The following is a 71,939-nucleotide window of genomic DNA, read 5'->3' as shown; positions in this document are numbered from 1 at the left end:
TTCCGAAAATAAATTAGGAAGTTTTAATTGTTGATTGAAACTTGTCCAATTTGTTCTCCAATGATGTGGCCGGCCAATGTAGGTTTATTTGGGAAATTTTATTTTATTTTTCTCAATTAAATCATGTCAAGGAAATTGAGGAAATTTTATTGTAATTAAATTTCCTAATTTGCCTAGGCCAAGGAATATAAAAGAAGGGGTGATGGTGCCTTCATGAGATACAACCTCTATTATTTTCTCTCCCTCTTTTCCTTGGTGTTGTGGCCGGCCATCATCTCTTCTCTTCTTCCTCTTTGTGGTGGCCGAAACTTTCTATTGCTTGGAGCTCTTGTGGAGGCCGGATACTACTTGGAGAAGAAGAAGAAGAAGGAGAGGAAGCTTGCATCTCTTAGAGCTTGGTTGGTGTTTTTCTTCTTCCTTGGTGAAGCTTTCTTGTTTTGGCCGAACCATGCTAGGAGGAGAAGAAGGTGCTTGGTGGTTTCTCATCTCGGAAGATCGTTGCCCACACAACGTCCGAGGTTAGAAGAGGAATACGGTAGAAGATCAAGAGGTTTTTCTACAAGGTATAACTAGTAATTTTTCTTTCCGCATCATGCTAGTTATTTATGGAAATAATACCAAATACAAGAGGCTTACGTTCTAGAATTTCGAATATGTTTTTCGATATTGTGTTCTTTTGTTTTTTCTTTTCCTTGTGATTTGATTGTTCTCTTTGGTTAGCCTAAAGTTATTTTAGGAAATTAAATATTAGATTTCTATAAAAGGTTTTGTCTAGTCGGTGGTGGTTGCTCCCATATCCAAGAAGGCCATGTGCCTCGCCACGTCAGTACTGGGAACCAATTATGGAAATTAATATTTAATGGAATTAATAACTTAAGGAGACTTGGGTCGAACGTGTTAAGTTCCGCAGGAGATCCAAGTCAAAACCTAAAAGAACAAATAGATTAAGTTTTGGATCAAACGTGTTAAGTTCCGCAGGCGATCCAAAATTTAATTTAAAAGAACACATGATAGCTAGGAAAAGGTTCAGACCTTTGTACAAAATTTTTGTACAGTGGAACCTATAGGTTTTCCGAGTAGCAACCAACACTTCTAAGTCGGCGACCTCGTCTGGAAGAAAGTGAAGCCGGTCGGTAACGTCCCAAGCTCGAGGCACCATGGGCGGGACTGTTCAAGGTCGTGCGTAAGCTCCGTTCGGGCGCCTACTATTTGGAGGACGAAGAAGGGAGGCAGCTTGAGAGACCCTGGAGCGCGAATCATCTTCAACCCTACAGGGTTGGATGAGATGTGCACAAGTGAATCATGTATTTCGTAGCTGTTGTATGTTTGCCGAATGTAGGGTAAAGTTTGAATGAAAAATCAAAGGCCTCTTTTAAGTGCATCTCTCTCAACGGTTGAGCGGCGACCTTAAACCCGGGTGCGAGTGCATGTCAACCGTCAAGCGACAACGTTAAACGCGTGTCTCCGCCAACCGTCGAGCGACGACATTAAACACGTGTCTCCAACAACCGTCGAGCGGCGACGTTAATCCTGTGGCTTTGCCAACCGTCGAGCGGCGACGTTAAACGCGTGTCTCCACCAACCGTCGAGCGGCGACGTTAAATGCGTGTCTCTGCCAACCGTCGAGCGGCGACGTTAAACGCGTGTCTCCACCAACCGTCGAGCGGCGATGTTAAACGCGTGTCTCTGCCAACTATCGAGCGGCGATGTTAAACGCGTGTCTCTACCAACCGTCGAGCGATAACGTTTAACGCGTGTCTCCAACAACGGTCGAGCTGCGACCTTAAACCCTCGTCTCCATCAACGGTCGAGCGGCGACCTTAAACCCTCGTCTCCATCAATTGTCGAGCGGCGATCTTAAACACGGGTCTGCTTCGAATTGTCAAGTGGCGACGTTAAACCCGGGGCTTCATCAAATAACCAAGCGGCAACGATAAGACTGGAATCTACGCGGGCTGTCTAACGGCTGACTACGAGTAAGGGTTGCCCAAGTCCCCAAATTCGTAGATGAACGACCCATTTGGGAGAATGTACCAAAATACTTCAAGCTCCATGACTTGAAAAGAAAGGCGAATCGAGCAGACGCGCATACAAGCCACGACTGAGAGGAGGAGTTATGGGGCTACAATACAACCAAAGGAAGATCAAAAAGCAAACACAATAAAGAAAAAGTTCCGCCAAACGACCAAGGATGCATTAATACTTCAAAATTTACAAAGGGGAGATTACAAAGATAGAGCCATTAGTCTCACTCTAGGTAATCTAGTACGTCGTCAGGTAGGGCGACTGTCAGCTTATCCCGGCTTATGACCTTACTGGTCACAGCAGCCGGCAGGTGGCCCCCCTCGCGAAGCTGACCGATCGTCCCTTCGATCGCCAAGTCGAATAGTCGAAGAGCCCAATCAGTGAATCTGTCGTAGAATGTGTCCGAATGGAGGTAGGCTTGCTTTATGGTTTCAAACCTACTCCCTTCGGCATCCTGGTAAACCGCAGCGCCGCGCGGGATCCCTCCAGCTCATCCTTGACGGCGGCTAGCACGGCATCCTTAGAGGCCATTAGATCATGGAGGGACTTTTCTTCGGTCGAGTGACTGTTCCGCTCGACTACCAAAAAATCTTCGGCCTCCTTGAGCTTCTGGGCCAGGCTCCGGGCCTCCTTGTTCTTTAGTTCAAGGTCATCGATGGTCTGTTGCTTCCTATCAATGGCCGACTCTATCTTCTTGTCGAAGGTGGTGACCTGTTTGTTGCCCTCATCAAACCTAGACTCCATGGTAGTGTACCAGAGCCCGGGGATGGAGGCTGACGACTGTGAGGAGCTAGCCATTATGAAAACAGACGAAAAAAGGGGCTGGAAGGAAGAAAGGCGGATTGAGCAAGGAAAGGTGGCCACTAGAAGATCACCGGAACGGCGGAAAGTAGAATGCTCGAAAGAAAAGGTGACGGGGAAGATAACTTATTGAGAAAAAGAGGGGCCGCCGGAAAAGGGGAACGGAGGATCGCCAGAGAACAAAGTGCGCAGAAGCACGGAAGTCATAAACACAACAACGAAAGCGTGGAAAAGGCGGTGACGCAGCGGGCTCATATACCCCGAGCTCGGTCCATCAGAGTCATCCAATCTAGGTCGCGGAAACCTAGGATAGGATCTCGCCGTTGAATTCAAACCGCTAAGCGTCGCAATCAATGCATGTCACGTCAAGCGTGCAGCGGCAGTGGACATGACACGTGGCATGCTACTCCGGGTTAACAGTTAATGCAGCCATGGGAACTTGTTCTGCCTTAATGAGAGGGGATTTGTATGATTCCCAAGAAATCGGGGTGAGGTCAGCATAGCCCGCGCTCGCCTGAGACAGCTCGAGGAAAAAGTTCTACAAGTGCAAACCTTTGTCTGTCCAATCGGATCGAGGGAGCGTGCTTGTGACCAAGAGACAAGCTTCAAAAGGGCGATCGACGAGGATCAGACCTATCCTGATCGGAGTCCATGCAGTGACGAAGGTCGCTTGGGAGGGAATCTGCTCATATAATGGTCCAGTCAATCGAACTACAACCTCCTTCGACTAGACTTGAAGGGGAGGCTTGTGATGCGGTGATGATGAGGGGCCCCACCCTGCTGTCACGGTGGAGGTCAATGGAGGTCAAAGTCAAGACGGTCAACAGATAGATGGCCTTAGCTGGTCGGATGGACGGTCTTGGTCGATCGGGCGAGGCATATTCCGACCGTGGGTTAAGCACTGACCTATCGTCTCTGACACGGAGTAATCAAACTGACGCTCAAGGGACGTGCAGAAGCCGAGCCGAGCGGCTCCTCCACTCGGCCTAGCAGCAGACTCGACATTAGCTGAGCACGCGGACAGTGAACTGCCCGCTAAGCAGCTATCCCGCTCGGCCAAGTAATAGAGCATGTGGACAGTGGGCTTCTGGTCGAGCGGTCATCCCGCTCGATCCAATAATGGACAACATTTGGACAAGGGACTTTCAGCCGAGCGGTTATCCCATTCGGTGTGGCAGCAGATACAAGGATATCAGAATCCTAGCCGAGCGACCATTTCGCTCAGCCGAGCAACTGACACAGCGGGATATCCTTCAACATCCTTTTGGGAGCTAGTGTCGTTGACAGGCGGCATGATCAGACAGAGGATCGTACGACGGAAGCTTTCACTGTCACTTCAGAGATATGCTCGACCCATTAAGGTACTGTGTCAGGGACACTTTACTCGCATGTCTCTTCAGGGAAAGCTTGGGATAACGTGCACACTTTAAGAAGCGTGCACACACGCTACAGGAGCCCCATATAAAGGGGGGTCCAGGCATTGGCGGAGGTATGCTTTTCTCGTGATTTCTACTATTGCACTATAGTTTTCTTTGCTTCTTCTTGCTCCGCTAGAGACTAACTTGAGCGTCAGAGGGTCATCGTCGGGGACTCCTTCCCTGGCTCGACACTGGCGCTGCTTGTGTTTCAGGTGGGAGCGAAGTCCACCCGAGGTCAGCAAGAGTGTGACGTCCCCAGCATCCATCTCCCCAACTTTCGAACAGGATCAGAACTGATAGTGGATTGCCCAATGTAAGCGATCGACAATCGCGAGCCTTGGAGTAGGAGTTGCCACATACTCTGAACCAAGTAAAATCAATGTGTGTCATTTCTTTAATTGTTCTTATTCCGTTGTAATTTACTCTATTCTTTTAAAATGAACGAATTATCCACGAGCGTTATTCACCCTCCTCCTCTAACGCTTTTCGATCCTACAACAATCACATCGAATCCTAATAGTTGCTTGTCACATCGAACATTTGGCGGCACGAGAGTGTGATACATGGTGATCAACCATAGGATGCATTTATGATGAAGGGAAGTAATCGGCAGACCCATGATGAAAAAGCATGCTCGACGCACTTTGTATTAATGAAAGGGGATTTGATCGATTTCTAAGAAATTATAATGACGTCAGCAGTGAGCCCAGGGCACTGTGGAGAACTAAGGTTTGCTCGGAAAAAGGGAGAGGCAGAAGCTAACAAACAACCAAGTGTTGTTGATAGGCAAGCCAAGCGCCACCCCACGAGGCCTCCGGTTGGGGAGTAAAGAGTTTACAGAGTAACTATGGATAAAGGCAGCGTTTGTTCAAGCCAAGCGGTAGCCAAGAAAGTGTAGCGCTCGGCCGGAAAGGAGGAGTATAAATAATACTAAGGGTCAAATCAGTCGGACTCACAGCCTCTTTGACTATATTTGGAGGAGAGGCTTGTAATATGATGATAAAGGTGGACCCCCAAAAGCTGATCAAAATGAGGAAGACCGACCAAGGTAGCGGTCAAAGTCAAGAATAGGTCAAAGTCACCAAGGCACCAACAATAATAAGAGTGTGTCCAAATTAGCCACATGACCGGTCGGACGTGGGTGTCCGACCGAGTGTCCTGCTCGATTAGACTTCGTGTCACAACTCGGGATAGGTAGACCATCCTTATTTGTTAAGCATTGAGTAACCTGACAAACGTCCTCAGTCGATCGACGATGTGGGTTGATCGGACAAGTTTTTCCTTTACAGCCAAGGAATATACCAAGTGAAGATCGGGTCGACCCATAAGGCCAAGTTGACGGTCCTCTTGAACGATGACCGGTAAGCCAAAGGTGGGCCCCATGTACTTACCTTGTCGTACTCACTTGGAAGTTTATATTATAAAGGACAGAGAATATCTTACAGGCAAATCGTGCTTTAGAAGCTTTCAGCCTATCAAATCACAGAGATTTATGCGCTCGTTTAAGGAAAAGTGTCAGAAGCACTTTATAACCTGTCTTTTCTTAGAAATGCTTTGGGAAGCGCGTAAATACTTTGAGATGTGTGTATAGACACAATAGTGTCATTATAAAAAGGGATCTCCATCTATAGGTGGAGGTATACGATACTTTATATTTTCACATGCTCATTGCTACAGTTTCTTCTACTATTTTCCTCACCACTCGATTATTGACTTGAGTATTGGAAGGTCAATTTCGATGAACCACCCCTTCCTTGGTCCGACACTAATGCTCCTTGTATTATGCAGGATCACGCGAATTCTTCATTTGGTCAACAGTAGAGTCACGTTCCTAGCTCACCACTTCACTACTTTTAGACAGGATCAAGTAACATTTAGAGCGTTATTTTTAAGTCCATATGTTGAATTTCAAATTTTAACCATAGTAGTTTTAGGCTAGTAAACGAGTTAAGTTAAAGTTAAATTTTATGTTATTTAAGTTTATTTCATAAGATAATTGAACTAAATTGATATCGAGCATATAATAAATCAAGTTAGTGAAATGATTTTTAATTTTGACTCGAACTTAGTTCATTTAGATGTTATCGAGCTTTTAATTTTTTTTTTATTATTTATTTTTTAAAAATTTATTTAATTAGTTAGTAAGTTTAATAATATAAATTTATTTATTTATTTTAAAATTTTATTTATTTATTTAATTAAGAGTTGTATTGATCAACTTCATCTATTCATTTACGCCAATAAATTATTTAAATTTATTTATTTAATTGATGGTATAAATTAAAAAAATATAAATAAATTCTTTTTTATTCGTGAATATTTACGCCCTAGTTTTACCTATCCACTATCTCATCGGACGGTCAGTATTTATTGCTGTGTGATTTTGCTTCCCGGGTGATTGACGTTGGGTTGACTTGTGGAAAGCCACCACGCACGCTGTCCGTTGGATGAACCAGAGCAGGTTGGCGTCCATCTCAAAGCTCGAAGTTGGGCTCGCCAAGAGCGCGTGGCAACCAGTGATTGGTTGACCAGACGGAATGCCAGATATCCAGCCTCGGTCCAGGTGTTCCTCAAAGGGCAGGGTCTATCCCATTGGCTAATAGAGTTCGTGGACCACATGTCGACCAATAAGAGTGCAAGCTTGGAAGTTTGAGGGCGGGTCGGCGACACCGAACAACATCAGTCGATGGCACTTTTAGGAACCTTTTCACGAAGACGCGGTAAGCTATCCACGACTCAACGTACCCGCGGGGATATCTACCTTGCCACTGGATTGCGATGCAAGGGACCCGTTTCAGGCTGTTCGGTTTTGGAAGTGAGTCGAGTGTAGGCGGATAATAAAAAGCGTTTTAGGCCACGGGAGACCGTGGAGAGTGGGCCCCGCGTTGCCTCATCTCATCCTCTTTTGCTTCATCTTTGTTTTTGGTCCCTTCGATTCGCTATTGCGGTTTGCGCTCCCCTCTCCTCGCTTCTTTCCTATTGCTCTGTCTGAATTTCTTCTCGTGGGCGGATTTCGATATCGCATCCTTCTTTTTGGGCTAGGGTTTTCATCTTGTCACTGATTCTCGTCCATGCCATGGAAGAGGTAAAAAAAAAAAAAAAGATATTTTCCCCTTATGAGATCCCGCATAAGTTGTAGCTGCCTTTTATTCTTTTTATGATTTTGTCGCGCTGAGTTGGAATCTGTAGCTGGCTTTGTGCAAGCTTTAATTTATTTTTTTTATCAATTCGATGAGTTGAAGATCATGATTACACTTCACGAGCTGCGTGTTTCTTTATTTATGTTTTTTTGGTTATCTCAATTAACGTAAATAACGGAATTGTGATGCGAGACCAACGAATGGATAGTAACAAATCCATCTTGGAGCATTTTTTTAGTTTGCTTAATCTCTGAATTACTTTTGTATATTTGTTTGGATTGGTTTTTTTTTCCACGGATTAGTTTGATTAAAGTACTATCTATTCAGATTCTTCAGCTTCCCAAAATAGCTGGATTCCACAAAGTGGACTATTTTAAACGTGCTTGCTGTTGAACTGATTTATGGCTGTGTCCAGATTTTGCCCTTTTGCCTTTTGTTTTATTCGAGTGTCTTGCAAGATCAGATAGTACTATTTATAGATGCCACTGTATGTAAGTCAACTGGAGCTCCTAATGAACCTTAAGGCGTTATGAGTGGTATAATCTTTGGGAATTTATTTGTTGGATAAAATTTTACTAAGATATAAATATTGATGGCGTTACATATTTTAGCAATTTTTGGAGCTTGGCTTTGATCTTGCCTCGTTTTTTTAATCATGAACTCTGATTAATAAATGTACAACTTAAGTATACTCCAACCTTAGTTAAAAAGTTGGCACATTCTCCAACTATCACTGCTAAACTTGTGTTTCTCAGCAAATTTGAGGTAGATTCAATTTTAGCTTATCGTACCTAACGCATCCAATTTTAATTTTCAAGTGTTTTTGGTTTTTTTGGCTTGGGAGAATGAATGCACCAGCTAAAACTCAGGAGCATCGTCAGTATGGACATGATGAAACTTTTTCTTAAAGAAGAACGGTGTTGTTAGAATTACCAAGAACTATAACACATCTCATTTGGTTGCTTTTTTAGCTGAGACTGTGGAAGCATGAATCATTTTTGTGATTATTGTGGGGAGCAAAGATCCATAGTCTATTGTAGGTCTGATGCTGCTTCTTTGTGTTTGTTCTGTGACCGGAATGTCCATTCTGCAAATGCACTTTCTCGGCGCCACTCTCGCACACTTGTGTGTGGGAGATGCAATGCACAACCTGCTGTTATCAGATGTATCGAGGAAAGTGTTTCTCTTTGCCAAAATTGTGATTGGAATGGACATGGCGGGTCAGCAATGGTTTCAGGGCATAAAAGACAGACAATAAACTGTTACTCAGGCTGCCCTTCTGCTGCAGAACTTTCAAGAATGTGGCCATTTTTACGGAATTTATCCTCTGGGGTTGAGTCTGATTGCGAACAGGGACTAGGCTTGATGACTATCGATGAGAACAGTGTTAGTAATTGTTGGGAACCTTCAGGAGGCAACATTAACAGAGATACTTCATTTCCACAGAAAGTTAAAGACCTAGAGATCATTGATAAGCAAGATCCATGGATTGGATCATCCTCAGGGTCTGCATTATGTCCATTGCCATCTACTGCTGATCTGGCTGGTTCATCACATTCAGTAATTGAAAAGGTACTCTCAGATCATTTCAGTTGCCAAGGCTGTTGCTAACTTACTAACTAACTAACTATACATTCACTTTCGAAGTTGATACTAGCAGTTGACTGTTTCATTGCGGCAGCATATATTGCTTCCTACTAAAATGTGTATCCTTGCTTCCACAGAGGGCTAATTTTTGAAACTAATGGACAAAAACAAAAAAAATATTCAACCTATCATAATCCTTGTCATTTTCATCTTTTTGATGTTTGAGCTGCAATTAGAACTTGTCCTAGTTAGATGATTTTCTCCAATTCAGTGAAGAAATTAGGAGCCTCTTTCAAGTTTGATTTCATACTGTATGCTTTGTAAACTAAACAATCAGCCTCTTGACTTAAAACCTTTACAACTCCTTTGAAATTAATTTATAGTTCAAAAAATCATGCACTTCTACTAATGCAGAACAGGTCACATTGTCACTTGTAAACTTAAGTGTTTAGCTTCCATTTTTGATGGCAAGTGCTAATTTTTCTTTGATTCATTTGCAGCTAGGTTGTCCAGGGATTAAAGAGATTGAATTCAACAAAGGTGATTTCTATGCAGATTTCAATGTGGATGATGTTGGCTTGACATTTGAAAACTATGAAGAACTTTTTAGTGCATCTCATAGCCAAGCAAGTCATCTTTTTGATGATGATGGTGGAATAGATAGCTTTTTTGATATTAGGGAGGCTTCTGCTGCAAACTCTGACTGCCAGGATCTGGTTGGACAAGCTCATCTGGTTAGCTTTCATTATGCCATTTGGGATTCAATTATTATGCCAGCTTCTATGCATCATGTTCTGTTCTATTATATAATGAAACATGATCAGCTATTCCTTCCTCTAGGTCTTTCCGTTGGGGCACACTCAATATACACACGCTTAGTCTCTGTTGATCTTTGATTTTATACCATGCATTGGCTTCTTCCTACAACTTATACTCCATCATTAATGTTTATCAGTAGGGAAGAATAGATGACTTCATAGAATAGAAAAGGAGTATTCCTTTTGTTCTATAGTTATTTCGCTCCTTTAGGATACAAGTAGTGGTGGAGCTAGATAATTGTTTAATGTGCACAATAACTTTGCCAAGTTAATTTAAAAATAAATTATATTGGTGTCCATTGATCCCATTTAATTTTATTTTTAAAAAATATTTTCTGTTTTTTCCACACATTACATTTAAAAAACAATTATGAGGCCGATTGACCTCATAAGTCCAGTGCGGCTCACTTCTAGATGCAAGATGCCTTTGACTTCTTTTTGAATTTTAGATTTGTCAGAATCATAAACTAGTAAACTACTAATTGCCTAGTAGTGGCAAGAAAAATCAGACTGTTGAAGGACCAGCAAAAAATTGCTTTTGTATTTGTTTTTTGACCATACTCCTGAAGTGCACAGATGACCAGAATCATGAATAAAATAAATGAAAAATACTGATGAATCATAATCGTGTTAAAGCAGATATGGAATGTGCATCCTTTTTAGATAGAATTTATTCAATTATAGGCAACCTTATATGTTACATTGTTTTACAAAAAAAAAGAATAAAAATACCATCATCATGGATTTTATCAGCAATTGTTCATACATGTGTTATGTGATTCCTCACGTCATCACATCAATTACCAAGACAAACTTCTTCGGCATTCAAGACTTTTAATACATCTACTTTGCTTGCTTCAGGCCCTGTATTTTTTTTTAAGTTTTTGCAACTGCAGCGTTCATCGTTACCTTGTCAATATGTGAGAACATAATTTACAAATTCTTTATCTTCTTGTGTTAACTTGCTTGAGTTTGGTGCTACCTTGACATGCTGTTGATTTGTTGATGCTGTAAAAACACAAAACCTTTTCTTTTACTTTCTTTCAAAAATAAAATGATCCATTTGGATAAATAGATACATGGTATCATGCCTTGCACAAGCTAGTCCCATTGTGAAGCAAGCTTTACTTGTCACATGTGAATTGTAATAATGACATAGCAAAATACACACAAGAGCTAACTACATTAGATGAATAGATCTGAAAAAAAAAACTCCACTAGTACCATGAGAAACAACATGGAGCCTAAAACCTCCAGAATGTAAGCATAAAGTGCATGATATGATATATCCCGTTAAAGAATCCAAATAGTGACAATATTCAAAGTTGTCATTGCTACCACCTTTTGACAATTTGAAACTCTTTAAGCTCTTCTCATAATTGACTTTTTAATTACTCTCAAGTGATTTTATCATTTCCTCATATTTTCTCTTTTAAACTGTAAAAGTTTTCCCACCTTAATGTATCTAGAAATCAATGTCTATTAAATATATGCACACATGAGGGAATTAGTGAAAAAGAATTTTATTCAACAATCACAATGTATTGTACCCAATAAGAATGCATTTTATATATGGGGTAAAAAAGGGCAGCTAGTGCATGAAGCATTCGCCAATGCGGCATCCCGGGAATGGTCTATTGTATGCAGCCTTACCTGCTTTATATGTTTTTGATACTCGAATCCCTGACCTTTAGGTCATTGCGCCAAGACTCCCCCTGCCCTATTTTATATACGGGGTAAACTACTAATAATTCATCCAATATAAAATGTATTATATAAATATATATAGAGGGTGAACAACGTATAATTCATCTAATAAAAAAAATGCACCTTATGAAAGGACGAACAATTTGCATTCCACCTAGTCTGGAATACATCTTATATAAAATGGCTAAAACTTATATAATGTGTGAAAGGACCCAAGGTCTATTGGGGCGTAGAGTAAAAGTTTTATAGTATAAGTTATTTATCCATTATATTATTAGTGTTGTATAAATAGTTATACATTTTTGTCTGTCTCTTGTTAATAATGTCAAGAAAACAACAAAACTAGATAAACAACTAACTAGATTAAATAAGAACAAGCAACATAAAAGCTTCAAGTAATCAAGAGTAGAGACAATTTTGAAAACGATCCCCTTTTTTTTTAAAAAAAAACAACAAATAATTAATCTTATATCATTTATTTATTTATTTTTGATAATCTAGGTGTCCGGGCTTCGCTCGATTAACCTTGGAGGCAAACGGTTCACCTACTTGGTAAATATGGAGTAAAGCTTATGCACACTCAGAGGTCGACCTCTAGAATATTCGTCACAATTGAGATTCAAATCATGGTCCTCTTATTTATTCCCCTGAATGCTTTATCACTGCACAATGTAAGTTAATGGGAACAAGAAGGAACACCCACCTCGAAGAACAAATCCTCTTCATCATAGCTACCTTGAGACACTTTATCCTATACTATTAATTATATATGCATAGATGTGAAAAAAAACTAACTCTCAACTACAAATTTAATTGTCAAGATAAAATCATGAAAAAAAAACTTACCTCGGACACAAATACACAAGGTAGGATACTAGGATCAAGCTCCCATAATCATGGGGCAAGATGAATGGTTAAGCATTGAACTAGAACTCCAGCTCAAGAACTAAACCTCAACTTAATTAAAGACACTTACCTGAGGATTAAGGATCGACTTCCTAGAACCCATAGAGCATTGTTAATGACCCTAAAATTGCTGCCCCCACTGAAAACTGTAAGAGAACTCAATAAAAAAACTGAATATAAGCAACTAAACTAAACTCTTACCTCAAAAATCACGGCTAGGATCTAAACTTGGCAAAACAACACCCCACAGTCAAATCACAAGCTTAGGGAAGGAAACATCATTAACGATTGCACCTCGAGTGGAATCAACCTAGCATCAAGTTGAAATAACTACCTTAGCACCACCACTTCCACTTTGAGCCGAATTCAGCATCTTCCATTTGTCTTGATACTCAAATAATATTTTCTCTCAAACTTGCAAAAATGCCAATTGATGCATGTAACTTGTGAGACTGCTAGCTGAGGAACATCTATTTAACCTTACATTATCAGGTTTCATGAGATGACTGGTTGAGGCGCACAATCCCTTCTCTTTCTACATTAAGTGGTATCAAAGCCAACCCTTAGATGTGCCTTGTGTCCCTAGTTGCCGTCTTCCTCTACCATAGTATAATTCTCTTTATGGTATGATGTCTCCACTCCCTTGTTATTTCTTATCAATTTCCCACTCATTGCCCCAGATGGAAATTCAGCAGTAACCTAGCTGCACCTTTTTTTTCAGCCCAGGACATGTGCTCAAATCTCTCCTCTGTCCTGCTCTTTTTCTTCCGATGCAGCAGGGATCAAGTCTCCTCCCCCTTGGGTTCATCAGGACAGTCATGCCTCCACCAACCCACCTATTCATCCACCCTAATGAGTTCCTGGACCTCGCCAGGAACTCGCCCATTACATCCTGATCACTGCAATTTTTCATTGTTTATCCCTAGGAGCCCATTGCAATCCTGCAGTTCTGATCATGTTTCTCAACATCACCAACCTATTGATCTGTCTTCATGCTCAACTTCTTTCCATCAAATTGAGAGTGCTATTGAACATATTTAAGAGATTCACATTGAGGTTAAGAGAAAATTTGAATTGAGTATACAAAATACATGTCAGGAACTAAAGAGTACAACATACTTTGTTATGTCCTTGTACTTCTCAACATTCTGATGTTTATTTCCTTCTGAATTAAACATTAATATGATTTTAACATAAAAAAATTTGCTATCTTACCTCTGAATATTTGAGTCTGTATTCATTTGTTGATTTTTTTCTCAAATTATTCTCTAATTCTGGTGCCTGTACTCTCCTCTACAGCATAATTAACATCTCAAATTGAAGATGTATTTGACACACACACAGTGCGAGCTCTGGGAACTCACATAGATATTTAATCTTTTGGAAAAGACTCCCTACTATAAATGACATTTTTTCATGAAAAATGAGATTTGCCAAACAGCATCAGAGAGGTTCTTTGAAGTTTAATAACAAATGTTAGAATCATCTTTCCTAAGGATTTCCTTGATCAACTACTTCACACTTACACTTATTGTCTGAAGACTTGATATGTTTTTATTCTTCTCACTAGATAGGCTCAAATAATAATGCAATACAAAATAAAGTTAAAACCTTATTTTCTTAAGATAAATGGCGAATAAATTGGTACATGGTTTAAATTTTGCGACTTATATAATTATCTTGTTTTGAGTTTAGTGTTTCTAGTAAACCTACTTTATTGTAACTAAGTCTTAGGTGAAGGTAAAAGAGGCCTCCACCTCTTTACTTCATTTATCCGATCATTGATCAAGTTTTCTATTGGAGTTTCTCTCTTCTTTCCTGCAAGATCACCAAGGGGCACACCATCCTTGAGATCATTGGCTGAGGTGCATAGATCTATCCTCAAATTGTGTCAACTCTAGTGAGTGCGCCAATTGTGGCATTTGTGTTCTGTGACATCAAACAGTGGCCAATTGTTTTTACTGGTTAAAAGCCTTTCAGGTTGCTAACTGCTTAGAGAGCCATTTTAAATGGTAGTTTTTAACCGTCTTCTTCTTACTAGATTGTTTAAGCAGTTTTTCCAATTTATGCCAACTTATGGAATGACATAAGTAATGCTCAAATTTATAAGAATTACATTGCATTGATTGTTGACAAACTACAATCCACTAGTCCTTGCAAAAGTCTTCAAGCCAAAAGGCTTGATACTTAATCAAGAAATTTTATTTTGTCAAACTCAGTCAGCTTGCTGACTAACATTTCTAATCTCATGCTGTCGCTATTAAGGTCTTTTTTTTTCTAGACATTTATTGTTATTGCCATCTTTTTCAGATATCTCCTGGAGAGGAAAAGATTACACAGGCAACGTGTCATGCAGTATCTACTGATGCTTTGATGTCAAATCCAGGAAAAAAAGCTGATTTGAGCCTGTCTTTTCCTCCACGCAAAGCTCACTCCAACATATCCCTTTCCTTTTCTAGCTTGACTGGTGATAGCAACGGTGGGGATTATCAAGATTGTGTTGTATCATCAATGCTTCTTATGGGCGAACCTCAATGTTTTGTGGCTGGTCTTGAAAGTTCTTCACTGCCTATAGTTACCAGGGATAGTGCTGTCATGCGTTACAAGGAAAAAAAGAAAGCACGCAAGTAAGTCTAGCCTGTGGTAACTTCATAATCAAAATTGTACTTATACTCAATTTCTCTAAAATCTGTGGAATGTAGGACCCTTTAAATTTTTAGTTGAGGTTAGATTTGTTGGTTAAGCCAGAAAAAAGTTATGATGGTTTATTTAATTTGTACATATTTGATATTTCTATAGTCTAACTATGTTTTATGGTAACAGAAAAATGTTCTAGATCATTTGCTTTTATATACCCACTTGCTTAGCTCATGGATTGGCCAGCCTCTTTAACTGAACATGGCTTATCTCTTTTGAACTTTCATGGTTATTATTCTAAATTACTATATATATATATATATATATATATACGGTAAAGTGGTTGCTTTGTGACCAAATAGTCACGGGTTCGAATCCTGAAAACACAGCCTCTTACAAAAAAAAAAACAGGGTAAAGTTATGTACAATGGATCCTTCCCCAGGACCTGTCAACACAGTTTATCTTTTATTCAGTTTATTGTTTGTTTCAACCACTGCTAATTATTTAAAGGCCAATAATATATAGATGAGCATTTTTTGTGCACTTGAGGATAAGAATATGATTATGATTTTGCACACTAATTATTTACAATGCCCTTTTTACTTGTCAAATCCTTTGGCCACTTGCTTAAGTTTTATAGGGTGGCAACTCTGCAGTTACTAGAGAGGATGCTTTTGGAATTAAAGATGAAAAAAATTATCTAGTGGTCTTCTAGGTTATATGTAACACAGAAAAACCAGGAATTCAAACAACACATTCATTAGGTATGAACTAACACAAAGAAGTTCCTTGGGTCAAAGGTGATCCCTCTGAATGAACAAAGAAAATGATGAAGTAACCTGAAATCACCATGCAATTGGCCTAACATGGTTTTTTGTGGTTGATGAAGTAACATGAAATGTGATTATATTTATTGCATCCTCTGAAAGCATAAAAAGACTATTTTACTTGGAGTTCTGTTGATCTGCATTGCAGGTATCTCAACTATAAACTCATCACTCTGTGAAAAGAAATTAGCAGCAACCTTGTACTATTACATAATGAAGAATACAATAATCAATAGTAATGGAATGCAAAAATATGTTTTGATCTTTTTAGATTTGTGATAGATCAATTGTAACAAAGGGTAGCCACTGAGGTTCTGTTTCCTCAGCGAGAAGGGAAGGGAAAGGGAAAGGAGAGGAAGGGAGAGGAGAAAAAATGAGAAGGAAATCAAGAAGTTATTTACTTGGTGATGGGAAGGGGAAGAAGGAAAAGAGGTGGGAAAATGATCATATTATCTCCATTTTCTCCATTTCCTGAGACTTCCTCCCTTTGATTCCTTGACGACCTCCTCCATCTCCCATGACCTTGGCAGCTAGTTGCTGACATTGAACATCCTTCTGTTTGCTGAACACAAGCTCATGTTGTTCCCCCATCATCTGCCACAACCTCTACACAGTCATTCGCTGATGCCACTAATGGAGATGGGTGCCATGGATGAGAGGAAATGAAGATGAGAATGGGAAAGATTGATCTTCATCCCCACTTGTGTTAAATTAACCAAAACCCAAGGGATTCGAATCAGCACACACTCAATATCCACCCATGTTTGTCCAATTTTGTGTGGATGCCAAACTGGTGCAAACGTCAGTAGAAAGGGCCCAATCACCCTCTCTCTTTCAAAGTGAACCAGGGAATGGGTCTAAAAATTAGTCCCTTACCTCTCTTTCCATTCAAATAAACACACCCTAAGAATAGATTAGATTATTATGAATTCAATGGATCAGATACCATAATGCTAGATCCATCTAGCATCTTTTGAATGGCCCTAAAATTTTATAACATTGTAGGTACAACACATTGGAACATTTTTCTCCTTGTGTATTGGAGACTTAGTTTATGTTTATTTGTAGTCAGGTTGGGCGTTAGTAGAGAAAAGTTCATTTCTGAAGGTTGAACGTTAGAAAAGATTGGCAAGGAATAGAATGATACCATTGGGAAGTTGTTGAATTAGTTGGATCATTGTGAAACTGAAAACTATGAGAATAACAAAATGGATAGACCTGTGTGTGTGTGTATATAACTTATAAGAGTATTATGCACTACTTTCTAATTTTATTCGTAAATATATTCCTTAGAGCATTTCAATTGAATTATTTGGCTGTCTTCCTGGTATTTGTACAGGTTCGATAAAAAGATCAGGTATGCGTCTCGAAAGGCTATGGCAGAGGTGAGAAGGCGTGTAAAAGGGCGATTTGTCAAGGCTGGTGAAGCTTATGACTATGATCCACTTGCACAGACAAGAAGCTGTTGAGTGCACAGCCTATCTCATTTCAAGTAACATCAGTTGGTAGATATTTGTGTGAAGTGGAGACAGAAACAGGTTAGACATACCATGCAATCAGAATATTTATTTGATCAAAGATGAAGAAACAATGAGAAAGAAGACGGCATTTGACTGGCAGCAAAGGTTCCAAATATTAATTCAATCTTATACTGTCTAGTCTGGAAATATCAAATATGAGTTCTCCAACTCCAATGGCACAACCTTCTGATCTTGATATGTTGGTCTTAGTATTTGATTTGTTAGCAGATTGAATGAATATGTCCTAAATTCTCAAATTGCCAATGTACATGGTTTACTATGTTACTAATGATCCAATAACAAGTCCTTGAACCTCAATCATATAAATCTTCCTCTTCAGCTCCCTCATGCATTTCTTTGTGGTACATAGTTTCTTGACTCCTTGAGGATGATTCAACATGCCATGCACCCAGGGTTAAATTCTGATAGATTATACTCTATTGTATCCAAGAGTATCTCCCTGTATCAATTCACATGTAAAGGTAAGAAATACTTGGAAAATCAAGAACTCGATTTCCATGCCATCTGCTGTACAAATATAATATAACTAGCGCTTTATCTATATGTTTATTTGTTGGTGGATTTCTAAGCAAAGGCAACACTTGTTTGTTTTGCTCATCCATATTTCTTTCTTTATGTTTTTTTAATCCTTGTACAGTCATTCAACCCATTTATGCAATACTTACCAATGATAAAATGCCCTTTTAGACCTGCACAACCCCATTCCTAAATGAGCAAATGACACACTGTATGATCACTACTGATCTGCTCTGTTTAGCTGGGCAATGTTGGGCTAAAAGTTAGAACTGTGTCCTTTTTTCCAGGAATTGTTAAGGAGACGTCTCTTTTTTGTTGTTGTTATTTTATCATTAAAAGTCATGCTATGCTTATTGCAAATTTACCCATCTTGCACCTTCATCTATCTACTCAACCTGGACTACGGTGCAATAGTTAGACTCATTAATCAGATATTTAAAGTTTGAATCCTGCTACAATGTATTGTAAAGATTTCTTTTTTCAGTAAGACGATAAATCTAAAAAAGTTAGTCACTTGGATATATAGGTTTTCGTGAGCATTTCTAGATTTCTCTTAGTAGTCAGCAAAAATTTTTTATGGGATTAGACCGGTCATTTTTAGGATTAATCAACTTGAAAAGTTGGATTAAAAAAAAACAATTTTGATTTTTAAAAGAAATATTTAAAAAATAAAAAATATGTATAAATTAACAAAAATATTAGAAAATACAATTTATTAATTTTTTTTTTTAAAAAAATCATCTTTTAGTCATATAATAGTTTCGACGCACCCTATTTTTTTTAAAAAATAATTCAATAATTTAGACCAGTTTAAAATTATATAGTAATTTTTAACAAAACTCATGACTTGTTTAGATCATCTGGATTCAATATATGCCTCATTTTTCATTTTGAACTAGTTTAGATCATGAACTTAAATTGTATTAAATTTAGAAATAAATACTGCAATGCGTATCTTGGGTCATTTAGAATCGATATATGACTTCATTTTTTAAATTTAGACTGATTTAAGGTTACTATATGATCTAAACTTCTCTAAATTGAGAAACAAACTATTATATGATTCTAAAATAGTCTAAATTTAAAATTAAATACTTTTTAAAAATCCTATATAGTCAACATTTACTTATGTTAAGATTTTTTTTTAAAAAAAGATTTATAGTGTAAAAAAGTTTTCATGAACTAACAATGTCTTAAAAAAATTAAAAAGTCCTAAGAAGAATGACAATTTAGATTAGAAAACAAATGTTCAATGATATGGGTTGGATTAATATTATAATATCCTGAACTTGGAGGAAGACTATTATTTTTTGATATTTGATAAACTTAATTAGTCTCACTGACTAATTTGGACGATCAGTTTAGCTTCACATAATTTTTCTATTAATCATCAGAATAAATCGATAAACACATGCTTATGACGGGAGTTGCGCTCTCCATTTGAAAAAAAAATCCTATAAATATGCGTTAGCTGGAGATCGAATCGTAAATATTGGATGACAATCTAAATATCGTGTCGTTGCATATAGCCCCGGGGCAATTATTTTTTGTTATTGAGCATTAGGGCATCCATATTAGTGAGTGTTATAACACCCACCATCTCATAAAAAGTGTGGACCCACATACTGTATACATATTATATTAACTACGCTTCATTCTTTTCTATTCGTTTTAACATTAACCTTCATTATTTGTGGGGTCCGCTGTCAATTCTGTTAGGACCAAAAGTAGCTAGAGGGGGGGGTGAATAGCTCGTCGCTCGCTCGTTCCTCGACGTTGCTTGGCGTTGATTGTTTCTTCAAGAATATGCAGCGGAAAATACACAAACAAAACACTCAACGCTAACACTAGGATTTTACTTGGTATCCACCTCCAAAGGAGGTGACTAATCCAAGGATCCACACCACGCACACACCCTCCACTATGAATAACACTCCTTTATGGTAACTACCAAAGGCGGAGAAGCCTTACAGCACTCTCAATACAAGAAGAAGAAAGGGAAATACAAGATAAGCAAGAGCTTACAAGATGTGCAGTAAAAACCCTAACCCTAACTTCTCTTCTTGTTGTTGATCCGCCTCTTGACTTGGAAAACCTCCAAGATCCTTCAAGAACTGGCGATCTTAGCTTCAAGAGCGCTGTGGAGGAGTTGGCGAGAGATCTGGAGTGATGCCGAAGGAAATGAATCGCTGCGGCCTTTATCGACGCCAACGGTCGGATCCCGTCGATTCGAATGTTCCCAATCGATCGGGAGGCTTTGGATCGATTCACGGATCGATCCGGCCTTCCACGAAAAGCGCCGGATCGATCCATGGATCGATCCGGCGCTTATCGCGAAGCGGCCGCGTCCCAATCGATCCAGTCGAAGATTCGGAAATCCAACATCCGGTCGACCGTGACCTGTTGGAACCTCATGGCTCGTATCCGATCAACCTTGACCTGCTAGGTCTTCTTCACCAAGTGTCCGATCAAACCCTTTGACCCACTTGGACTTTTCTCATCACGCCAAGCATCCGGTCACCCTTAATCCACTTGAACTTCCACCAGATGTCCGGTCACCCTTGACCCATCTGGATTTCTCGTGCCAAGTATCCGGTCACTCCCTTGACCTACTTGGACTTCCACCAGATGTCTGGTCAACCTTGACCCATCTGGATTTCCTCATGCCAAGTATCCAGTCAATCCTTTGACCTACTTGGACTTCCCAACACCAGATGTCCGATCATCCTTGATCCATCTGAATTTTCCCTTGCCTGGCTTCACTCACCAGGACTTTCACCTAGTTTCACTCACTAGGGTTTTCCATCTGCCTAGCTTCACTCACTAGGACTTTCCATCTGCCTAGCTTCACTCACTAGGACTTTCACCTAGTTTCACTCACTAGGGTTTTCCATCTGCCTAGCTTCACTCACTAGGACTTTCCATCTGCCTAGCTTCACTCACTAGGACTTCCCAGTCAAGTATCCGGTCACTCCCTTGACCTACTTGACTCTTCTTCAATCAATATCTTATTGTCAAACATCTAAACTCAAACCAAGACTCAGCTTGGTCAACCAGGTCAACCTTGACCTGAGGGATGTTGCACCAACAAATTCATGTTTACTTTTATTACCATTTTAATTATATTTACACAATTTAAATAATTATTATTTAAAATAATTAATAATATTATTTTTAAATATATTATTTGTGTAAAATTAAAATATATTTATTTAAAATTAAAATAAATAATAATATTAATAATTTTATTTAAAATTAAAATATTATTATAAATTTGAGATGAAGGAGTACAACATATAAAAAAATTACACTTGCATAAACTTAAAATACAATACTTTCAAGAATTCTTGTTATATTATAACCAAATATACAAGCCGCAATATGTCTTCATCACTGTGGCCGCTACAATACACACTATAAACACTATTGTAATTTGCGTGAAGCGATATACCTTTTTTTATATGGTATTATGTCAATGTGATCGTATGATACTAGCAATTCTATTGGGTATACCCGGAGGACGATTCTCATTGTAATAGCTTGCAATACGTCTCCAGAAAGCATCCACTTTCTAATTATTGTCGATGATTGGATCATCACTGATAGTAACAAATGATCTCGCTAAAACCTCATCTTCAACCTTACTCTATGTTGATCACTTTCTTCTACTCACAACGTCAGAATCCGTCTTCTCCAAATTTGCAAGTTCAATTGGGGATTCATGGTCAGACAGTTGAGTCTCTGGAACAAAAGTTGGAGTAAACGGTTCATTTTTCGTCAGAGATATAAAAGACATACTGGTTGCATGTGGAATAGATGGATAATTTTATGGATATGGATTATATTAGGGATGACAATTTCACCGAACCCGATGGAGGATCTGACATCCGACCCGAATGGAGGAGGAGGGTATGGAGGGACTATCAATACCCGAATATCCGATTAAATAATATATATACATATATTAAAGAAAATTTCTTTTTCTAAAATCAACTTACTATTTTTTTGTTGATATTAGTAGGAGACTATATAGATTTTTGGTAATTCACAAATTTTTTTAAAAATTCTCGATTATTTTCATCCGAGGAAAATAAGAGAAGAATTTTGGATTTAGATGTTGAAAGATTGAAAAAAGGTGATGAATATTTATAGATGAAATTTTATATTTAAAAAAAATATATACATTGAAACTTGAAATAATAGTTGAAAAATTAAAATGATCTATTGCGTTGATTAATATCCATTGCATTGAAAAATTAAATTTTTTTTTTTTAACTATCCATTAAAAAAACATTGAAAAACTATCCGTTTAAATGATTTTTTATATTTTTTAATTTTTTTAAATAGAATATATATATATATATATATAATAAAAATAATAATAAATTTGTGGTGGGCAACGTAGGAATTAAAAAATATAAAAATATACGTTGAACACGTTCAATGTTTGTGTGAGTTCCATATATGTTATATCCTGCATTAATTTTAACATTTTATAAACGTTATAACACTTTTATAGCGCTCCAATGCAGTTGCTCTACTACTATATGTTTTTATCTTACATAATTATTTGAGGAGGGTTAGATGTAATTATTTTTTACTAAATTAATAGTAGGGTAATTTTGCATGTAGTTTTTATTGACAAATAAATCTCTACATGCAGTTCTTATTGGCAAATAAATCTTTGCATGCAGTCCTCATCCATGCAAATCTTTACCTAATTGCCCATGATATTTTTAGGTAAAAAAAATTTAAAAATCAGTATAAATCCTCTTACATTGAGTATATTAACTTAGAATTTAGTATATTTTCTATTAAATTGAGTACGATTCTTTTTTCATCTTAAAATATACTCGATTTTAGTTTAATGTGTTGAATTTAATAGGAATTATACTCATTTTTAGACTATTTGTACCGAAAAATATGACGATTAATTTCGATAGAAAATATATTCTATCATAGTATAGAGTACTAGATTATAGTGTAAAGTGCTGAATTTAACATGAATTATACTTATTTTTTGACTTTTTATATCTAAAAAATAAGAGGGACAATTTTGATAGAAAATATACTCAATTTTTAATATAAAGTACTGACTCTAAGAAGAATTATACTCATTTTTGAAATTTTTTATTCGATTTTAAAATTTTGTATCTAAAAAATTTGAGGGACAATTTAGGTATCAATATTTGCATGAGGGAGTTGAAATAAGTAATACTTTACCTGCAGGGAATGGAAACAAAGTTTTTTAGATATAAGGATTACATACAAAGATAACATTGTGGTTAAGAATTTTTCTCTAATTTATCTTAATACTGCACATACATTTCTATAAATCTCAGTACACATGAAACTTAAAAGTTCTTTTTTGATTGTTTGGTCAGTGTTTGATACTTAACCATGTTAGGGTTAGGTCACGTTGTCCACTGAGACGCCCGATTGGACATATAGAAAGTGAAATAATTGCTGGTCCGGTGGTCCCCTTGATTTCACCTGGCCATGTCCATTCATTCAGCCAGATGCATGAAAGTACAGCAGCATAATCTGTATAAGCAGACAGAGAGAAAGAGAACAGCTGATTGAACTTCATTGAGCAGCCAGAACTTTGACTGCAACCAACTGTTTAGGCCTGTTTTTTTTCAAGCCCAAGTGGAGAACAGTGATGAGGAAGATCATCAAATCACGTCCTTGTGTTGTTCATTCATGTGTTCTGTCCTGGTCATTGCGCAGGGTGTTCTATTGCCATGCAGCACAAGCCTGTGCTTGAGTACTGGCTCGTCTATGTTGCACTGGATTCCAGCTAAGAAATCTTATTCTAACTGCTGCAGGCATTTGCAAAATCATGATCCTATATATAATCTAAAACACCGCACAATCCTATAATCTAAAGAACGAATTAATTCTGGATCGTACCTACATGAACATTTTTTTTTATGGAATCGCAGCGTGATTAGTGGAATCGATGGGATCAGTAGGATGGATAGGATTAGAGTATGATTGGAGTAAAATTTGGAGAGATTATGATTTTTAATTCGAATTAAATCTTTAAGTTATAATATATATATATATATATATATATATATATATATATATATATATATATATATATTCATGTCTAAAAGCGTGAAGCTGGAAATCTGAGAACTGACGGCTTCATTAATCGGACATGAATTTCATCCCGTTTTGTAAAACAAACGATGTTAATACTGGGTCAGGAAAAGGGTCTCCGACATTGACTTTTCAACACTCAAATCAATCACTGGAATGTGGATAAAAGCAAAGCAACAGTAACAACAGTAGAATCTAGAATAATGCGTACTTTCGCTAGTGATAGACTTCCTTTTATATAGAGCCCTGATGGCCAGTGTGCACGCTTCTCGATGCATGAGCACGCTCTCCCATGTGTCTCATGAAAGAGCATTGTCAGGAAAGTACCTCTGATACCATAACTTAACAGGGCATGCATATCCTTGATGCGACAGTAGAAGTTTCTATCATACGATTCACCTATCCACTATGCCTTGTGTCAGCGACACTATCTTCCAAAAGGATATCGAGAGATATTACAGTGATTTCGTTGCTTGGTCGAGCGGGGTAGCCGCTCGACCATGACTCCGCTTCGTCCATGGCTAGATCCCGCTGCTTGACCGAGCGGGGTAATCGCTCAACCGGAACTCCTCCGCTCTGTCGGCCTCCGTGGTTCTACTATACGGTGATTGTGTAGTAACATATATTCCCCCATTCAGACTAGCTATGTGGTCTCTCTCAACGTCCTGCTGCTCCGTATTGAGCGTCAGCTGTTTTGCGTATTATCCCGAGCCGGAATGGGGTCGGCTCGGATACATCTCCGTCGGTCAGGGCCTGACTGCCTGATCGACCATTGCAATTGTTCTCCGTTCAGCCCTGACATCTGGACATTGACCACCTTAACTTTGACCTCCATCCTGACAATTAACCTCGTGTCAAGTAGACCTCCCTCCATCGCCGCATCAATATCAAATTAAAATTTATTCACATATATATAATTAATTATTAGGTTAAATTCATAATCATCAGAAAAAAAAATATAATTTAAAAACTTTTCGGATATCCAAAAGATTTTTAATTTTTTTTTATTATCTTTGACTATTCTATAATTTAAATTATTTTCATCAATATTTAATTATTTTTAGTTATTTTTTTTATGAATAATATTTTATCATATCTTTTACCAAAACGATAAATTTTGAATGCCTTTTATTTGATATTTTGTGGAATGAACCGGTTTTTTAAAGATTATTTTTGACTGCTAGCCTTTTAATTGAGTCATATTGTAAACCAAAGAAACATTTTGATCCCGATCAATCCGATGGCAGTGCCATATCGACCTTGATCACCATTCTGCAAGCTATGACCACAAGTTCATCCAATTTTTTGCTCGCTACTGGTAAAATGCATTTGGATTTAGTCTTAGGTGTGATGGAGGATGGAAAAAGAAAAAACAACACTGTACTTACTTCCTTTTCAGGTCCGGTACTACACTTTGATGGTAAATTTTGAATGTATTTGTCTCAGACATGAAACAGAGCTCGAAGGCCGAATAATTTTTTCATGATGCCTTGAACCAACCCAAATCAGTCAACGTGCAGTTGCACATGCCCCCCTACGACACAGCCACACAGGCAAGCAAAAGAATTCATTTTTATCTTCTACCTTTGGGGTAGAACAGGAGGCTAGCTGCCCCTGCCGACCGCCGAGGAGCCAACAGCCAAACTCCCATGTGCCTTAGCATACCCTTCAATGCGCAGGCAACTCTGGGCTTTGTTTCTTGTGCAAGAAGAGAGCATGGCATTGCACTTAAATGCCATAATTGCAGGATTTATAAGGGATGGAGACGAGAAGAGAAGAGAAGAGAAGCAGCATGAATGCCTAATGACAAGCACTGCCCCATCTTAAATCATGTTCAAACACAGAGCTATCTTGTGGGCACTCCACTGCCTGCCCAAGGATTACGCGGGGCCATGATCAGTTAAAATAAAACTAAATTATTCAAAATCCAATCAATCAAATTTTCTTGAACTAATTGATCGTATTTTTCAATAAAAATTAAACAAGTCAAAATTAATAAAATATTAATTAATTCGATCAAAAATTTATAATTTCCTGAGTTTTCTCTTCATATGTGATAACTGACCGTGTTGGACCACTGGATTCCATTTTTACTAACATACAGCGGCGAGCGAATCTCCTGGCTCAAAGTGCGCACTTACCAAAAGATTAGTCTGTCACCATCTTGTCCCTCCATTTAACACAATTGCGTGATCAAGGAAAAAAAGCTTCTCCTTTCGCTTTGACCATCTCTTCTTTCCAGGCGCTTTATGCACCCTCACCATCCAAAATAAACTTTCTATTATTATTTTTTTCCTTTTGCCAAATTTACCTTTCCCAGTTTCCCTTTCCCTCTTCTCTCTCTCTCTTTCTCCAGCTTGTGGTGTGGACTGCAGTGTGAGAGCTGTGGAACCCTTCCTCGCTGTCTGTCTGGCTGGCGATCTAAAGGTCTGGACTTGTCGCAAGGTAAAGTTTTTCTCGCGCTTGCTTCCGCCTCTTTGTATCGTTTCTCCTAATCTCTGATCTGGGAGCTCTGGATCTGTGTTCCTTGTGTTTCGGCGTTATCGATTGGGACGCTTTTGCTGGAACAGCATTCGTTCTGGGCTTGATTTGTGTTAAAGGCCGCTTCTTGCAGCTATTTTGGGGGTTTGCGAATCACGTATTTGTCAGTAATGTTTGTTTTTTCTCTTCCAAATTTTGTTTTTCTGGATTGATGAGATTTTGGGGGCTCCTTTAAAGAGAGAAGACATGTTTTTGTTCAACGATCTGACGCCCTAGACCAGGTTGAATCTATCCTTTGCCGGGTAAAACTTACTTGATTCGGTGTGGGCTTTGGTTTGTCGATCTCACGGATGAAAAATTGTTCCTTGATACCCTTCCGCACGACATTCAGTATAATGTTATGCCCTATAAGTCTTTTAGTTACATTTGGTGCTTCTATATTCTTGAATGCACTATTCTGAACATTCAAGCCGATTCTTAAAACATTCTTATTTTTATTTGTGTTGTTTTTCTTTTGAACTCAAACTATTTTACATTAAGCATGCTTTCCAATCTCAGTTTTGGTGGCAATTACTCGATTTTCGAACAGACTGATAAATTACTTACTAACCGTACCTGGCTGCAATCTGCAAGCTAAATGTTCCATTAAATTTTATTTATCCTTGTCTTTTTGCAATTACAGAGCCCAAGTTGAGGAGATCTATCAACTCATGATGAAGAAGGAGATGTTTGTGACTTCTTACAGTGGATGCTGCGTATCATAATTGAGCAATAAGTACTTAAGTTGCATTTCCTAGTTAGATAAGAAGTATTATACAAATATCGATGGCTTCAAAGACTACATCACAAGCCAATGCTAAGCTCCAAACAGAATCTTCTGGGAATCCCAAAGTAGAGCCAAATTCTTTTAGATCTTCCCAGATTCTGAGGCAAAGCAAATCAGATTGCAGTACTGCCAAAACAATGGTAGAGATAAATCAGAATGTGTCAAAATATGCTCTGAATGGCCTAACGAAAGATAGTAAATCAGATCACCATCAGAAGGAATCTTTTGAAAATTCAACAGACAAGGTTCCTACTGAGGTTCCCTTGTCCTCTGAAACTTGTGATAAGCTCCCTTCAGATACTCGGAAGCAATCACTGGAGCAAGGAGATGCTGGGGAAAATGGAACCACAATTGGAGATGGTAATGGAGATCAAGCCAAGAAATCCGAACAGAGTGGAAATAATAACTTTGTATCTGCTAAATTTAGTGATGAAAACAGTAGTGTGACAGCTGACTTTGTTGAGAGCGGAAAAAGTAGCATGTGCCGACCTAGTACAAATAGTGATGTGAGTGATGAAAGCTCCTGTAGCAGTTTGAGTAATAGTATAACCAAACCTCATAAATCAAATGATTCAAGAGTTGAAGCCATTAGAAAGATTCGTACAAAAGATGGTGTTTTAGGTTTAAATCATTTTAGGCTATTGAAGAAGTTAGGTTGTGGTGATATCGGCAGTGTGTATCTATCAGAATTAAGTGGGACAAAAAGCTACTTTGCGATGAAGGTTATGGATAAGGGATTGCTGGCTAGCCGTAAAAAGCTTCTTAGAGCTCAGACAGAGAGGGAGATATTACAATGTCTGGATCATCCATTTCTTCCTACACTTTATACCCACTTTGAAACAGATAAATTCTCATGTTTGGTGATGGAGTTCTGCCCTGGAGGTGATCTGCACACACTTCGTCAAAGGCAACCTGGGAAACATTTCTCAGAACAAGCTGTGAAGTACATTCTGCACTTCAGTCCTTATTAGATTTGACTTGCTGTTTTAGGAGTGCATGCTAGATGATTTTTCATCATTCCAATTTCCATTTTTCCGACATAGTTTATTCAGCCTAAACACATCAGTTAATTTTTTGTACGTAAATGCTACAAACATGTCATGCCACTAGCATGATAAAATGCTATTCTTTCCTTTTTGTTTGTGTCAATTCATCAATTCATTATTTACTATTTGGTCATGGAGGAAATGACTTATACCTGTTTTGAAGTAATTAAATCCCTTATGAATACATGGTGCGGGGTGAACTAAGATCATTAACTAGAAATGTAGGTCGATTGCAATAGGAAAGCCCATTTTACTTTTTTCCTAGCTTTAGGAAACTCCCTACGAGCACTCATCTACGAGCACTTATTTTCTTGTTTAGCTTGTTAGCTAGAAGGCAATAGAACCCAACTTTTTTTTGTTGATTGATATCTTCTTGAGGCTATGTTTGAATTTAAAAACTGTTTTGTAAATTTTAGAGATATGCTACATGAACAATATTGATCGTTCAGATACTCTAGGATTTTTCATGGTAATCTAATAGTTGTTTACTGATTTCTGATATCCCAATTTGTTCAAGGATGCATGCATTCTTTACGTGTAAGTTCTTGACTTGTTTTGGGTTTAGGGTTCCCAGCATGAGCTTCCGTATAGTTGTGGACCAATATTCCTATTGCTCTTTCGAATAAGTTAAGTTTGATTAGATGCTGTTTGTATCTAAACTGACCCACCTTAGGACTTTCAAGTTCAAGAATTCCAATCGAATCACTTGAGAGGATTTATGCATAAGGTAGTCTGGACTCTGGAAAACACTCTATTTTATGCTCATGACATTTATTTAACTCATTTCAGTGTCACTAATGCGAAATCTACCTCAAGTAGAGGTCACTCGCCAGGCTTATTATTGTTATCGATGACGATGTTATTCAGTGTGAATTCAACTTTATTGGTCTATATTCGATATCATACTGTTATCGTTTGTTATGTGAGAATTGATTGTTTGCTGGTGATCGCCAAATTCACTGATCAATATTAAAATCTTGAATGTAGGTTTTTTGTTGCTGAAATCCTTCTGGCATTGGAATACCTACACATGCTTGGAATTATATACCGGGACCTGAAACCAGAAAATGTCCTTGTTCGCGAGGATGGCCACATTATGCTTACTGACTTTGACCTCTCTCTCCGCTGTGCAGTAAACCCGACACTAATCAAGTCCTCAAACCCAGATCCTGCATCAGCTAGAAGGAACAACACTACTTACTGCATTCAGCCTGCTTGCATTGAGCCATCCTGTATTCAGCCCTCTTGTGTGGTGCCTACAACTTGCTTTGGTCCACGGTTTTTTTCTAAATCGAAGTCCAAGGAGAGGAAAGCGAAGTCAGAAATAGGAAACCAGGTGAACCCGTTGCCCGAGCTCATAGCAGAGCCTACAGATGCTCGTTCCATGTCTTTCGTTGGCACACACGAGTACTTAGCACCGGAGATAATAAAAGGCAACGGCCACGGGAGTGCAGTTGATTGGTGGACGTTTGGCATCTTCATGTATGAACTATTATTTGGGAAGACGCCATTCAAGGGATCAGGTACCAGGGCAACATTGTTCAATGTTGTTGGCCAGCCGTTGCGCTTCCCAGAGTCCCCAACGGTGAGCTTTGCTGCCAGAGATCTGATGAGGGGACTACTTGTTAAGGAACCTCAGCACCGACTTGGGTACAAACGCGGGGCTTCAGAGATAAAGCAACACACTTTCTTCGAGGGAGTCAACTGGGCACTTATACGATGTGCAAGCCCTCCTGAGATTCCAAAACCTTTTGACATGGAACGACTCGCAAAGCCTGCTGTATCAGCAAGTGAAAAAGCCACGACAACTGTGAACCAGAAAGGTTCGAACGACTATCTAGAATTTGATTTCTTTTAGTCAATTCTCCTCTTGATCAACCAGTTGAAATTGTAGAATCTGTGGGAAGTTGTATGGGGAATGCATTTTTGTTTTACCCAGTAGAATCTCAGTGAAGTTCTGTTCCAGGCATGTATTCCTTAAGGATTATCACTGCATCTCCTGTTTGGAAATGCACCATCAACTCCAGATATGTATTCCTCGAGGATCATCCAATATATCCTCTTTGTTCTTTATCAATGCTAGATTTTGTCCATCTACTACAATGTGAATTCGTTAAAAGTTTTACATTTTGTACTTTTGAGTCAACAATTGAATTCTGTCACTGTGCGGTGGAATGTTGTGATGGTATTCACTACAGATTGTTGTAAAATATTCATGCCTAATGAAAGAATTACTAATTTGAAAATTATTCTCAACTATTTTTTGACTATACATAGATTCAAAATGATTGTATATATATAAACATTATCACACAATCCATAAAATTTAGATTTTAACGAAAAAGAAAAAAGAGTAACTAAAAACAGAATAGCAAAAAAAAGATGAAGAATTAATCACCTTGTTTTAGTTGCTAAAGACTAACCATTCACCGGGAGCGTAATCACTTTTGCTTAAAAAAGAATAATCATTCACCAAGAATCCGAAATGCAAGATGCTAAATTTAGAAGTCTGAAAGAACCATTCGCCCATTTCCTAATCCCATAATCCTTCCTGATTCATGCTGCAAACAGCAGCATAATTTTAATTCTACTTCTCTTTAATTCTTTTTTTTTACTGTTTGCTTTAATAATACAGAAAGATTTTTCCCTCTTTGCAATGCATGCATGTGACGTCGAGCTGATCTTTCCGATCTTTGCAATTCTATTGCAATTTGCCTCGTTTATAAATTTTACCATTTGTTGTTTTCATTAATTGTGATTTTGAGCTTCTCGGAATTCTTCTGTTCATGCTTTTTCGCATTGCGATCATGCAAGATGATGGTCATGGTCATGGCAAAAGCACGCACTTTATAGATGACCCGCCCCCGCCGCCGCCTTCTTCTTGCTCCAGCGGTCCAGCCTCGTGCGCCATCGCTGGCATTCGCCTCCGCGGCCGTGAATCCCTGACGGAAGCTATGGACGCCGACGCCGACTCTCCCAGGATGTTTGGCTGCGGCCTGTTCCGCCGCCGGAGGGCGAGGTCGACCAGTTCGATCCCGGCCTTGGAGTCCGCCGGGGCGGCCGCGGCGAAGCGAACGCTGGACGTGGGCACGCCTCGGCAACGCAAGGGCTCCGACAACGTTACTTCCATAGTCCGCGTCCCGGTTCCGCTGCCTGCCGTGAAGGCCCGGGCGGCTCCGGCGGTTGTCCAGTTGCGCAGGCCGAGGACGGAGGCCATGAGGGCGCTCCCGGCTCCGGCGACAGCGCCGGCCGTGAGCAAGGGGATCGTGGCGGAGCTCGACGGAATGCTGTACGATCGGCAGCGCGCCGCCGCCGCCGGAGGCGGTCACCTCCTCCGCGCCTCGTCGGGCAACGTGATGGTGTACGGCAACCTTGGCAACCTCCGGGGAAATCCAGTGAATCCTCCAAGCCGAAATAAAATGCTCGATTCCCTCCCCAAAACGGTCAAGGAACTGAGGGAAGAGGCGAAGGACAAGGAGATCAGGGCCTCGGCGCCGGCGAATCGGATCCCAATCAAGGAGAAGACTCCAGCTCCCGCGCCAGAGCTGTGCCGCGCTCTCTCGACGAGGCAGAACCCGGAGGAGCTGAAGGAGATGGGGAACGAGGAGTACAAGAAAGGAAGTTTCGCGGAGAACCCCGGCAAGGCCTCCTACTACGTCAACAAGGCGGCTGCGCTCGCCGGCATGGGCCGCCTCTTCGACGCCGTGGCCCAATGCAACGAGGCCATCAGAATCGATCCCGCTCACTATCGCGCCCACCATCGTCTCGCTTCCCTTTATCTCAGGTAATTCCTTAAGAGCTAGCATCCATGGAAAACAGAGTGATCTGTTCTGATTCCTACAACCATCATTGATCATCAGACTGGGAGAAGCCGATAAAGCAGTTCATCATTTCAAGCAATCGAGAGACGAAGCCAGTGCCTGGGACAAGTCGAGAGCACAGGCCCTGCAATCCCACATTTCCAAATCCAACGAAGCTCGCAGGTTGAAGGACTACCTCACGTTGCTGAAGGAATCGCAGTCCGCTGCTTCCTCTGGTGCCGATTCTTCCCCCCAGGTTCCATACCATGCCATTCGATTGTCGTTGCAGCTCTCTGACACGATCATCATCATCATCTCTTTGTTCTTTCAAAAATCAAAAAGGTCTTCGCGATGCAAGCGGATGCACTTCTGAAGTTGCAGAAACACGAGGATGCGGATTCGACCATGAGCAGAGCCCCCGAGTTGGGCGGCATGGATGAGTTTACCAAGTTCTTTGGTGCCACTGCAAATTCATACTTCCTCATGATCCAAGCACAAGTCGAGATGGCCGCGGGAAGGTTAGTCGTCGTCGTGCGTGTTATCGATCTGTTTCTTTGCTGCCAACATTTTTTTGCATTGAATTTAGGTTCGAAGAGGCGGCGGCGGTGGCGCAGAAAGCTGCTCGACTCGACCCGGGCTGCCGGGAGACGGCCGCAGTAGCCCGACGAGCACGAGCCGTAGCCTCAGCAAGTGCGAGGGGAAACGATCTCTTCAAGGCGTCCAAGTTCGCCGAGGCGTGCGTTGCCTATGGAGAAGGCTTGAATCACGATCCCCAAAACGCCGCCCTTCTCTTTAATCGAGCTACGTGCCGCTCGGAGCTTGGGCACTACGAGAAAGCGGTCGAGGACTGCAACGCTGCGCTTGCCCTCAGGCCTTCCTACGGCGAGGCTCGCCGACGGCGGGCCGACTGCAATGCCAAGGTTACTAGTCCGCCGCACTTGCCTTTGGCTCTTCTTGTTCATGGCTAACACCACAACAACCACAACAACCGATTGAGCTTGACATGCGCAGTTGGAAAGATGGGAAGCAGCAGCGAAGGATTATGGAGCGTTGGCCGCCGTCCAGGAAACCCCAGGAGATGAAGAGGTGGCCAAGGCTAAAGCCAAGCTCAAGAAGAAACAAGATGAACGATCGGTAGACTGATCAGCTAGCTGCAAGGTCGATCGATTCGATCTCTTTCTTTGACAACAATTAGAACATTTTCATTAGAAAGCTTTGAATTCTAGTGGCTGCTGATCAGTCCACTTGCAGTTATTGAATATTACAGAGGAATTGAATATTATTCCGCATGGCTGCTTCCTAGTGGCATTGTGCACTTACTTTGCTTCTGAAACTGTAAAATGAACTGCTCAGATCGATCTGACACGATAAATCCTGTCTGGCTGTCGTCACTGCAAATATATCGCCATTTCCGGGCTCGGCGTCCATCGATGGAAGTGTAAGAAAATCTGCAGTGCCTCACTGATATATCGTACGGCAGATCGCCAGAAGGACTGCCCTCTGCCACAACAGTCAGTAACGATATACTTCTCGACTCCTATAAAAATGCTACCAGCTGCACTCATCCGTTCGTCATTGGGTGACCTTCTCAGATAGTTCTGGTTCCGACCATGGAATCCACCGTCAACTCATCTACTGTGGTGGCTGACGATGCCTTTGATGCTCCGCCGCAACTCGAGGGGATCGCGGCCGTGGTTGGCTACCACGTTCTCTTCGGCCGGCCGCCGCCGAGCTCTTCGTCGCCCGGCGGGAGCGAGAGGACGGCGGTTGATGGCGCGGCGGGCGCCGTGGCGCCGATTAACTACCGAGGAGTGAGGAAGCGGCCGTGGGGGCGGTGGTCGGCGGAGATACGTGATCGGGTGGGGCGGTGCCGGCTTTGGCTGGGGACGTTCGACACGGCCGAGGAGGCGGCGCGCGCGTACGACGAGGCGGCGCGGCGGCTGAGGGGGGCCAAGGCGCGCACCAACTTCGCCGTCCCTCCGTCGTGCATGCTACCGGCGGCTCCCGTCGGTAGCTCCTCTCCGCCGACCTCTGCCTCCGCTCCCGCCGCCGCCGCCGCTGGCGGCGGCGTTGGGCCGACGATGAAGAAGAAGCAGAGGCGAAGGAGGGCGGAGGAGGAGGGGGAAGCGATCAGCGACAAGAGGAGCAAAGCGGTGACGAGATTCGCGCAGTTGTTCGGGCCTTCGAGTTCGAGTGCGGGAGTGAACAAAACTGATGTGGATGGGATTTGATGAACCCTCAAACACGTCGTTCCTCATTTTGCAATATATATCTATAATTTAAGAACAGCTCCTTTTTATGTCTTTATATTAAATTTTTTTAAAAAAATTATGTTAAATCTGCGACTAATTTCTTCAAATAAAAACCAAAAAAGCTCGATGATACACGTTAGCGTTTGAAGTCTGACTTGCATTCTGAAACATGCTGCTGCTGATTGTTCTTCCTTGGAATGTCCCCTCGCTGGCGTTGAAGTACGTAAGAAAGGCAAAATGATGCAGTATTAATTGCATGGCATTGGCATTGGCATTGGCATTGGCATGTATGTGAATTGTGAAACTGAGTCATCTCCATTCCATTCCATGCTCAAATATATAGATAGATATGTGAGCAGTGAGTGACGGAGCATGCATGCAAGGACGTGTATTGATCAGCGTTATCTGTACGTATTTGACAGGATGCTGATGGATGGATGGATGGAATGCATTCGATCTGTCATCCATCTATCTAGCAGTTATATTGAATATAACTCATACAATATGTGTATATACGGATTAATTGGGAGACAAGGAAGCACTCGAATACGTATGAATTGGGGTTTGGGTGCATGGTGCATGGTGATGGTGTGTATATATGGTGCGATACTATGCTCACTCTCTCACGTTTAAGATGCGCTTCCGTCATCAGTCGCTCTCAGCTCAAATATTTTTGATAACATATAATAAAATATAGTACCAATTACTTTAAATAGTAAAATAAAAATAAAAAATAGAATAATATAATATTATAAAACTTTAATATATATCATTGATGAGAAGACGAGACGATGATTTAAGTTCTCTCGTAAACTTGGAGATATATAGAGATAGAGAAGATTCCCAACTTCTCATTGACTCTATTTACTTATGTGTAAAAATTGAGTACATGAATGTGGATTGTACCGTAAGGCATCTAGATTGGTGACTCTGCTAAGTGTATTTCACCTTTCTCAGTTTGATTCCAAGCAAAACTTAAAATCAACATAAACCCTTGTTCTTGGTGGTGGTATAAATGAGGACAGAAACAATTCATTTATAAATAAATGTCATCCTTGAAGACTAGTTTGGTCAAAATTATGTATCTTTTGCCAGTAAATTTACAATTTATACTAATTTGGATGAAGCTGCGAACCTCAACAGATTTATATACAAGGAAACGCAGCGTAACCAGTTATTTTTCAAGAAGCTTAAGCATTGCGTGAGCATAACAGACCGTTGCCACACTTTGTTAGAATGCATCATTTTGATGACCGAATCAACTATGACTAATAGGCATAGAAAAAGAATAATTTGTGATGAAGAGTTCATTTCTTCCATCCCTCTATCTTCTCTTCCCCAATGATCCATCTGGTCAACTGGCTCGGGTCCTCTGCCAAGCCTTTGAATGAAGAGACTATTCCGAGATCTGCTCCAATCTGAGCATACTCATTGAGATAAGCCAGCATTTCGACCTCTATTTCTGTGTCATTCATGTTATCGAACGACAAGGATAAAGCTTCTGCATAGTGTCTCTCTTTTTCAGGATCATGCTCAAAGGGATCCATAACTGCACCCTGAAAGAAAATCTCAAGAGTGAAACTTATATTCACATTCAATTTCTTTGAGCTATTATTAAAGTTCAAAATATGTTACCTGACATAACATGGCATAATGCTTGTAAGCTTCACTATTTTCATCCTGGTCGTATATCAAATTCCCACCATACCAATTGTCATCTTCATCAACAGAGGTCACTGCATGGTATCTGGAAATACAAGAGCATTGTGACCAAAAGTGGAACATATGTTTTCTCTAATAGTAAATCAACAAGGATCCAAAACTTGATTCTATTTCGACATGAAATGTAGAATTATTTAAGACTTAGTAAAAGACAATATAGGAACCACAGTCAAACATTCTATTATATACATCTCATAATTTTAAGAGACAAGTAGAGGATACAAATGTTACATTGATATACAAAGAAGCTAGAGTGCATAGATAATTTGGAAGAGATAATTACTTCTTGAAGATATCCTCCTCGCACACATCATCTATGTGAGAAAGCCAATTTAAGCTATCATAACCAGCAGCACAGAAATCATCTTCAGGCTTCCCATTTTCCATTTCATTAACTGTTACTTTTGAGGCAGGCATATTTTCTTCATACTTTCTATGGCCAAATAACCAATTTGGGCTTTTAAGTTGTATTTCACTGTAATAGGTTACACAGAAGTACATTAGCATTGCAAAATAACAATCATAGATGGCATATAATTAGGAATTATATGGAGTTGCATAATATAACTGGCAAAAGAAAAAAAAAATAGAAAAAAATCATCTACATTAGACAAAAAAAGCCAAGACTATTTACACTTGAAACTTGATGACTGTTGATAACTATCAAATGATGAGTGAAGAGAGCATTTCCGTGTTGAACAACAGGCCCTATGAGTACCAGAGACCGTTGATCAACTGTTGCACCAAGCTAGCGTACCAACAACAAGATAGTCTCAGTGGCCCTCTAGCACACAAATCTATGCAAAGGGCAATTCACTATCCAGCTTGAACTGGCCACAAACTCCCTTGCAGACACTGCCTCCCTAGTTCACTCTCCACAATCAAGATCTGATGATCTCATTAGCCTTATATCATACAGTCTAGTCACCAATTAACTCATCACACAGTTTAAGGCGCATGAACCACTTGGTAAAAGATAGAGGAACGTTCTGAAAGCAAATGTTATCATGAAAATAGCTACACTACCAACTGGTTGTAAGTAGTTAATTCGAGGGTGTAATCCTTCCACCCTTAAATCCGTTTAAATCTACACATATTAAGCAAATCTAAACTATCCGCTTGAATGTTTTCTTGTTATCACTTCTTGTTGTATAGGGAAACAATTGGCCTAGGTGTGATAAACCGCTTAAGGACTGTCTACCCACTGATCAGTCAGCAAATGGCAACCATTTTTCTTATTTTCCTTTTGGAGGGGGCACAATTATTTCCTTCTGTTCATTCAGGAAACACAGTGAACTTTCATGGCAATCATGTATGACTGAAGAAAACCATCCAATGTGTCCCAAACAAACGAGTAGAATTGAACTTTTATCCCACTATAAGTGGGATCGACTATATGGATCCTCTTATGTCATTGGGCTTGATCCCCTACCATATCCTCATCTATATTTGAGGATATACAAGTAGGTGTTTGATAATAAACACTATCTAGATGTACTTTCAAAACACTCCCCTCAAATTGGTTCAAAAATAACATAAAAATCCAACTTGTTAAAGCTATATTTAATTTCAGGTCCACTTTTAGATTTAGTTACAAATTCTCATAGTATGGAGCTAATGGGAATTTTATTGGATTGAGTTTGATGAAGTGAGAATCAATATATACTTTTTCCACTTATGAACCACTAGATTCAAGGCTATGTGCATGGCATGTTAGTTGTCATGATAAAACTTCACTAAGAGCATGTCTCAGCTCAGGCATCAATTGTTTGACCCAGATAAGTTCACATGTTGGTAAGATTATACCCTATCTCTCCCAACACTTGATTGCACTACAACAATCTATTTCTTTCTATTCAAGCAAATCATATCACCACCCAAAATAGTGCAAAAAACTGAAGTGGTTCATTTATCCTACCCAATTTGCATCAATATAACCAACAATATAAAAATGACCTCGATTATAAAACAAGAGACATTTTCTCAAAGATGCTTAAGGCATAATGTGTTCGTCCCACATGGGTTTTTTTATGGTTGACTAACATGTTCAAATGAGTCATTTGTGTTTAACTTAGTCAAGCCAATAGACTAGCTAAATGGATCAACTTGAGAAGTCTTTTGACCACAAACGGATGCCCAAATATTTGTACTTCAGGTAGATGCATTATAATGTATAAATATGTGCCTCAACAGAAGTCAGTGACTTAAAACACTTGAAAATTGATTTTCAATGTTGACTGTTCACTGTTGGCCTACTAAACATCTTGGTTTAGTTGACCAAGCACTATTGGTTGACCAAATAAATTTAATTTGGGCTACCAAACTGATGGATAGTGATCATCAAATGACTTGTGTGATACTTATCCATTCATCTATCCAATGGTGGTGCTTTGGTTTTATAGTGATCATCAAATAGACACGTTCTTTATAAAGTTCTTTTCGTTTTTTAGCAAATACTCTTTATGAGCTTTATGTATGTCTTTTACATAGACATTGGGCTTTGCTTTGTATCTCTTATTCTTCCTGCGCACTTTATTTATATTTTTTCAAAGAGATTGAGTTGTTTTCTTCTTCTCTCTTTTGTACTTATATTCTATGAGTGTCAAAGTTTTAATCTAGCTCTTAGAACAGATCTGAAATTTATGAGACTATATTCACAAGATTGTAAAGATCATTCTTAATCATTTCTTAATGGTGAGATTTTTCATTGGGAAAATGTAGCACCAAAACAACATGGGCTATGGAATAGAATGAATCTACGAATCATGTTAAAAGATCATGATAGCATTGTTTCTCCTTTTTATCTTAGTCTTTCGGGTTGCAATTAATTAAGCTTTTCTCGTAATTAATTAAGTTTTTATCATTGAAATACAATTCAAGAATTATGTTGCACTTATAAGATTTATCATTACAATTACAAAATTTATCTTTGTATTTTATTTCTTTTCATTGCAATTTAGTTAATAAATTTATTGTAACAAATATTTTGTTTTTAGAAATTGTTTTTTTTGGCTAGAAATTATTAATACCTTGACCCACTATTTGATTTCAAAAATCTCATACTAATCATTTACGTCTATCATAGTAGCATGGTTTAACATGCAGCGGTAAGAGTTGGTAAGTAATGAAATTTATAAAATTTATAATAATAGTAAAGCAAGGGTACAAATAAAGTGCTACGGTGATCTTTTCTCAACAATAAATTAAACTATGAAAGCATGATAAGAAAATAAATGCTGACATTTTTTTTCTTTTTTTGTGATAGAGAAAAAAACAAATGTTTTGTGAAAAAAATTAGGTAAATGCAAGAATTTAACACCCAAATAAAATTAAACAAAACTAATTTCCAAATGAGGAACGAGTTTACAGGAGTAATGTGAGTCTATTATGCTGCCAAAGTTTAAGGTGCAACTGTCTTGATGGTGGGGGATGATATCTACCTCAAATGTAATCATATTACTACAAATCTAAAAATGGAGGACTAATCTACAAATCTACAATTTAATAGACTAATTTGTAAAAAACTTATCAGGTTGTCTCAGATCAAAGGATATAATTGTGGTTGGCTGGGGGAGACATCCATGAGAGATGGTCGCATGTGAGCATTGAATCCTGAGGCACTAAGGAGCCAAGTATTGATGTTGGGTAAAGGTGAGGACACCTAGGACAGCAGTGGCATTGACAAAGTGATTTGGATGAGGGAAGGGATACAACGAGGTCAGAGAATAAAGTGTTGCGGAAAGAGGAGTGGTAGTGAGCACCCGATTCATCCTCCCTAATGCGACACAAATGATGAGCCACAAAGGACCATGATCTTGTGGCTTCATCCTTGAATGGCGCATGCAACCATGTAGCTTCTCGTGTCGATGAGATTGTCAAAGTGGCTGTAAGAAACAAGAACTCAAGAATTGAAGAACTACGAGAAAACGACATAGCCAAGGGGAATGTAAGAACCGAATTAGGAATTTGACTTTGATACTAATTGATGCAACATTCCGATCAACTCAACTTATTGAAAGGAGAAATACAAATGAGCCAACTTAAACACTTTGACAACATCTCAAATAAATCTAACTCCAATAAGATTCCAAATAAACAAACTTTTTAAAATTTTAAAATAGCAGACTTAAAACCATAACTACATCAAATCTACACCATAAATTTGAATGTACCACTCAACCACCAAGGGACCTTTCTATAGTCATTAGGAGAGATGAAACGTCACCTCAGCATCCCCTCCAAGGCGACTAATTGGTATTGCTGCCTATAGTTAGTAGGAGAGCATTTACCAATGAAGATTCACTTACAAAACCCACTTACAAGATTAAACTATGTTCTAATGACACAAACAAAGTATAAGATCTCGAGACGTGGCGATCAGAATGATAAATTTTGTTCGCTGACTGGCATGGCATTGAGCTTGGAACCATGAGATTGCGGAGGTGCTTGCAACCTTGCGGCGGGTCGCGGAGGTGCCGCAGAGGCACCACGGGTCGTGGAGGCCCCCACAAGGTTGCAGAATTATTTATTTATTTATTTATTTATTTTTTACCTTTTTTTGCAAATATTTCTTTTCCCTCCCTCTATTAATGTTTTCCTCTATAGAAAGAAAAATATATAATTTATTTTTCTCCATGGAGAAAAAACCTCTTTAAGGATAAAAGATACATATTATTAAAATAAATAAATAAATAAAATTATTAACCTTACTACTATCAATAAATTAAATTATTTTATATATAAATTTAGTTTAATTTTAAGCTAATCAAAATAAATTCAAATAAAATCAAGTTTATGTTGGTGCAATCAACCTCTATGATTTTGATGTCTGACAATATATTTAATGGAGCTTTGGTTAATGTTGACCTAGTCAAGGGAGAAGTCAAGTCAAGTTTGACCGAGTGACTGCAAGTGGTGAGTAGTCTACCGACTGACTAGCAAGTCCAAGTAAATCAAGGTGACCGCTTGGCAAGAGGAAAAACCCTAGGGGGATGTAACCCTAGGTAAAGAGGAAAACTCTAGGGGGAGGTAACCCTAGGTCTTGGAGGAGTGAACTCCAAATAAAAGCCCTAGTGAGTGAAGCTAGGTGGTGAAAGTCCTAGTGAGTGAAGCTAAGCCCTAATGAGTAAAGCTAGATAATACAAGTCCCGTGAGTGAAGCCAGACAATGAAACCCTAGGTACCTAGGGGAGATAGCCCTAAGTAGTGAGAAGTCTTGAAGGAGTGGACTTTAGGCATGTGTGATCAGATGGTTTCCGATCGACCGCGTGCGGTCAACCGGACCAGCGGATTTTGATAAACCTAAGTATAGTTTTACCAACACTATATTACATTACTATTATTTGTTGTTGTGCTAATTAGTATTGTAGGAAAAGTCTTAGTGGATCATGCCAAACACTGAGCAGAGAAAGTCCAAACAGGTCTGAAGGACGAGATGTTTGACAGGTGAGTTAAGGTAAACTACTAAAGGTAGTGAAGTGAGATCGTGTCCCATTAGGGACAAACCTTAGGTACTAATCCAACTAAAGAAACCGGCAGAGGTTTCTAAATTGAGATCAAGTCAGTCAGTACTGTCTTATTCATGCATACTATATCAACACTAATCTTGCTTTGCAAATTTATTTTCTAACTCTATTTTGCAAGGTAATTATTATTTATGTTACTAATATTATTTTTGCAGAAAATGAAGTTCCGTTGAAGGAACAAATGTGTTTAGTTGACGGATCAAAGAAACATCAGAACAGTGAAATTTGAATCAGAACAGAAAAGGAAAAAGTTGTTAAGTCGATGGATAAAGCCTTATCAGTCGACGGAACACCATGCTCTCAGGGATTGGGCTAATCAGATCTGAGCAAACAGGGAAAGTAAGGTTCAGTCGACAGAAAGATCTTGATCCATCGATGGAACAACGGGATTTCTGCGATCAAATGGATCGGATCACCGCAAACAAGGAAAGAACAGTGGATCCGTCGAAGGATAAAAGGATCAATTAACAAATAGGTTTAGTCGATGGAACCCTTTATCAATTGACGAAACAAGCCCTATAAAAAAGCACTCGAGCTCCGAGCCAAAAAGAACTCCCGTTTTTCAATTTTCTAGTGCGCTTATTCTCTGCTCGTGCTAACTCCAACTACTAAGACACCGAGAGGCTTCCGACAACCTATGCTTCATCTTCTATACGATTGTTGCCGATATATTTATTTTACTTGCACATTGTAATCATAATTGTACTATTATTCTATCAGTTAGTGGATTACCCAACGAAAGTGATCAACAATCGCGGGCCTCCCTCCTCCTCCTCCTCTTGTACTCTTACGATCCAACAGTTTAAACCTATTTAATCATGCCATGTTTACTTAGTGAACTTTATTTGGTGAACTTCAATTAACCCTATATCTATTTTTACTAGTATCAAACTTTTTATAAGATAATATCAAATTTAGCAATCAAATATTAATAATATTTTAAATTATTATATTTTAAATTTTAAAAGTACTAAAATTGTATTGGCATGGCACGAAATACTGAAACTATATCGTTCCGTCATAAACCAAAAACTTCAGCCCTACTTGAAATTATAAACCTAACACAAATACATATTCGGTTTAAAAGCTTATATAAAGAAACAAATCAAAAATGTAGTTGACAAAGAATATCAAAATGGGAAACTTACGCTGCATCTGGTGCCATTCCAGAACTTCCTGCAATAGCATTTGCCTTTACATCAGATTCTTTGTATAGACTTACGTTCATTAAAGAACTGCATGTTTGTTCCATTAGCTTATCAAATGATGTCAATTTGATCCTCAAGAAATCTCTTTTGTAGGCAGGTATTGGTACAAGAGTTGACTGAAGTCCAGATAGATGAGTTGTGTCAAACGGTAAGCTGTAGAAGATTCAAATCATGTTAACCTAGGGAATTGGCTAGAAAAAATAGTGAGTGATGAATTTATTCTTAACTTTGCACTATAACTAGCAGATACTATAAAGAATAATAATAGTGCTTATGATGAATAAATAAAATACATGATTTATAATAAGTAGCCAAATTTTTTTTTCACCTTCTGTCAGAATCAGGAACGACTTCATCACCAATTCCGGCAACATGAAGATAGTAATCAGTCTCCAACTCCCAAAGAGCTGGTTTTCCATCTTTTGGTTGAAAATAACCTAAAAAACTGATCATGAAACAAAAACAACAAGAAGATGGTTTAAAATGACAGCAGATGTTTCCAAGAAGACATGGATTAACCAAAGATGAGCAGATAAAGTGCAAAAACAGGAAATGCAATTTCAGGGACAGCAGAATAATGAGATACAGAAGAAAGACTTCTAAAGGATATTACAGGTTTATGGCATCTTGTTTTTCACCATCTGTGTAAGCATTGCTGTAGTAACGCCGTATAGACTTCAAAAACTCACGAGATTGAGTAGTGGCATTCCACTTGCCTTGCCTTTCGGGAAAGACCTAACAAGGGGGGGAAAAAGGTTAAAAAAAAAAACAATGAAGTATTTATTTGATTTCATAATCTACACAAAACAAAAAGTCAACAACAAAAGAAGATAATGCAAACTAGATGTGTTGTTATCAGAACCATACAGTGTTATGAGCTGCAGAACCTCCATATTGTTGAGCAAGTGCATCACCCATACTCTGGTACATATCCATTAGAGCAGCAGCAATGCTGCTATCTGCGTCAATTTTTGGAACATCACTAAGTCCCAATGCCTGTAGTTGGCGACCTAAAGCTGCCAATCCATAAGCATATTGTGCAACATTGGTACGGTCTAAACAGTCAATGCAGTTAGTACGCAGAACTCCACTTTGAAAACGAGGCCCACCAAGGATCTGTAGCTTCTGATTTAACTTCTTTTCTCTATCTGGAAAGACCATTGTGTTTAAAGCTTCAAGGTTACTTGCCATCCTAGCAAGGTCTCCAGAGCTGGCTCTAAGATCCCCAATGCTGGCGTCTCTATATACAACACATTTTACAATATTAGTAGTGTGCCCAAGTGAGGATTAAAACAACAGCATAAATATGATAACATGGGGAAAAAAGCAGTTAGGATTAGTAGCACCATACAAAGATTGAGAAGTTCACAAAAACTAGGGATCCAAAGAAATTAATTGATAAGTAGCTAGATTGCATTAAAAATTGTTAGAATTCGCCAAAAATTTGGTCAAATTAGAATGCAAATGGATGTAATCAGGTTAATATTATATTTGATCAAATTGAGATGCCTTTTGAAAATCCTAAGCGATATAATCTTTTCTTTAACCCAAGCTTGATTATTAAAAACTCGCATGGGAAGAATTGCTTAGCATTCACCATAATATCAAAAACCATTCATTCAACCTTGTAATTACATGTTAGAGTTACACTTGACTCATCTTTTTCTTGTTCACTATTGATTGAGTGCTATTATTGTGGACCAACAGGGATAATTGCGGTTTGAGGACGTAATAATATTTCTCCCTTCTTAGAATAGATGATGAAACTGTAATGTTAGATTTGTAATACTTTTATTAGTTTTAAAATTGTTAGTGAGTTTAATATTTATCCTTATCCAGTGTCCTCTTTCTTTTAATGAATATTTTACAGTCTTCTCAGACATCCTCATTTCAAATAGCAATATCAACCTTTATTCAATCTCTCTCTGGATAGTATCTTTGTCTCGAGTGTAGATGTTAAAACTTTATTTTATCTATTACTCTGCGACCTAACTTGCTTCTTTTGTTTCACAGGAGGTTAAAGAGGAAGATTATATCAAATCCTTTAAAGATCCTCATAAACTTCATCTTACAAAGATCTCTCTATCTAAGATGTCATCAACTTCAGTGTAACTGTCAACTCTCTAAAAATCATTCAAAACAACTTGTTGTCAAGCTTCTCAGCAAATGTATTATTGTTGTGTCTTCATCAAGTATCGTAGTTTTATTTTCTTTTTGTTAGATTTTTTGGTTCATATAACAAGTTGAACATAGAGGAGTGTCACAATTATTAGAACTAGTACTAACAGTCATGATATATTTAGTTATAGTTGTCTCCTAAATAGATGATGTAATAATCTTTCTTGATAACAACAAATATAATACAATATTTTATTCCCTATTTCAATAAATATAAGCATACAAGAAAGTAGAGACTGAGAGAGGACAGAGAAAGCAATGTAGTTAAGAATTAGACTGATATTATGAAAATTCTTGAAATTCGAAATCAATATCAAAGGTTGACAGCACTCTTCATCTGCATATACATCTAAGAACTGCTCTTTTTACCATAGCATTAAAAATTGGACCAAACCATCAGTTAGACTACAACAACAACCAAGTCTTTATCACACTAAGTGGGGTGACTATCAGTTAGACTGGAGAAAAAAAATCAAAACTAGATACTTCTCTAGGTCAGGTTAGCTCATGAATTTGGCATGCAAGAAACACGTTGGATTGGCCAGTTTTGTGAAAAGACAGTTGAAAAGGCCAGTTTTCAGAAAAGTAGCAGGTCAAGCAATTTTTAGAAAGTTGGGTCGATTGATCATATGACTTAAAATGCCAAAAATGCACTTTTGTTTCAAATTATTAAATTTGGAATAAGAACAAAATTCTTTTTCATATTTTAACATACTAAATAAATTTTATAAAATAAAAAAACATTTAAAATAAAATTGCAAGCTGATTATTCTAACTTTATAATAACACCTATTCCATATGTACTAATATTTTTTTTTTACATTTGGTGTCTAATCATATTCTAATGATTTTTATCTATGGACAAATTTATAATACAATAAAAGACATGTGTCTTTGTGATGTGAATTATTTGTTTGACATAATTTCTTAATCTCCTTTATTACCTAAATTTATAGTTTAGGAATGCATGATAAATTTTCAGTTTCACCAGCAGATTTAGTCATCTAGGTCAGTCTAGCTAATGAAATCAGACAAGTAAATGTCCCAAGTCCACAAGTGGTTTGATCAGTTGGCCTGCTAGTCTGACCATTTGCACAGTGACTCAGAGGCTGATTCAATTTCCAATTCAGTTTTTTTAACCATGCCTTTTAATCTAATTTAGCAACACATCTTGTAGTTAAAAGATTAGTCCCCTTTCATCATTCTACCCTTTCTTGCAAGATATTAGAAAAATTATAAAACAAAAGTCTTGTCACATAGCTATCCACACAGAAATGAAAATTTTTTATTTTGATTTTATATAATCCACACACACAATTCATACACAAGTACCACAAGGTATAATTAATCTTAACTTCCCCAAAAAATATTATATACCTTCCAGTGCTTGTTCGACTGATCTGTGCGGATTTCTTTCTAGCAATGATTGGCTTTCCACTGTAATAAAAGCCAGTCAAATCAAGTGCTTCACTAGCCACCGCACCTAAAACAGCCAGCACATTGGCAGACTTGCTATAACGTTTGGAGAAGAAAAGAATCAGATGGTAATAGTTTTATCTCAAATGTATGAAAATAGCATATTGATAGTACCTTTTTGCAAATTTATGAAAATCCCAGTGAATAAATTTCAACTGGCTTTCTTCTGGAAGAATTTGGTTAAGATAGCCAACAGCATTAGCAAATTCGCGCCTCAACATCATTTCACGAGGTCTTTTCTCAAAAGTCTACATAAATCAGTAACCAAGTCAACAAAATTTCATAAATATAAAAAAAAAATATTGAATACACCATAATAGACTATGATAGAGGAACCATTAACTCTAAATTTGCTTTGGAAACATATTGTAGCATAATATCAAAGGTCTCGCTATCCATCATACTGAGGTTTGAATTCTCGAGATGAACTGACATTTTGAACCTTGGGCAACTGAAGATTGTTGGGTGTGCTAAGTGTTAGCATTGGAGGTGTGAACAACACAAGAAGAGATGGAGAAGGAAGAAAACTTGCCCATTTTGTGAAGTTATTGCAAAGTTGAGAGAGACTTCTTAGAATCCTTCACTGCCTAGCTGAGAAATACACACTGTGAAGCTACAAAGCCACAAAGCCCTCATCGTGAAGCTGCAAAGCACTGAAGACCTCACCGCAAAGTCCTTGCTGCTGGATCTTGCCTGAGTTTTAGACCTTCACATCACTGGACTCACAATATAAGCCCTCACTGCCTCGCGAAATCTTCAACAATCTTACCCAGGGTCATCCTTGACCTTGCATTGCATCGCATTGCAAGAAAAATCAAATGCCTTGGGGGAAGGCCGGTTCGTAGTCATCTTCACAGATGGAATGCAAAAGTGTTTTAGGTATTTTGAGTTGTTCTACATGCTGATCAGGAAAGCAAATACTTTGCCTGTACCAACTGGCACTGAACGAAATTTGGAACCACACATCACTTATGCAAATAAATCATGTCCTAATGCAACTCTCCAGAAAGGTGGTTTCAGTTTCATAAAGATCTTCCTTAAAAATATTTCTAAGCTGTAGCCAAATTACTTGGAGTTACTTGTATGGTTTGTCCAACTTCCTAACTTTTATATGCAAGCCAGGATAGTCGTTTCTTATCAAAACCATGGTTTGAAATTTTGTACCATGCTGGGAAAAGATCCAAATATATCATTGAAACTCCGTATTACTTGATACTGAGACAATGTCTCCTGTGTTTTTAATCAATCATATCAACGAATATCATATCATGTCAATACTCAAATCTCCTTGAGATGCTAAAATTAAGATAATGTTGTCATTCTTTTTCTTTAGTTTGTCACCATATAAGATAATGTCAAAATCATACTATTCCAGATGGAAAGGAAATATTGAACTAAACTATGTATTAATTATATAGTTGTCATATCTTTTTCTTTTTCTTCTTTATCTCTTTCCTCTTTCCACCTCCAATTTACTATCGGTACCATTCATTATAACATCAGCACAATACCAAAACAATATCATTTTAGTCAAAGACCAAACACCCGTACGGCTCGAGATTTTGAACATTAATCAAAACCATACTTTTTGTCACGCATTCTTTATGGTGATTAGGAGGCCCCTATACCTTGAAACATAGCGAGTGAAAATCCAGTAATCAATTTCTAAGATATCTCAATTAATATGAGATTTTATACCCTTTTATGCTGGTTGACATTGTCTAATGCAACCCATCATCTTTTAACCAGAAATTGAGACTAACATTGGAGGTGTTACAGAAACAATTAATATGAAAATTGGATAGTTGAAGTATATAGATTTAATAGACAAGTTGTCTGCCAGGGCTCAATTGGCATTCATTAAGCTCACAAGCTAGTTGATTTAACCTTTTGAACCTGATTAATCATCTTTCTAACTGCTGTAAGCTCAGAGATCAATGTCTACAACTACAAGGGCAGGTTATGATAAGTTATGAAAAACTGTGCAGCTCTTACTAAAATTCTGCATACCATTTATCTAAAGTATCTTCATCTAGCGTGTATACACTAAATCACTTAAGAGTCATAACAGACAAGTTAAACCCTTAGCAACCAAATGAGGAAAGAAACCAACAATAAAAGATCTAGCAAGCACCTTAATAAGATTAAGAACAATGATTGGATTCCCATAACGTTTGGCCAGGTCTTCAAAATGCAACTTAGTTGATTGGTATGTAGGGTCATATCTTTGTACTGCAATAAGGAAAGAAAAGGTGATAGAAATTCATTTAAGATTTTTTATTTAGAAAATTTAGCATTATTCTCTTTGATATTTACATCTTGCAACTGTCATTTGGTTTACAGCCTTCTTCTCTTTGTCAAAGTGGAAAACAGATTAGAACACACAAACTTACAGACAATATCAGGTTTAGGACTGAATCTTGAAGCCTCTTGGGACCAAAACAGGGGGATTGAGCCTCGCATCTGTACAACTGAACTCATTTTACCACTGCATGATCCAGCTTCTTCATCAAGGACTATTTGTTCAATCTCAACATCATTAGCAACTCTACCACAATCGTTTACTCCTCTTTTCAAATACCTTAATACAACAATGTTAGCACAACAAAAAGAAATATTGAAAGAGGAACAGCAATGTGAGTTCATAATATGCTTTAAGAACTGATGCCAACTCATAGATCGTCTAACAAAGCCGAGTATTAAGATACAACATCAATGTTTCATGGTGTATCCTGATCTCCTACATCATTTTCAAAAGCTTGAGACATGAACCAAGTAAAGCATAGTGACTGAAAATTTTTAATAGTGCACCTCAGATGAAACTCTATTTTCAATAGACAAATAATTGTATTGGCTGAGGTTTAGCATAAGGTTTAAAATTTTGACCAATACTGAAATTTCGGTCCCAGATTGGAACAATACGATTTCGGTATTGTATCGTGTCGTGCCGATACGGTTTCGATATTTTTTTATTTATATATAATAATTATTAGATAAATATGTTTATGGTGTATAATTTAAAAATAAATTGTATATTGATTTTATATAAGTTCTCCATTATTGAACAATTCAATATTATTAAAAAATAATTAAATATAGTTTTCTTTAAAGAAAATTGATCTATCAATAACTCGAAATAAAATTGACACATCATAATATGTTACCTTACTAATACCAAAAATAGTGGTGTGAATCAAATAGAAGCATTAGTTCTTCAGATTAAATAATCATAATTATATAAATTAATACAAAGATGTTATTTTATATATAATAATTATATAATTTAATTAATTATTAATTAAATAATATATATTTAAAATAGTAAAAAATATCAGAATATCAATTAAGCAGTATAAATAAACAAAATAAAATATCAAAATATAAATTTGATTTATTATAATTTTTTAAGAATTTTTAAACAAAATGTAAATCAGTAAAAAAATTCAGATTATCAATCAGTATAGCACGGACACTCCAAAAAATATTTTTTTGGAGGTGTCGGACACGAACACGACTCGGACACGGACACGACACGCAAATACGCGTGTCAGACACGGCAAAAACCGTGTCGTTGACTTTTTACAAGTTTGACCAGTCAGACACGGCTAGGACACGGATGAGACACGTTTCCGGACACGTTTGGGCACAATTGCAAAAAAAATAAAAATTTTGAGGGTAAAATTGAAAAATAATAAAATTACGAGGACTACTTATTCAAATGGAAAAAAGCCCTAAATCACTCTCCCCACTCCCGATTCTTTTTTCCTATCTCGACGGAACTGTTTCACGCAACCATCTCCTGCGCTTTCGCCGCCAACGCTCTCCACTATTTGTCAGCGTCTTTGTCGTCTGCCGCTGCTCGCAGAAGTCTGCCACAGCGCCACTGCTCGCAGAACCCAGCAGCAGCTCGCCGCTGCTCGCAGAAGCCCGGCGTCGCCTGCGCTCTCTTCAATAGAAGCCCAGCGTCGCCGCCGCTGCTCGCAGAAGCCCGGCGTCGCCTGCTCAACAACAACCCTTGCAGAAGTTAGCAGCAGCCCAGCGCTGCTCGCAGAAGCCAGCAGTAACCCGGTGCTGCTCGCAGAAGCCTGCCGCTGCTCGCAACAGCCGCCATCGCTCGCAACGGATATTATGGTTGATCTAATATGAACATGGTTTTCTATTCTAGGATTTTTAATTTTTAATAATATATATATATATATATATATATATATATATATATATATATATATATATATATATATATATATATATATAATATTTTTTATTTTTTAATAATCATCGTATCCTAGTCGTATCGTGTCTTATATTTTTAAAATTTTTCGTATCGCCGTATCCGTGTCGTATCCAATACGATACCCGTATCCGTATCCGTGCAACATAGTTATCAATTAATAAAATTTATTAAATTTTTAAATTTTAAATTTATTTTTATATATTTTATTGGGATAATTTAATTTGGGTTTATGGAAGCCTTTTCGAAGTATCATACTTAAGTTGGGAATTGTTTTAATTAATTAAATCTAAATTTAATTTTCATCGGGGAACAGGAGCATGGCGCACGCGGAACGCCCTCCAACGGCATCGTACGTCGCGGGATGCTTCCATCGCCGCTAGAAGCGTCCCGTGACATTTCCGGCAGCGTCCCGCGACGCTTCTGGCGGCGTCCCGAATGCCTCCGGACGCCTTCGGACACCAACGACCCACCTTTTGACGCGCAACACATGCGCATGACGCACGCGAAATTGTTCGTCACGCGGTGCCAGTTTCGCTCTGCCATTGGAAGGGTAAAAATTGTATGTGCCGCTCCACACAGAACGGTATTTCAATCCCTGGTTTAGCATTCCACTCATGCCTAAGATGTGGAATGACATTAATATAGATTTCTTCCTCATGGGGACGAGGGGCTTCTTCCTCCTATTGATCTTTCCTCCACTCAAGACATGAACACTTGATAAGAGACGGAACAATTTCAAGGGCCCAAAACTCTCACAGTTCGGTTCTCTGTCAAAGGATCCCTCAACTTGGTCCTTGGCCCCCGTCTTCCTTGCAACTGAACAAGTTTGGTGAAAAGAAGGAACCCTTCCCTTAACCCAAAGGGAAGAATTCAAGGTTTATCAGTCATTAGCTATTGCACCAGATCCTGAACCAATTGCATCGAAATTCATTCTCTCTCCTTGCGATTGGTATTGTGCGAGATACCATATCTTGGTCTAGCACTATTCTAATCTTTTTTGCCTTTTCTGTTGAAGTTTGATTTTTAAGATGGGTCAGACATCAAAAATAATTGAATCAAAGTTAAATTACTATAATTTGCCACTTAATATCACAGAGATTGGAAACACAAACAAGATAGTTTTCTCAAAGATCATCCTGCAAAAAACACTACCAGAAACAGTTCAAATATGAGATAAAGTACATCAACAAAAAAAATGATAGATGAGTTCCTTAAAGCAATATGATAAAAAAAAGGTTCACAATTGCTTTTAGCCTCAAATAATATCTAAGAGAACTTGACCCAAAAAGGCAATAAGAAAATGCAAGATTAAGAAACGCGCCAATGAGAAGACAAAATGTTTCCTTTCTATTTGATAATATGGAAACTCTTGATTACTAACAAAGAGCTACAAAACCAAAAGCATGGCTGCCACCTAAATAAATTTGTGAAACATACCGTGTTCCTGCAAAATGACGAGATCGTCTAGAAATGAGAATAACACTGAATTCCCGACCAAAAATTGAAAGCTTGATCTGCAATTTGAAAATGGTAGCTTTACAATAAAAAAACATTTACAAAAAAGCACAAGTGGAATAATGTAGATATAAATTGACACCAGGTGTGAGCAATGTTAACATTTACCATGCTTTTATCCAAGTTGAAGAAAATTATCCAAGATCAGAACCAAATTTAAGAATAAGATTCAAAGCCCCTACTCAACTTAAATCCAAAGAAGCTTCAATTGATCCACATAATTTAACTCTTAATTTGTCTTTTGATAAATTAACAAAACTCATAAATCTTAGCGCAAACAATAGTGTAAAATTATCTAGTGATCTTTTCCACAAAGAACCATTAGCTAAGCCACAAGATTTCATATTAGAAAAATCTTGCTAACTTAAGCCTACAAGCTCTCTGATTGAATTGACATTAGAAGATTCTCCTTGTGAAAATATCCCCTTAATTATTTAACCTTACAAAAGCCCTAACGGCATGATGTTAGAACAGCCTTGTTGATTTAACACTTTTAAAGAAAGTTCAGCATATGATTATCCAAAACATAAACTTACAAATTATAGCTCCTTCATATTGTCCTAAGCATATGCCCCTTTTTTAGTATTTTATAATTTTAATGTTCATCAATCTACAAAGTTATTTCTTTTATATGCTATTTGTTATCCCATTAAGATTTCTACTGAGTAGATACAAAAGATAAATGTTGAAACTAGGAACACAAGTATATTAAGTAATCATATTACAATAGTATGGCTCTAAGCTCATCAATCTATGAAGTTATTTTTTTATCTGCTACTTGTCATTCAATTTCTACAGAGTACAAAAGATGAATGTGATATGGTAAGTTTTCCTCTCGCATTCATGAATTTGAATTGTCTAACTACTTTAGAAAGCTTCATGTCTAATTTATTTACATGTGAGGAAATTTTATTTTAATGCATATTCATATAGCTTACTAATTTATTTGAATATTATTCAGTTTCGAATTTAAGGATATAATAATTACCTCAAAGAAATTCAAGTCTCTACCCTTCTATATTGAGTTTATCACAAGTTTTGCTTCTTCACTTTGGTGTCAAAATTCATGAATCAGCATTATTATCATTTCAGCATACTATGATTATGATAAAAATGTAAACTTCATTTTGCCCTATGATCAATTAAGGTGTTTTATTGGTCATTGGAAGGTGCAACTGAAAAGGAAGAGATAAAATAAAGGTTCAATTCCTTGAGGAACAAAACAAAATGCCAGATGCAATTATTACATACTCACTGGAACAGCAGTTGAAAGGAGAAGATAATAATGTGATTAATTTAACTTGTTTCGTATCCTAGTTTCATCGAGTCGATTTAGGTATATGATTTTTTTTCTGTACTATAATACTTATAGTTTATTTCAAATTGTGTGGGTTGGAATCTTTAAAGGACTCTCAATTCCCACATATTAATTATCTTTGCATAAAAAAATTTCCTCTTTTTGAGTTTTTGTTTTTTGTGTAAGCTTTAACCTGATTTCATGCTGCATCAGAATCAGAAGCATTATTGGTCAATATATCATTATCCATAAAACTACATGAGAAGAGCAACATATGATTACTGTTCAAAGAGCAGTGGATGCTCAGTAAATTGACAAAGTAGAAATAAACTAAAATTTTGAAACAACATCAAAGGTAGCTAAAATGCATCAGTGATATTAATCTTCCTCAACTTTTAGTATGCACTCTCTAGACACTTGAGGGCTCTCTGCTGTGAGGACTTACATTAAACAAATAAAAAGAATAATTAAAATCAGCATAAAGATTTGAAAAAAAATCATAATAAAAAGATATTAAAATGAGGAGGAGATGACTGTATGAATTGACATGGATATAAAGTTTTAGTGAAAAGAAAATAAAAAATATAGCATTTACCTGCTTGAAGTGTCCATGAATCAAAGCAATCGTCCAGCGTGTATTGTTACACCTTGATCTGATTGCTTGTGTGAGGTAGGCATTCCAAACAAACATATTTTCATAAGGCATCTTTTCTGTGTTTATTTCAAGGACGTTCGTCTGTAAGCTTTGCATGAGCGGATATGTATAGCTATAGAAGAAGTCTTTGGTCAAATCTACACTTGACAAAAGCTTCTTGTACCTGCAATAATTAATAAGATTTAAAGAAAGAGATGAAATGGAAAGTTGTATTTACCAGCAACAATAGAAGTAACTGGTTGAAGCACAGGTTTTCTGAAGAGAAATTCAGGTACTTAATAAATAGTATCTTTTGAAGTTGGTCTAACAATTGCATCTATATAAGACACAATTGAAGTCCCAGGTACATTGCATATTGGTCGGTCATTACCTATGACCTACCATCCATATGTTGCTCTAGACCAATATGAATATTGTAGAAACTCCTTAGGCAATTCGTGAGCAAGAATACTAACAAAAAAAATTTACTTTAGTAACTGCATATGAAAAAAGAAATAGAACTAGACCGAAGCTCTGTCTTCGAGTGAGCGACATCAGATTGAATCGATGAATGTGGAACAGTGATCATCTGGCTTTCATCGATGCAATAAATTGCATGCCCGCATATACTCCCAATCTGCCGTCTCTTAGTGACCAAAATCAGGTAGTACGACTCCAGAAACTTAATGCAACCTAACCACGAAATGAGAAAACGAATCACAACATGTCTGTTATCTTATACAATTCTAGAAAGCAATAGAGAATCAAAGGGGTATAAACCTGCAATGCCGTAAACCTTGCCAAAGAAACTGAGACCGCCAGTCGCACGATTCCCCTCGCTGATCCTCTGGAGAAGGCTCTTTACTTCCTGCGGAGAGTACACCACAGGATCCTCGCTGATGTTGAGCTCGGACGGTTCGCAGCGGTCGATCTTGAGCACCCTGAAGAACCGCTTGTCCCGATCGCTCCCGATCAAGTAAAATCTCTGAGGAATTCAACAAAACCAGAAAGAATTGAACCATGAAACCACAAAAAGAAAGGTTGAGCGCGAGGGCTACGAGGAGTGATGAGGAAATCTACGGCTCGGGTCTCATAAAGTCGAAATTTCTCGAGGGAGCAGGAGTCCGGATCAAGGTCCTGATCAAAGTCCTGATCTCCGGGCGGCGGCGAAGTAACAGGGAGAGGCGGCGTCGGTGGCCTCTTAGCCATTGTGGCGTGCGTGAGGGGATGCACCTTCGCCTCGCCGGGAGGAAGAGGGAAACTGAGAAGGATGAGCAGACGTTAAATCAGGTTCGAGACTTGAATCGCGTCTGAATTGAACCTTCAACGAGGTCGGTCGACGAGTCGTGATTCGTGAACAAAGAACGGTATAATATGTTGGAAGAAAACGTTCCTGGCTTCTAGCAACACTATTTTATTATAGCGTTGTTGATATCAAATAATTGTCATAATATTTTAAAATAAATTAGTTTAATATATAAAAAATATTATGTATAGAACATTTAAAATAAAATTATCAAGTTAATTAAAAAAAATTAAACTTATTAAGTTTATCTTAAGATAATCTAAAATAATTTAAGCAGTTATTTAATAGCTTCTAGATAACTGTTAGATTATTTTTTGATAAGTTTAAATAATTTAAATCAATTTAGTAAAGAGTTTTTTATATTAAAATATTTTTTAAGGATAAAAATATTGCTGCCGTAAAAATATATTAAAGTATTGTTTTAACTACGTTGAATTTAAAAATATATAATAATACTTTTAACATATTGCAACATGTGCTATATCTATATGTTATAGATTGTACCACAATAAAAATTATGCTATTACTTCAATAGCACAATTTTTATTATTAAATTTGAACAAATAAAAAATAGATTAATTCAATCAGTAATCAAATTAACAAATTTTTTTAAAAAAAAATATTAAAATTTTTTAATAAAAACTTAATTGGTTTAATAAAAAATTTATTTTAAAAAAAACTATTATTTAATAAAAAACAGTTTAATTAATTTAATCAAAATTTAAAATTTATAATTGAAATTGAACTTATTTAATTAAAATAAACGATATTTAAATAAATAAATAAACTTCCAAATAGACCAAATTAAATTTCTAAATTTATTTAATTCGATCTGTAATTAAAATTGTGTTTACCAAACTATAATAAGATGAATAAGTGCATTTTCAAAATAAAAAAATATAGAAATTTCTTTAAATTCTTAAAAAAAAAGGAAAATAGCACTTATTTATTTGAAGAAGAATAAGCAATGAGAATCTCTACATCCATTATAATACACAACCATAACAATAAAGTTTGACTCAGTTGACGATATTTATCAGAAGATGAAGAATTAGGTATCTCATAGTTGGAGAAGGACTTCCACCTCTTGAGCTAAAATCTTTGCCAAGATTAGGATTTTCATCAGTTTCAACCATAAAATAGAGCTACGAAATTTTGGCACATTCCCATTGAGGTCATTATAAGTGACATCTAATATTTAGATAGTAGGGATCTGAGTTAAGCTGACGGGATTGTTTTGGTGAAGTTATTGTTGCTTAATAACAACCGAAGTAAGGATTTGCGGGTGAACTAGGGGAAAGGCGCCCGCAGCATGGTGAACTAAGCAAAAGGCAGGTAAGGAAAGACTATGATACAACACCTTGTGAAATTGTTAAACTATAGTTCAATCTAATTAGTACACTGAATTTTCGGTATAATATAAATTTCATATCGTTTATATTAAAATTTTAGTATTGATACGATATATGCGATAGAAACAGCCCTGGTATGGTTAAGGTGTTGGCTGCTACTCGGAAAACCTAATGGTTCCACTGTATAAAAATTTTATACAAAGATCTGAACATTTTCCTAGCTACCATGTGTTCTTTTAAATTAAACTTGGATCACGTACGGAACTTAACACGTTTGATCCAAAGTTTAATTTATTTGTTTTTTTAGGTTTAGACTTGGATCTCCTGCGGAACTTAACACGTTCGAACCAAATCACCTAGGTTATTAATTTCATTAAAGATTAATTTCCAAAATTGGCTTCCAGGACTGCATGGCGAGGCACATGACCTTCTTGGATATGAGAACAACCACCACCGCCTAGATAAAGCCTTTTAAGGAAAGCTAATATTTAATTTCCTTAAATAACTTTAGGTCAACCAAAAAGAACAATCAAATCACAAGGAAAAGAAAAAATAAAAGAACACAACATCGAAAACTAATTCGAAATACTAGAATCGCATGCCTCTTGTATTTGATATTTTTACAAAGAAATAAAACTAGTATGATGCGGAAATTAAATACTAGTATACCTTTTCTTTTGCAAACAAAAACCTCTAGGTCTTCTACCGTATTCCTCTTCTAATCCTAGACGTTGTGTGGGCAACGATCTTCCGAGACGAGAACCACCAAGGCACATTCTTCTTCCTTCCTTTAAGTTTCGGCCAAGCATATCTTCTAAAGGATGAAGAACTTTTTTTTACCAACTAAGCTCCAAGGGATACAAGCTTTCTCTCCTTCTTCCTCAAGCTAGATCCGGCCACCTCCTCCAAGCTCCAAGAGATAAAGGATTTCGGCCACACAAGAGGAAGAGAGAAAAGGAGAAGGGTCGGCCACACCAAGGAAGAACAGAGGGAGAAAATAGAATAGAGTCGTTAGCCATGAAACCTCCTCTACCCCCTCTTTTATAATCCTTGGTCTTGGCAAATAAGGAAAATTTAATAAAAACTTCCTTATTTCTTTTGCCATTGAAAAAGAAAATTTATTTAATTAAAAATAATTTTCTTCTCATCAATTATAATGGCCGGCCATATTAAAGCTACAAACAAGGAGAGTTTTAATTAATTAAAACTTCCTAATTTGTCTCCGGAAATTTAAAAAATTTCTCCAATAATTTTCATGCCTTCATGATTGGTTAATAAAAAAGAAATTTTATAAATTAAAATGTTTCTTTTTAACATGTGGATAAAAAGAGAGTTATCTCTAAAAATTTAAATCTCTTTTAATCTACAAATAAGGAAAGATATCAAATCTTTTCTTAATCTTTTGTAGAAACTTATAAAAGAGAATATTAATTTTTTAAACTCTCTTTTAAATCATGAACATGGTTAAAAAAGGAAAGTTTTCTTAAAATTTAAAATCCACCTTTTCAACAAATAAGGAAAGATTTCAAATTTTAAACTCTCTTTTAAACATGTGGATGATTTACAAATAAGGAAAATTTTTACCAAAAATTAAAACCATCCTTTTAATCTACAAATAAGGAAAGAGATTAATCTCTTCTCTTAATCTTTTGTAGAAAGCTATAAAAGGAAATTTTTAATTTTTTAAACTCTCTTTTAAAAACATGATATCCACATAAGAAACAATTTTAATAAAAATCCTTTTTAATATTCTAGTGGCCGGCCACCTAAGCTTGGGACCCAAGCTTTGGCCGGCCACCAACTTGGCTCATCCACTTGGTCTTGGCCGGCCCTAGTTTGGGTTCCAAGCTAGCTTGGCCGCCCCATTGAATGGGTAAGAAGGTGGGTATGTGGTGGGTATAAATCTCTATATACAAGAGGCTACGATAGGGACCGAGAGGAGAAACTGGTTTTGGTCTCCCGATGAAATTAAGCTTCCCGTGTTCACCCCGAACACACAACTTAATTTCATCAATAATAATTCATTCCACTAAAGAACTATTATTGAACTACCGCACCAATCCCAAATTACATTTTGGGCTCCTTCTTATTATGAATGTGTTAGTCTCCCTGTGTTTAAGATGTCGAATGTCCACTAATTAAGTGAGTTACTGACAACTCATTTAATTAATATCTTAGTCCAAGAGTAGTACCACTCAACCTTATCGTCATGTCGGACTAAGTCCACCTGCAGGGTTTAACATGACAATCCTTATGAGCTCCTCTTGGGGACATTCTCAACCTAGATTTCTAGGACACGGTTTCCTTCTATAATCAACAACACACACTATAAGTGATATCATTTCCCAACTTATCGGGCTTATTGATTTATCGAACTAAATCTCACCCATTGATAAATTAAAGAAATAAATATCAAATATATGTGCTTGTTATTATATTAGGATTAAGAGCACACACTTCCATAATAACTGAGGTCTTTATTCCTTTATAAAGTCAGTATAAAAGAAACGACCTCTAATGGTCCTACTCAATACACTCTAAGTGTACTAGTGTAATTATATAGTTAAGATAAACTAATACTTAATTACACTACGACCTTCTAATGGTTTGTTCCTTTCCATCTTGGTCGTGAGCTACTGTTTATAATTTATAAGGTACTGATAACACGAGCCTCTGTGTGTGACACCACACACCATGTTATCTACAATATAAATTAATTGAACAACTACATTTATCATAAATGTAGACATTTAACCAATGTAATTCTTATTTTTAGATAAATGTTTATACCAAAAGCTAGGCTTTTAGTATACATCCTAACAATCTCCCACTTATACTAAAAGACTAAGCTGTCATATCTGCTGCCATACATCTGATTCCCAACCCTTCAACATGCCCATCAAAAGCTCTTGCCTTAAGGGCCTTAGTGAAAAGATCTATAGGTCATCATCTGATGCAATCTAGGTAGCAACAACTTCTCCTCATTTATATGATTTCTCGTATTGGGTGGTACTTGCGCTCTATTATGTTTCCTTGCCTTATAGACTCATGGTTTCTTCGAGTTTGCTACTGCACCACTATTATCACAATAAATTGTAATAATCTTTGGACAAACCAGAAATCATATCTAAGTCTATCTTGAGGTTATTGAGTCATTCAGCTTTTATGACTACCTCAGAGGCTTGTCATATACTCAGCTTCTATGGTGGAGTCCAGAAAAACACCTATGTTTATCACTCTTCCATAGTTATGACTTTACCTCCTAAAGTAAACACAAAACCCCGAGGTTGACTTACTATTGTCCCTATCCGATTGGAAGTCAAAATCCGTGCAACCCACAGGGACCAAATCAACTGCCTTGTAAGCTAGCATATAATCTCTAGTGCCTCTAAGGTACTTCAATATATGCTTTACTGCAGTCCAATGTTCATGTCAAGGGTTACTTTGATATCTGCTAACTATGCCCTTGGCAAAACATATTTCTGATCTCGTGCATAACATACATTAGGCTTCTGACAGTCGAAGCATAAAGAACTGCCTTCATTTCCTCTATCTCCTTTGATGTCTTCGGAGACATCTCTTTAGATAAAGCTACTCCAAGCCCAAAAGGTAAGAAACCTTTCTTGGAGTTCTGCATGCTTAAAACAAGCCAGGATTTTTTTTCCCCGATATATGAAGCTTGGGATAAGTAAAATATTCTTTTCTTGCGATCCCTTATTACTTTGATCCCAAGAATATATACATTCTCCCAAGTCCTTCATATCGAATTGTTTGGACAATCATACCCTTACTTCCGACAACACTTTGATATTGTTTCCAACTACCAAAAATGTTATCTACGTATAGTACAAGAAATACCACCACGTTTCCATCACACTTTTTTGTATACACAAGACTTATCCGGTTACCAAATAAATCCATAGGTCTGGATTACTTTGATAAACCGGATGTTCCAAGACCTTGAAGCTTTGCCTCAGTCCATACACTGATTGAGCTTGCACACAAGATGCTCTTTGCCCTTTTGCAATGAACCCTTCTGGTTGCTTTATATGGATGTTTTCTTCAAGACTTCCATTAAAGAATGTTGTCTTGACATCCACTTGCCAAATAGATAAAAGAATCCGGATAGACTTAAGCATGGCTACCAGTGAAAAAGTTTTCTTTTTCATCAAGCCTTGCTTTGAAAGTTTCTACCTTCCTGTCTATCCATCTTTTCCTATTGTAGATTTATTTTCACCGAATGGCTTTTACACCATCTGGTGGTTCTACAAGCTTCCAGATTTTATTAGAATACATATATTATAATTCTGTATTTATTGCTCTTTGCCAAGATGCTGTATCTTTATCTTGGAGTGCTTCATCATATGTCCGGGATCAGGCTCATGTTCATTTGGGATCAAGTCCAAAAGACTCTTCCAAAACATGAATCTTTTAGGTTGTTTGACAACCCTCCCACTACGATTAGGCACTACCTATAATTGTGTATCAATTGTGATACGTGTTACAGTTTCTTGTGATATTTCATCTTGTACAGTTGGTACTAGATTAGACGTGTCCTTTATTAAGAATAAATTTACTTATGGGCTTGTGATTCATTATATAGTCCTCTTCTAAAAATCAGTCATTGATGCTAACAATGACCTTCTGATTTTTAAGACTATAAACCTACTTTCGTTTCTCTAGGATAACCCACAAACAAGTGAATTCATATCCAACTTATCATTGTCTCTCTTTAGCATATGTGCTGGACTACCTGAATCCGAATATGCTTCAAAATAGGCTTACGCCTATTCAGCAATTCTATATGAGTAGAGAGTTCTGACTTTGGAAGGTACTATGTTCACTTTCTTTTTCAGAGTATATCCTTAAAACGAACTTGGTAATTTTCTGAATAACTCATCATCAATCTAATTATTTCCATAAGAGTCATATACCTTCTTTCTACTACACCATTCTATTGGGGTGTACCAGGTGCAGTTAGTTGGGAGTGAATCCCTACTTTTGATAAGTAACTCCTAAATTGTCCCAAGAGGTACTTGCCACTACGATCTTACCATAGTGACTTGATACTTTTACTTTAACGTTTCTCCGCATCAGCCTTGTACTCTTTGAACTAATCAAAGCACTTAGTCTTGCGGCACATTAAGTAAATGTATTTGTATCTTGAATAGTTGTCTATAAAATAGATGAAATATTCGATACTACCTCTTGTCTGGATAGTCATAGGATTACACAAATCAGAATGAACCAATTCCAATATATCTTTGGCTCCATACCCCTTAGACTTAAAAGCTTCTTGGTTATTTTTCCTTTCAAGTAAGACTCGCAGGTTGGAAAGATTTTCACTACTAATGAACCCAAAAGTTCATCAGCTACCAATGAATCCTACTCAAGTTAATATAACCTAGCATTAGATGCCAAAGATATAATTGGTTCATTTCCGAAGTTTAGTTTCTCTTAAAGTTAGAAGATGTGTTACTAATTTCCATTTGTTACATCGTGGGAGTTATTGGATTTATAAATTACCAACCAACGTACCAGAACAGATAACTTCTCTCTTTTTCTTAATAACAACTTTGTTATTAAAAGAGGCAGAATATCAAGTTCTTTGAATAGTTTAGAAACTGAAAACTAGTTCTTTCTAAACTTGGTACGTAAAGACAATTACTTAAAATCCATATTTTATTCTTATCAAAGGATAAGCATCTCCCACTGCAACAGCTGCCACTTTTACAGCAGTGCCCATGTGGACGGTATTTTTATTTAGTTGTCGGGTTTCCTGGAACCCTGCAATGAATTACGGACATGATTAATGACATCTGTATCTACACTCCAGGTTCTGGTAGATAACACCACTAAACATGTTTCAACTAATGAATTAAATACACTTATATTGTTCTTAGTTCTAAGAAGACAGTCTACCTTAATGTCCAAGTCTTATTTCCAATCATTACAATTGGGACTACTAAGTCTTTTCTATAGTATAACAACTAGGGAATTGACAAACATTTTAAATCCTAAGAATCACAAAAATATTTGGTCAAGACCAATTCTTTAAAATCCCTATGAATTTTGTATACCACGATAGTGTGGACGTATATAAAATCAAAGAGGAGATTTTATCCATTAATTTTATTATCTCGTCAACTTTACTTTATGACGAATAAAATTAATAGTTGATCTGTCTTTGATCAAATATTTGGTCAAAACTTTTTGAATTTAAAATAACATTGATTCCTCAAACAATATTATTTAAATTCACCAACACCTCAAACACCGTGAATTTTGCATGCCACAATAGTGTGGACGTATACAAAATTTAAACATTTGTAAGAGGAGGGTTTTACCCATTAATTATCTTGTCAATAAATCTTTATGACAAAATAAAATTACCTCAAATACCGTGAATTTTGTATGCTACGATAGTGTGGACGTATACAAAATCATACATTTGTAAGAGGAGTTTTTAATTTTATTATCTTGTCAACCTATTTATTTGACAAATTAATAGTTGGTTTTCTTCGGTCACACAAATAATAGCAGTGACACCGATGGGGAGGATACTATTAGATGTGCCTAAGTGTATACCATTACTTGACACTAAGTCCATTAATAAGATTCTGCCCCTTCCGATGGGGAAGATCACACGCTCTTAATTAACTTCCTATAGTCATCTAAAATAGAAGTTTAAGCTAGTGATCCGCAAACAAGCTCATCCGATATGGAGGAAGGCACTTAGAGCCAACGCGCAAGCTTGTTGCATCACTTATAAACCAGTAATGGAGACCGTGAAATTTATTTAAAAACAAATCCCTCTCCCACTTAATTATTTAAAGTGAGGAATTTTGACTATGCTAGCCTACTTAGCATGCATACTAACAAGCACACACAACACAACATAAAAAATAATAAATAGAAAAACTAATTTTCAACTATTATGGCTTTTATCTATTGCTGTCCTCCGTGTGTCACCAACCCTAGCTGCTGCCATCTATGGCCACCGCCACCGGGTCTAGTTGTCGCATCCATCTTGCTCCTTGTTCCGCTGCACCTCTGGTCCTCAAAAGGTTCCACGCCTTGCAAGATTCGATCCGCGACATAAATAGAATTTTACATTTTTCGATACTATATTCCTCGAAGGAATATACATGTAAACTAGATCGAACATAAAATAAAATTTATATCCATCGATCCTATATTCCATAAAAGGAATGCACATGTATCTAGATCAAAAAATAAAATCCTAATAAAACTAAATACAGCTCCTGCTGTATTATAATACAATCATGCACACACAATAAAATGTCCTTGACATGTCCAAGGGTCCAATCACACACATAATAACTATAAGCCATAATAGTTGAATCCTACATCCAAAAAGTTAGCACATCCTACTATTATCCTGCCTAAATTATGTATGACATGTGCATAATTAAACTAATACCAAATACACAGAGGTAAAACCCTAGCTCTGATACCAATTGTTGGTTGCTACTCGGAAAACCTAATGGTTCTACTGTACAAAAATTTTATACAAAGATCTGAACTTTTTCCTAGCTACCATGTGTTCTTTTAAATTAAACTTGGATCGCCTGCGGAACTTAACACGTTTGATCTAAAGTTTAATTTATTTGTTCTTTTAGGTTTAAACTTGGATCTCCTGCGGAACTTAATACGTTCGATCCAAATCACCTAAGTTATTAATTTCATTAAATATTAATTTCCAAAATTGGCTTCCAGGACTGCATGGCGAGGCACATGGCCTTTTTGGATATGGGAACAACCACCACCGCCTAGACAAAGCCTTTTAAGGAAAGCTAATATTTAATTTCCTTAAATAACTTTAGATCAACCAAAAAGAACAATCAAATCACAAGGAAAAGAAAAATAAAAGAACACAACATCGAAAACTAATTCGAAATACTAGAATCGCATGCCTCTTGTATTTGGTATTTTTACAAAGAAATAAAACTAGTATGATGCGGAAATTAAATACTAGTATACCTTTTCTTTTGCAAACAAAAACCTCTAGGTCTTCTACCGTATTCCTCTTCTAATCCCGGACGTTGTGTGGGCAATGATCTTCTGAGACGAGAACCACCAAGGCACCTTCTTCTTCCTTCCTTTAAGTTTTGGCCAAGCATATCTTCTAAAGGATGAAGACCTTTTTTTTACCAACCAAGCTCCAAGGGATGCAAGCTTTCTCTCCTTCTTCCTCAAGCTAGATCCGGCCACCTCCTCCAAGCTCCAAGAGATAAAGGATTTCGGCCACAGAAGAGGAAGAGAGAAAAGGAGAAGGGTCGGCCACACCAAGGAAGAAAAGAGGGAGAAAATAGAATAGAGTCGTTAGCCATGAAGCCTCCTCTACCCCCTCTTTTATAATCCTTGGTGTTGGCAAATAAGGAAAATTTAATAAAAACTTCCTTAATTCTTTTGCCATTGAAAAGGAAAATTTATTTAATTAAAAACAATTTTCTTCTCATCAATTATAATGGCCGGCCATATTAAAGCTACAAACAAGGAGAGTTTTAATTAATTAAAACTTCCTAATTTGTCTCCGGAAATTTAAAAAATTTCTCCAATAATTTTCATCCCTTCATGATTGGTTAATAAAAAAGAAATTTTATAAATTAAAATATTTCTTTTTAACATGTGGATAAAAAGAAAGTTATCTCTAAAAATTAAAATCTCTTTTAATCTACAAATAAGGAAAGATATTAAATCTTTTCTTAATCTTTTGTAGAAATTTATAAAAGAGAATATTTAATTTTTTAAACTCTCTTTTAAATCATGAACATGGTTAAAAAAGGAAAGTTTTCTTCAAATTTAAAATCCACCTTTTCAACAAATAAGAAAAGATTTCAAATTTTAAACTCTCTTTTAAACATGTGGATGATTTACAAATAAGGAAAGTTTTTACCAAAAATTAAAACCATCCTTTTAATCTACAAATAAGGAAAGAGATTAATCTCTTATCTTAATTTTTTGTAGAAAGCTATAAAAGGAAATTTTTAATTTTTTAAACTCTCTTTTAAAAACATGATATCCACATAAGAAATAATTTTAATAAAAATCTTTTTTAATATTCTAGTGGCCGACCACCTAAGCTTGGGACCCAAGCTTTGGCCGGCCACCAACTTGGCTCATCCACTTGGTCTTGGCCGGCCCTAGCTTGGGTTCCAAGCTAGCTTGGTCGGCCCCATTGAATGGGTAAGAAGGTGGGTATGTGGTGGGTATAAATCTCTATATATAAGAGGCTACGATAGAGACCAAGAGGAGGAACTGATTTTGGTTTCTCGATGAAATTAAGCTTCCCGTGTTCGCCCCGAACACACAACTTAATTTCATCAATAATAATTCATTCCACTAAAGAACTATTATTGAACTACCGCACCAATCCCAAATTACATTTTGGGCTCCTTCTTATTATGAGTGTGTTAGTCTCCCTGTGTTTAAGATGTCGAATGTCCACTAATTAAGTGAGTTACTGACAACTCATTTAATTAATATCTTAGTCCAAGAGTAGTACCACTCAACCTTATCGTCATGTCGGACTAAGTCCACCTGCAGGGTTTAACATGACAATCCTTATGAGCTCCTCTTGGGGACATTCTCAACCTAGATTACTAGGACACAATTTCCTTCTATAATCAACAACACACACTATAAGTGATATCATTTCCCAACTTATCGGGCTTATTGATTTATCGAACTAAATCTCACCCATTGATAAATTAAAGAAATAAATATCAAATATATGTGCTTGTTATTATATTAGGATTAAGAGCACACACTTCCATAATAACTGAGGTCTTTGTTCCTTTATAAAGTCAGTATAAAAGAAACGACCTCTAATGGTCCTACTCAATACACTCTAAGTGTACTAGTGTAATTATATAGTTAAGATAAACTAATACTTAATTACACTACGACCTTCTAATGGTTTGTTCCTTTCCATCTTGGTCGTGAGCTACTGTTTATAATTTATAAGATACTGATAACATGATCCTCTGTGTGTGACACCACACACCATGTTATCTACAATATAAATTAATTGAACAACTACATTTATCATAAATGTAGACATTTAACCAATGTGATTCTTATTTCTAGATAAATCTTTATACCAAAAGCTAGGCTTTTAGTATACATCCTAACACAAGGTGGGTGATTCTGTCCGAAAGTCGATGAGATGGAAAGCTAGGGATGTAACGCTCCCGCTGACCGCCTGTAGACTCCACTCCGCTCTACAACACATATAACGTCAGTGCCGAGCCAGGGAAGGGGTCCTTGGCGTTAGTCCTCCGATGCTCAAGTCAATCACCGTCGATGAAGTAGAAGGCGGAGCAACAATAAGAAAGAACAGTGTAGCATGAATACTGTCTATTGCGTACCTCCGCCGATGTGTGGCCCCCCTTTATATAGAGCTCCTGTAGTGCGCGTGCACGCTCCCCAAGGTGAGCACGCTTTCTAAAATTTTCCTTGAAAAGACTTGTCAGTAAAGTGTCCCTGACACAATACCTTAACAGGTTGGGCATATCTCTAATGTGACAGTTGAAGCTTCCATCGTACGATCTTCTGGTTGGCCATACCCGGTGTCAACGGTACTAACTTCCAAAAGGATGTCGAGGGATAACACAGCGAGGTAGTTGCTAGGCCGAGAGGGATAGCCACTCGGCCGGGACTTCGTTGTTCCTATGTACCGCCCGCTCGGCCGGGACTTCGTTACATGCGTTGCGTCCACTCGGCCAGAATTCCATTGTGCTTGTGTCACGTCCACTTGGCCGGGACTCCACTGTGCTTGTGCCACGTCCGCTCGGTCGGAACTCCACTGTGACAATGTCGAGTCCTGCTGCTTGGCCGAATGCGGTAGCTGCTCGGCCCGGCTTCTGCATATCGTTTCCTCCTCCGTCCAGTGTCCAGTACTCCATTGAGCGTCAGTAATTTGACACCTTCCTGTGTCAGAGGCGGGCTCGGACCGGAACTTTCTCCTCCCTGTCGGGGCATGATCGCCCGACCAGCCGATGATATCTGAGCATTGACCGCCTTGACTTTGACCTCCACCGTGGCAGCTATCCTCCGCGGGATGGGGCCCCTCCTTACCACCGCATCACATGCCTCCCCCTCAAGTCTAGTCAAAGGAGGATGCAAGTCCGACTGACTGGATAAAATGTCTGAAGCTTTTCACCCGCTCGACTTATGACGCTCCTGATCGGCCCGACATAATCCGTCGGTCGACTATGAGACTGCTCTTCTGTAACCAAGCGAATATTAACAACTTTGACTGTCGATCGGCATGTTGAAGACTGTCGTTCGGCGACACGTTTGCTTCCTTACGTCGATCAACACAACAAACATTCATACTTAAAAAACCTTTTCTTGCGCTGCCTTGGGCGAGCACGATCCGGGCTTACGTCAACTATATTTCTGGGAGACTGTGTAAATCCCGGCTCATGATGGCTGAACATGATCCCATGCCTCCTTAATTGTCTCCATTAAATGTCGTCCAGTGGCTAAGCGCCACGTGTCCTACCCATTGCTGCCACACGCTTGACGTAACAGGTGGATATCCATTGGCGATGTGACGTTTGGCGCTTTGAATTCAACGGTCCGATTTCTACCTGGGTTTCCGCGACCTAGATCGGACGGCTTCGGTCGGCTGGCCCCAAGACTTATAACCCCGTGCACGTCACCTTCTCCTCCTTCGCATCTCCGTCTTCGAGCTCCTTGGCAATAAACCCGTGCGTTTCCTGGCGACATTCTGTCATTGCTCCTCCACAATTTTCTTCCTCCGTTGCTCTCCGACGACAACCATATAAGCTTTTCTCCCTTCCAATCACGTCTTTTCACTCTCCTTTGCATTTTTGCCATGGCGAGTTCCTCACAGCCTCCCGCCAGCGTCCCTGAGCCTTGGTATACCTCTACCGAGTCCCGGTTTGACGCTGGTGATGCTGAGAGCCTGACAGTCGCCTTTGAGTTTCCTTCCAAATACAAAGTTGTTCTTCCTTCTCTTTCCGATCAGCCCAATTCTCGGCCGCCTGACTATCTTTGTTTCTTTAGGGATCAGTTTACCGCTGGTCTGTGGTTTCCTATCCACTCATTCTTTCCTGCCATATGTAAATACTTCCATATCTCCCTTCATCAACTAATGTCAAACTCCTTTCGGCTGTTGTGCGGGATAGTGGTTCTGTTTCACCTGTACGACATTCCTCTCACTCCTCAGATTTTTCATTCCTTTTATTATCCCAAACTGTCCGAGCCGGGGACTTTTCTTTTCCAAGCTCGAATGAGCTTAGTTTTCTTTGATAAAATGTCGACCTCCAACAAGCATTGGAGAGAATACTTCTTTTTTGTGCGCCTTCCCGAGCAGCCAGACTTTCCGACCAGCTGGCATCTTGAAGTGGCGAGTCAGTCTCCCTTAAAACAATACAAGAGTCGATCAGACTACCTCAACGCAGCTTCAATGTTGGTCGATCAGAAATATGGCATCCATAAGTTGCTGTTGGAGGATGTCCTCTACATTTTCAGCTTGAGTCCGATCTACACCCAGCTTCTGTCCAGCCTAGGTATGCAACTTCTTCACTCATTCCTTTGATTCTAACTGATTTTTCTTCCTCTTTTGTAGCTGAAGTCACGCAACGCGCGTGTCTAGCCGGAAAGGCTAAGCTTGCAGATGCAGCGATCAATGTGGCGGCCGTAGATGAGTTGGAAAGTCGTGGTCTGTAACCAGTCAACTCTCAAGAAGATCCACAGGATGAGAGCAAAGCGGCTCTAGTCTTGGTGAGAGGAGAGGCAGCTAGCTGGACGCCTAGCGGTGGAGCTGCTAGTGGATCATAACCTCCCTTTGAACGACTTCCGGTCGTTCAAGTTGAGAGGGCATCGGGCTCGACCTCCTCAGGAGAGCCACTGATCAGGCATAAGGCGGAGACTTCATCGCGCTCTGCTTCTTCAATGATGCAGACCACCGGTTGAAACTTCGACCCCTACTCCGGTTTAAGAGACTGTGGCCCCTACGTCGTCTAATCTGACGCCCTTGTTGTTTGGTCTACCGAAGGGAACTCTTTGTGCACCACCAGTGGCCTTCATGCCACCACCATCGAAGGTCAAAAAGTTTAGCATCTGTCTGACGTCCTCATCTCAGTCGTCTAGCCGAGCAACCTCAGCCCAATCAGCCCCGAGCGGCCAGGACCATATAACGGTGGTTCTCCACCTCTAGACTGAGGAATGGCGAGAGTCGATTAGCGCTGAATCCCAATCCACACTAAATAATTATTCGGGGGCCGCTCGCACAGATATGGGTTGACACCTGAGCCCCTGCAACGATGATGCCTCCGGGGGCACTCGCGAACAGCCACACTCAGATGTCTACTGGGGTAAGTGTTGTGTTTTATAATATTTTCTTAATTTATCCCCGGTCGACGCTTATACTTTCCTGGTTATTCGCGGTATTGGGCAGAGAGTCTGACCATGTGCCAAAGGCTCACCTTTCTGGAGGTCATCATTCGAGCGGCCAATCCTCCGCCTCTCAGGAGCAGCGGAATGTTGAGGTGGCTCAGCTGAGGGCCAATCTGGCGAAGAGCACCGAGTTGCTACAGGTTGAGCGGGGAAAGAGCGCAGAGTAGGCCTCTCTGCTGGCTCGGCTTAACAAGCAAGTCAACACTTTTGATTCCAAGATCGAATCAGCTAATGCGAGAAAACTCTGGGTCATCGAAGACCTGGACCTGAAGAATAAAGAGGCCCGAGCTCTCGCTAAGAAACTTAAAGAAGCTAAAGATTTTTTGATTGTTGAACGGAAAAGTCAATCGGTCGAAGAAGCTGTCCTTCGAGGCCAACTCTCCGTAAAAAATGATGAGCTGGCCACCGTGAAAGATGAGCTGGGGGCCTCCTGAGCGGCTTTGAAAACCTATCAAGATGCCAAGCCTAGCCGGTTTGAGATTATGAAGAAAAACTACATCTGCTCGGACGCTTTCAACGACAAGGTCGCCGATTGAGCTCTTCGCCTGTTTGATCTTGCAATTGAAGGGACGTTCGGCCAACTCCAGGCAGGCAGCTACATCTCTGTTGCTTTATCGAGTAAGGTCATCAGTAGGGACAAACTGACCGAATCGCTGCTCGATGATGCCTTGGATTATCTAGAGTAAGCTTTTCTCAAGTGATTCTATATCACCCTTCTGTTTGTAACCCGCCTGCAAGATGTTTGTACTCTTTCTAAGTATTAACGAATGATCGATGTTTGACTATCTTTTATTATGCGTTCACCCCCTTGCCATCCTTCGGCCTCTTCCGATTTGACTCGTATTTTAGTTCGTGTTGTCGCGCAAACCCCCGACTGAGATTGCGAGCTGCTTATCGCTACTTTGTGATCTTCTGATCGGTAGGAGAATAATCCTGAACGGTAATCGTATTTTGAACACTTGGAGCTTTTGAGTAGCTCGTGTTCGTGGTCAGTCGTTCATCATTCTTGAGTTATAAAATCGTCGCTTGACCACTCATCGAGTCGAGGGTTTAAAGTCGTCGCTCGACCGTTGGCGAAGACTGGGGTTTAAGGTCGTCGCTTGACCATTGATAAAGACTAGGGTTTAAGGTCGCCACTCGACCGTTGATATAGATAGGGTTTAAGGTCGTCGCTCGACCGTTGATAAGGATTAGGCGAAGGCTAGGGTTTAAGGTCGCCACTCGACCGTTAATGAAGACTAGGGTTTAAGGTCATCGCTCGACCGTTGATGAAGACTAGGGTTTAAGGTCGTCACTCAACCGTTGGTGAAGACAAGGGTTTAAGGTCGCCGCTCGACCGTTGGTGAAAACAAGGGTTTAAGGTCATTGCTTGACCGTTGGTGAAGACGAGAGTTTAATGTTGTCACTCGACCGGTGGGGAGGACGCATCTCAAGAGTGTCATTCTTCGCTTTTATTCATATTTGCCTTGCATTCAGGAAACATACAAAAATACATATATTCACTCGTGCACCTCTCATCCAACCCTCTAGGGTTGGAGATGATTCGCTCTCCATGGCCTCTCGAGCTGCCTTCTCTCCTCGTCCTCCAAGTAGTAAACGCT

The 71,939-nt window shown here is 38.2% G+C and overlaps 5 protein-coding genes across 10 annotated transcripts; 4 read left to right on the top strand and 1 right to left on the bottom strand.

The window, feature by feature from the left end:
• Window positions 1-7,168: 7,168 nt before the first annotated feature.
• LOC122015060 (zinc finger protein CONSTANS-LIKE 10-like) lies at window positions 7,169-17,726 on the top strand. 4 transcript variants are annotated; one of them, XM_042571715.1, is made up of 6 exons: window positions 7,169-7,329; window positions 8,203-8,264; window positions 8,356-8,956; window positions 9,472-9,705; window positions 14,713-15,029; window positions 17,207-17,726. In XM_042571715.1, exons 3-6 carry the CDS (start codon window positions 8,372-8,374, stop codon window positions 17,334-17,336), a joined length of 1,266 nt encoding a protein of 421 aa, XP_042427649.1. In that variant the 5' UTR covers window positions 7,169-7,329; window positions 8,203-8,264; window positions 8,356-8,371; the 3' UTR covers window positions 17,337-17,726. The 4 variants fall into 4 exon arrangements, with proteins under 4 accessions (XP_042427649.1, XP_042427648.1, XP_042427647.1 ...); XM_042571714.1 differs by lacking the exon at window positions 8,203-8,264; XM_042571713.1 differs by having other exon boundaries at window positions 8,229-8,956.
• Window positions 17,727-26,319: 8,593 nt separating this feature from the next.
• Window positions 26,320-30,482, top strand: LOC122015057 (serine/threonine-protein kinase D6PK-like). Its single transcript, XM_042571709.1, has 3 exons — window positions 26,320-26,477; window positions 27,196-28,282; window positions 29,373-30,482. The coding sequence occupies exons 2-3, from the start codon at window positions 27,339-27,341 to the stop codon at window positions 30,241-30,243; spliced, it is 1,815 nt and encodes a 604-aa protein (XP_042427643.1). The 5' UTR covers window positions 26,320-26,477; window positions 27,196-27,338; the 3' UTR covers window positions 30,244-30,482.
• A 710-nt stretch (window positions 30,483-31,192) lies between these two features.
• On the top strand, window positions 31,193-33,516 carry LOC122013593 (inactive TPR repeat-containing thioredoxin TTL3-like). The gene is made up of 6 exons (XM_042569849.1): window positions 31,193-32,169; window positions 32,246-32,441; window positions 32,528-32,703; window positions 32,772-33,105; window positions 33,197-33,319; window positions 33,412-33,516. The coding sequence occupies exons 1-6, from the start codon at window positions 31,193-31,195 to the stop codon at window positions 33,514-33,516; spliced, it is 1,911 nt and encodes a 636-aa protein (XP_042425783.1).
• A 279-nt stretch (window positions 33,517-33,795) lies between these two features.
• Window positions 33,796-34,416, top strand: LOC122013591 (ethylene-responsive transcription factor ERF084-like). Its single transcript, XM_042569848.1, has one exon. The coding sequence runs from the start codon at window positions 33,796-33,798 to the stop codon at window positions 34,414-34,416; it is 621 nt and encodes a 206-aa protein (XP_042425782.1).
• Window positions 34,417-35,472: 1,056 nt separating this feature from the next.
• LOC122014441 (phosphatidylinositol-3-phosphatase SAC1-like) lies at window positions 35,473-55,605 on the bottom strand. Of its 3 annotated transcripts, none has more exons than XM_042570674.1 (16): window positions 55,306-55,605; window positions 55,006-55,210; window positions 54,753-54,918; window positions 54,187-54,409; window positions 52,217-52,293; window positions 48,939-49,114; window positions 48,680-48,777; window positions 46,660-46,793; window positions 46,447-46,581; window positions 43,759-44,131; window positions 43,505-43,626; window positions 43,220-43,336; window positions 42,832-43,044; window positions 36,443-36,634; window positions 36,073-36,184; window positions 35,473-35,993 (listed from the first exon to the last, which is right to left on the bottom strand). In XM_042570674.1, exons 1-16 carry the CDS (start codon window positions 55,432-55,434, stop codon window positions 35,745-35,747), a joined length of 2,721 nt encoding a protein of 906 aa, XP_042426608.1. In that variant the 5' UTR covers window positions 55,435-55,605; the 3' UTR covers window positions 35,473-35,744. The 3 variants fall into 3 exon arrangements, with proteins under 3 accessions (XP_042426608.1, XP_042426606.1, XP_042426609.1); XM_042570672.1 differs by having other exon boundaries at window positions 48,939-49,126; window positions 55,306-55,604; XM_042570675.1 differs by having other exon boundaries at window positions 48,939-49,126; window positions 55,284-55,419.
• Window positions 55,606-71,939: the final 16,334 nt, after the last annotated feature.

Source organism: Zingiber officinale, chromosome 8B (genome assembly GCF_018446385.1).
Source record: "Zingiber officinale cultivar Zhangliang chromosome 8B, Zo_v1.1, whole genome shotgun sequence".
NCBI lineage: Eukaryota > Viridiplantae > Streptophyta > Magnoliopsida > Zingiberales > Zingiberaceae > Zingiber > Zingiber officinale.
The sequence above is the reverse complement of the archived record's forward strand: the minus strand, read 5'-3'. Positions and strand labels throughout refer to the sequence as shown.

Coding starts and splice junctions, on each gene's coding strand:
- LOC122015060 (XM_042571714.1), top strand. CDS start 8,372: ATGAATCATTTTTGTGATTATTGTGGGGAGCAAAGATCCATAGTCTAT. Junction 9,706..14,712: donor TGGTTGGACAAGCTCATCTG/GTTAGCTTTCAT, acceptor CATCTTTTTCAG/ATATCTCCTGGAGAGGAAAA. Junction 15,030..17,206: donor GAAAAAAAGAAAGCACGCAA/GTAAGTCTAGCC, acceptor GTATTTGTACAG/GTTCGATAAAAAGATCAGGT.
- LOC122015057 (XM_042571709.1), top strand. CDS start 27,339: ATGGCTTCAAAGACTACATCACAAGCCAATGCTAAGCTCCAAACAGAA. Junction 28,283..29,372: donor TTCTCAGAACAAGCTGTGAA/GTACATTCTGCA, acceptor TCTTGAATGTAG/GTTTTTTGTTGCTGAAATCC.
- LOC122013593 (XM_042569849.1), top strand. CDS start 31,193: ATGCAAGATGATGGTCATGGTCATGGCAAAAGCACGCACTTTATAGAT. Junction 32,170..32,245: donor CTCGCTTCCCTTTATCTCAG/GTAATTCCTTAA, acceptor ATTGATCATCAG/ACTGGGAGAAGCCGATAAAG. Junction 32,704..32,771: donor GTCGAGATGGCCGCGGGAAG/GTTAGTCGTCGT, acceptor CATTGAATTTAG/GTTCGAAGAGGCGGCGGCGG.
- LOC122013591 (XM_042569848.1), top strand. CDS start 33,796: ATGGAATCCACCGTCAACTCATCTACTGTGGTGGCTGACGATGCCTTT.
- LOC122014441 (XM_042570672.1), bottom strand. CDS start 55,434: ATGGCTAAGAGGCCACCGACGCCGCCTCTCCCTGTTACTTCGCCGCCG. Junction 44,132..46,446: donor AGTCGAACAAGCACTGGAAG/GTATATAATATT, acceptor TGTTGTATATAG/AGACGCCAGCATTGGGGATC. Junction 36,185..36,442: donor GAGGAGGATATCTTCAAGAA/GTAATTATCTCT, acceptor TTGTATTTCCAG/ATACCATGCAGTGACCTCTG.